The sequence below is a fragment of the Haemorhous mexicanus genome, chromosome 3, assembly GCF_027477595.1.
Source record: "Haemorhous mexicanus isolate bHaeMex1 chromosome 3, bHaeMex1.pri, whole genome shotgun sequence".
Lineage (NCBI taxonomy): Eukaryota > Metazoa > Chordata > Aves > Passeriformes > Fringillidae > Haemorhous > Haemorhous mexicanus.
The window spans coordinates 5,866,100-5,937,747 of NC_082343.1; the positions used below are offsets into that span (position 1 = coordinate 5,866,100).

The window sequence follows — 71,648 nt, forward strand, 5'->3', positions numbered from 1 at the left end:
ATTAAAATGGGAAAAGCAAAGTGCTGATTATCCACAGATATGCCCAATTTCACACGGTGAAGGTATCTGCTAGAATAATGTGTATATAATACAGGCAATGAGTGTTCACTGGAGACTAAAGCTGGAACATGGCAGCAATTCCAGAAATAATTGTTTCTTCAGAGGGAAAATAATAAAAAAAAAATCCCCCAAACTTGCCCTAAAGCTTCAAGCAGAGCCTTTTGCTATGCTTTTAAAAATAAATGCTAGCAATGCATTTTAATTTCCCACGTGCCTACATACACTGGCATTATAAGAAATCCCTTATTTATATGACAAATCCTGAATAATCCTGGGTGCTGGTCCTGAAAATGCTCCATCCCTCTTGATTGTTTTTTCAGCAGCTCAAAAACAAAATGTTTTGGTGTTTGGGGTTGGGTTTTTTGTTTTGTTTTGTTTTTTTAACCTAGCCACCCTATGAGCAGCAGGATAGGACCTGCAAGGAAGGATGTATGGCAAAATCTCCTGGTAAGATTGAGTTTATATGGGAAAAAACAAATAAATGTGATAGGGAAGGGTGTTTCTTCCCTCTGGCTGCCTGTTATTGGCCCTGGGATGAAATGTGGCTGCTGCTGCTGCTGCATGAGGAGTTTCTCCTGTAATCTGTTGGGTTTGGGGGTTATTTATTTGGTTTTTGTTATTTCTGTTTGTTTGGGGGGTTTGGTGGTTTTCTTTTGGGGTGGGTTTTTTTTTTTTTTTTTTTTTTTTTTTTTTTTTTTTTTTTTGCTTGGAGGTTGGGAATAACAGTGGATGAACAAAGACAAAGATTTTAACCACCAACCATTTTTCCTTGTAATCTAATTTTCTAATAATTTCCTAATAATCTAATCCATTTTTTCTTTTAGTCTAACAAAGCTGCTGTCCAAATGGAAGGGTGAGCTCTCTCCCTCAGAGATATTGGTGCATGTACAGAAAAACAGATTGCTTTTTTTCTTAGAGGGCAAATCTTCCAACAGGCTGGTTGTGACAAGTCATAAATATGCTTGAACTTTCATGGGATTCCTAAATTTTAAAAAAGGGTTAAAAAGGGTTAAAATTCTAATTTACTTTGTTTTTTAAAAAAGATGTTGTTAGCTGTCTTCCAACTTATCTTGTATGTGCAGTGTGAATATGCTTCAATTCAGGCATTAACAGAAATTTTAATGAAAAAAAAGTGGATTTGATTTTTTGAGGTGTTATAAATACATATTATAATATTGGCTTTTTGCAAATATTAGAATGGATGCTATATGTATAATGTTAAAGTAACCTTGCTATAGAGTTTTATTTATTTCTGTTGTTAACTAAACTTAGACCTAGTAGTGAAATAGCTGATATAAAGTGCCTGCTTGGTTGGGATAACATTCATATGATGAAGATCCCTGCTACTGACACACCAGTTACCAGCACCCACTGTCTGTAGAAAATACAGACCAAAGCCCAAACTGGAGGTGACAACAAGAACGGACCAAAATCACAGCCAAGAAATGTGCATGCTCTAAAAAGGCAGCCCCGAGGAGGAGCCATGCTAAACAGTTCTTGAGGAAAAGTTTCCATATGTATAATTGTTTATGAATATGCAGCAGACTGATGCAATAGAAAGGATATTTAAAGAGCATCTCTGAAATGCCAGGTGTGCTCTTGGCAGAATGCCAAGCACCCCACCGTGAAATCTTTATTTTCTTTGTCTCCTATTAATTGTCCTTTATTAAACTTTCTAATTTTCACAGGAGAGTGAACCTCGTTTTTTACAGAAGGTATAGCTAGGTTGTCTCCCAATTTAGCTCTCAGGTGAAATCGCAAGTCGGGGCTGTATGAATATGCCACACCTTCGGGCACCAATGTGATTGAAAATTGGGGGGGGGGGGGTGGAAAGTGTCGTGTCGTTTGTTTCCCAACTCAATTCATTCGCAGGTGAAATCCCAACTCTCCGCTGCCGCCGGGATGCTGTGGTGAGGACTGGGGGGCGATTCCAGCCGCCTTTTTGGGGAGGAGCTCCTGCCTCCCTCCCTCCCGGCGGGGCGGGAGAGAAGGGGCGGGGCCGGGGGCGGGGCCGCGCGCGCTCGCGTTCCCTGCGGGGCGGGGCCGCGCGCGCGCGCGCCGGTGCGAGGAGGGGCCGCGCGCGCGCGCGCCGCCCCGGGAGCGCCCTCAGGTCAGTGCGGGGTGCGGGGCCTGGGGACAGCCGCGCTCCCCCCCACCCCCAACACTCCTTCCCCGGGGTGTGGCGGCCGATCCCGCTCCCCTCACGGGCTGCGGCGGCCGTGCCGGCGGGGAAAGGGCTCCCCGCGCCCCGCGGAGGCGCCGCCGTGAGGGGCGGGGCGGGGCAGGGCGGGGCGGGGCGGCCGCACCTGAGCTCTGGCAACGCCGCGGAGCGCGGCCCGTCGGTGAGGGGAGCGGGGCCGCCCGGCTCTTCCGCACAAAGAGCGCCCCGGGCACGGCCTCTGCCTGGTTGGAGTCGCGGTGCGTGTCCGCAGGCGGGTGGCGGTGTCCCCTCGGTGCCCCTTTGTGCGGCAGCGGGGTGGGTTGGCGGCGGTGCCGGAGGTGAGCCCCCGAGCGGGCTCGGGAGGAGCCCCGGGACCCGGCTGTGCCCAGGCTGGAGCCGCCACCGGGAGGCAGAACAAAAGTTGGGCTTTGGGGCTTTTCTCCTGCTTAAAGTAAAGCTCTTTTGTCAAATAAGTACTTTGAGCATTAATTCGGTAACCTTCCCGGAGGCACGATTAATAGTTTCACGCGGTTTGGCATAAATTCCTCCTCCCTTCCCGGCGCTGTTGGCCGAACTTCTGCTGTACCTGTCCCTGAGGGGTCCCTGGTTCCACCCAAGGGCCCACACCTTTGCAATTCCCCGTTTTCCTGTTTGTCTGGAGAAAGGCACCCGTGAACTTCGAGGTTTATAAATTCAGTTCTTTGTGGTGTTTCCTGAGTGCTGCAGCATTTTAAAACGGGAGGGAGTAGTGGGTTGTTGTGAGTTCGAGGAAAAGTTTGGATTGAAGTTAAGATACCTAAGTGTTCCTGAAGTGTGGTTACTAACATGCCTAATTCAACAGGCTGTCTCATCTGAGAAGTGCTGGTGCAGATTTTTTGCCTTGTAGTTAGTCCTCACAGTACTTTGTTTTTAGCATGTGATGTGTGTGTTAAATTTTAATCTGTGTTCTGTGGTTTTTTTTTAATTGTTTTTTGTAGAGAGATGGTGCTGGGTTATAGGTGTACAGTATCTGGGATAATGTAGCTTTGCAAATCGAATCTCTTAGGGCCTTCATTTGAACTAAGTTTTGCAGGATTGCCAAAGTTGAATGTCGACTGTAGTACTTTCTTTTTTATTTTTTTCCATTTTAAATCCCCCACAGTAAATACACTGCAGCCAACTGCACAATAACTTCCCTTGTGTTTTCCTGCCAGTGATCCTCAGCTCTGCCCCAGAGGAAACACCTTCCAGAAGCAACATGGGATTCATTTAGCTTGCCCTTTAAGGCCGGGGGGGAAAAAAATGCAAGTTACAACAATAATTTTTATGTTTTGGCCACTTGCTTGTTAGAGCTTGTGAGCAATTTTTTTTTCTAAATTCGACAAACATTTACAATGAAAGCAGCAGTCCTAGGGTAGGCTCAGTTAAAACAAAGGTCTGATGATGATAGGCCATGTGTTATGTTGGCAGAAGAAATTTAGATTACTTGTTGTAGAAACTTCTGCAAGTAAGTTTTGCAGCAGAATATTGTTTATTCCCAGCATTATCTTTCTCTGATAATTCAAAATGATTCTGCCCTGATCCTGTCTCTGGTAACTCCTTGGACTTGGCTGGCTGTTGTTCTGTTTTACAAATGTTCAGGTACCTGAGCTAGTGTGGGGGCTCTGTTTTGTGAGGCACTTAAATGAGCGATAAAGCAGCACTTTCTGTCTCAAAGGGCTGATGGATGAGGCAAAAGAGGGATATAAGAGATGGGAATCTTGGAAGGAAAAGATTACAAGCTTTTTGTGGTGGAAGTTGTCATCAGTTGTGTTTTCTGCCATTAAGTTGAATTCCAATCCCCTGCCTTGGTTACAAAAGCACTTTCTGTGTGTCTGTCAGAAAATTGAGAGGGGAGACTTAAGTAAGACATCACTGCATTCAAATTTGCAAAATTCCCATTTTTGGGTCCTGGCTCATCTGTTTTCTGATCCTGCTGCCCTCTCTGAGTTTGATATCTCAGCAAGCTGCTGTGAAAACCAGGCCAGTCCAACATCTAGAAAGTGTTTGCATTTTAAAACACTGGGGAGCTGGTTGGCAGTCTGTGAGTATGTGTGGGGTGAAGAATGGCAACAAACAGATTGGGAAGGTATCTAGAGACATCACCTTGTCCAGCCCTGTTGCCTGTACCCTAAGATTACTTGATATGCTGAATAAATATTTCACTGGAGGATCATGTAGCACTTCAGTACCAGGCTGAATGACTTGTTGATAACATCCTTCTGTGACAGGATATTTATGTACCCAGTTACACTCCATAACCACCCTAGCTGCACTTTCTCCTCTTCACATCCAAAGCAATTTAAAGGAGTATTTTCTTTAAAATCTATGTTCTCTGGAATTAGAGCTGGCCTATCTCTGCTTGGGTGCAAGGGTTTCTGAGAGTATGAAAAGAAAGCAGTCCTTCAGGCAGGTGAGATGTTTGCTTGTCTGAGAGGTGTGAGGATTCCTTGGAGCTCTTTGCCTTTACAATTCTACAAGACCAAAGTGATACTACCCCGTGTACACCCAGAAAAAGTAAAGGTTTTCATGCTGTATAAAAGTTCATAATGCATAAAACCAATGTTTATTTATGTTTATCTTGTACAGTCCCTTAATTATGCTGTTCTGTTTGATGACTTGCCCCACCCTTAGTTTTTCTCTACTTCAGTTCTGATGTGTCACAGAGTTACTGTGAAGAAGAACATTTAAGATATCCTAACATTGATAGACAAATACATCTTAAGGCACAAAAATATGTTCTGAAACCAGAATTTGAGCAGTGCAGAGGCTGTGTGTGCTGGAAGAGTCTGGAATCAGTTAAGGGCAAGTAACAAGATACACAGCTTCTAATGTGTGGCAAAGGGAGAGTCATTCAGGACAGTGCAAGTCAATGGATGTCATGCCTGTTCCATTCCTTGAACTGTTTGGATTAGGCTCAGGTTAGCAGCAATCAGTCTCTCATATGTAAAAATTGGGGTTAATAGACAGTTGTAAAATCACTGCTAGAGTTGTTACTCATTGGTTTTAGTTCTCGCTTTTGAGAAGCGTGAGCCACTGTGGCTGAGAATGCTTTTCTCATCAGAGGCTTGGTTTGCCAATGTACTGACCTGTTCCTCTTTCACTGTCATAATTTTCCTCTTCTGTAATTTCAAATGCAGTGGGAAGAAGATGCTGTACCAGACTTTTCCTATTTAACACCCTGAATGCTGCCAGCTGTGATGCTCTGCTGCTGTGGACACACAGGTTGCTCATCTGCTGTGGGCTTTTAAGCTGCATGTTTCCTAACCTTGCCTAGATGTAAAACCACAATGTGGTTTTCCATTACAGACCCCTACATTACAACATCTGACTAAGCTTTCCAAAAGTCCCCTCTGTCCTCCTTACCCTTGCTGAAGGTGCTGCTGCCATGACAGTCCCAGGGGACTGAAGTGTGCAGGGCACAGAGCAGGTGTGGTTGTGCACTGTAGCAATATCCTCTCTCCCCTTCTGTCCCACTGGGAGCTTCAACACAGTGGTGTGATGTGGTGAATGTAGGTTACCTGCACGTGAAAAATGTAGTGTTTGAGTTATACACCAACATAATTAACTGTGGTGCAGTTCCTCTGTGGATACTCATGGAGTAGTTCTGGTGCCATTGAGGAAGGGCCTGTTTGCATTTGCATTCTCCAGACTTACTGTGTGCAGGGGAACAAAAACATTTGAGAACTGCTGATGTGAAGGAGCAGGAGCGGGCAGCTTACAGCCTGCCCTTCAGAGAACCCATATTAATTTAACTCTTGAAAATAATGGTTTGTGAGCCAAGTTAAAATCAGTAAAAGGTTTGTCTGCAGAGGTGAGATCTGTCTGCAAGATTGGAAGTTCTGTCTGTAGTCATCTGATCTGACCTCTCCCTTGAAGCAGGCAGCATGTGAGTGCTGATTGTAGTGGTGGTTTCCTGAAGTGTGCTAAGATCACTAGCTTCTTTCTCACAGGGCACTGAAGGATCATTAAATGCTAATGACTTCTGATTACTGTTGACCTTAGTCAATTTAGAATTAGTGACCCAGATATGAAAACCACTGTATCTCATTACCAATTTCCTGAGCTATCTGAGCTTTCCTTTGTCAGTCAGTTTTGGTAAGAAGCACAGTAGAATTAAAGTTGACCTTTGCCTTAGAAAAAGGTTTGAGTGCTTTCAGGTTTGCAATATCATGTTTATAAATAAATAAATGGCAGCTACTAAGAAAGAAGTTAATTTTTGACCCCACAGACTGTCAAGAGCAAAGCTCTACATGAAATGAAATGGACAAGCTCTAGTAGCCACGATGGGGAACAAATGCATAATTTGTGTCTTTTAAATTAGTAGCAAAACAGTTTATCTCCTGTAACCTTGAACTGAATTATGATTTTGTGGTTGCAGGTTTTCTTTTCACAGAGTTAATTTATAATTCTTTGTTTTACTTTGAACTATCAAGAAACAACTTAATGCACATAGAAGGCATGGCTAATTTTGCTCTGAGATATTTTCTTCCTGCAGCTCCCAAACTATGATATTGGGGAGTATCTCTTAGTAGGTTTGTCAAATAATATATTTTATGTTGTAATGAAGCATTTGACATTATTTTTTACCATATGCCCAGAAGAGAATGTCTGTGGGGTAATTCACTGTAATGGGATCAGGTACATTGTTCACTGCAGGTTGTCTAAATGTAGGCCTTCCTTGCCACAGCTGTGGTTTATATGGACTGTCATTCCTGCAGCAGGCATGGTCTTCAAATCAGAATGACAACACAAGAAAATCTTGAACTTTTTTTTCCTCACTCTGATACAGTTTTTTGGTCCATCAGGGAAGAAAACCTTTAACTTGAAAAGAAAAGACCCAGCATAGCAAAATGTTTGGGGCATAAATATTAAGTTATTCAACCTCTCACTGAAGTTAAATTGCAGGCTTTAAGCAGCTAAGCAAGAAAGGTGACAGGAAAAAATGAGAATGGGGGATGTTGCAGTTGAAGTAGGAACGGGCTCATGGAAAGTAACTTGAAATCCGTACAAAGAAAGTGCAAATTTATTTGCAAGTAAACATACGAGTAGATATTAATGTTGTATGTTTTGTGTGATTGCTTTGTCTCAAAATAGATATTGCTTAATGACATATTAAAAATATTTAATGGAAAGGCTGCATTGGTAGAGAGACTAAAACAAATACCATGGATCAGCTGTATGCTAGGAAATACTACAGGAGTACAAAGCAGTTGTGAATATTCATTCTTTAGATTTCTATTTTATGTAAATTGGTGTTTACCTTTTGACTAGGCTGCTGGGGACTTTCTGCTTTTGCTTTCTTTGAAGCATTAAGGGCATTTAAGAAGAAAAAGTAAAAGCTATCTTAGTGGATAATGTTATGCAAAGTATTTAAATCCTCATAAGCACCAAGCAGTTAAGAATATTTGGTAACAAGTATGTTGCTAATGTAGCATGAGTTCTATAGAAAAATACTACTTAATTATTTTTGACTTTGGTTTGAAGCTTCTAGTCTTGGTTCAAGATGCAATTCTACTCTGATACTGTTCTACTCTTTCACAGCTCTTCACTATTCTGGGATGTAATTGCTGTTTTTTAAGCATCTGTTTTGGCTTCCTTGAGAGTGTTAACAATTTTGCCCATTTTTCTTCCTGCTTTTGGTTGCCTTTTTTTTTTTCTATACAAGACCTGAGACATCATTGTCAGCTTTTCCATGCAGCTGACAGAAGTAGATGCCATCTTGGTTTCTTCCAGTGCTGCCAATAAGAAACTTAGGAGAGAGGAGATTGAGAGTTTTTGTCCACTGCAATGCATTTTTTTTTACTTGAGGAAATGAAGGGTAGAGCTATCAGTGCCCTTTCCAAATTTGTTTTTACAAACAGAAGGGTTGGAATGGTGATTGGGAAGGATTCTTCCAAGTGAATAAATAATTCATAGACAGGTAAACAGAACAAGACACCACAGCTGTGTGGGTTTGGTTTATTGAGGTTTTCTGTTGGTTTAGTTAGTTTTTGAACTTATATATTCCATCTTTAAATGAGTGCTTGAAGTTAACTTAAATTCAGTGAAAGCTAGCAGTGGACAGACAGGTAGATTTGTTAAACAGTAACATTGTGTGTTTATTTTAGTTCATCAGGATGTGTCATCTGAAATTTGTTTCCTTGTAGGGGGATATTCAGGATTTAAACAATATAGGCATAGTAACTGCCAAAGAAGACATTTGGCAATTTTACAGAAAAAGAAATGTGTGCCTTTCCTCAGTACTTACTAAGAATTCTTTTATTCATGATGTAATAAACAATTGGGAATTTTAATGAAAGCTTGTTTTTTATAGAAATTGTGTAGCTCATGTTGCTACATGAGGAACAAGCCTGTAAATGAGAGCTGTACAAAACCTCAGCTTATTAGAAGGAGAAAAAAAACAAAACAAAACTCTTTGGTATCCTTGCTATTGCACAGGAGAAACTGATGAAGTATGAGGAAGAATACTCCCAGCAGGTCTGGAAATGAAACTGATTTCCCTATTGGAAGTTACCTTTAGAAAGGCATAATTATAGTAGTAACATGCTATTAAAAGTTGTACCAAGAGCTGGGCTGTACTGTGACTCCTCTGCCTCACAAGGTATATTATGTTCTTAAGGGATAAATAAGCTGGGATGGCAGGTGTGTTGCACACACTTGGGTTTGAACAGCAAATGTTTGGTCAGGAACTGATTCCAAGGGCTCCTAACCTGCTCCTAATATTTTGAAAGGGGCATGTAACTTGCTGTGTAGTATCTCAGACTGGGAATATAGTCTTTTGCTTAATTCTTCTGGCATTTTGAATATCCATTAGGCCAGTGTAAAGATTTAAGCATGGAATTTCCTATACCCTTTAACTTGAAATATTTCTGGTCTGACTACTTTGCTTGTAAAATAAAAATTAATGTGCCTTTGAAAGACTGTATTTTCCTTTTTCTCAGTTATATATATCAAGTTTAGTTCTGTTAAATATATAATTAATGAAGAAAAATGAGACTTGCTGAAGAAGATTAGGAGCACATTGTAATAAGATTTCAGAAATGGATAGATCTGTGGGTCAGAGAAGGTGACCTTCCTTGATCCTCTTGTTGGAGACAGACTGATCTAAACTGGGAGTTTTGACTGGTCTTTCAACAGGCAGCAGTACATGGGCTGTTTTTACTGACTGCCAGTGCATTGAGTTCTAAATTTATTAACAGTATTTGTATAGTAAAACAACAAAACACCGTTGTATGAAAGGAAATGGGAGCTGCTGCCAAAACAGAAAGAACAGGGAGTGAGAATTGTCACAGCATATGCCACAGCACATGCTGCAGTCCAGATAGCCATGATACACAGAGTATCACCATGCAATATCAGAAGGCTTTAACCCATACAGAGTGACACCAGACCACTTCAGAAGGCTTCAGGGATCAGCCCTTTAGTCCAACCTTTTATACCCTCATGTTCTTGCACTGCACCTGTGTGCCCTGTGTTCCCTTTGGTGGCTGGTCAGTGCACCTGGGCACTCCGTGGCTCATTGCTGTCAGTGCTGCTCACCTCTTTTCACAGCTGTACCCATTGGGGCTCAACTCCATCCCCATTCCCAATTACCACAAACCCTGTACCTACAGAGACTAGCACAATCATTCTTTGGTTTCTTTTTTTTTTTTTCCTCTTTCACATCCATCTAATGAGTGGTTTATGAGACTTAGTTCCTGGGGTGATGAAGTGCAGTGGAAGGTGGCATGAACCTGTAAGAGCTTTGTAGTTTTTCATAGGAGTTCTATGAAAATCTAAATCTGTTTAGGTTCTGTTCTGGAATCTGTGCTATTTTCTAGTTAGAGCAGACCAGGTTTTGGCAGCTGGCTTAAGAGCAGGCAAAGATGACTTTTTATTTACTGGGCCAGATTTTTTATCCTGTTGTGCAGATACTTCTTGTCTGCTGGGGTCTGACTTCTGAGTTCAGAACATGCTTCAGCTGCAGCTTCTCTCTCCTTTTCCTTTTCCTTTCCCAGAAAGCACAAAGAGCTGTGCATGTGTGGTGTGCTCCAGAACTCAAAGGTTGGTGGATTCCTGTGGATTCACATTTACAATCTGTCTTTCCCACTTGGAGTTAACTGGTCAGTCTGTCCCTCATTCTCTTTATCTGCAGGAGTCTCCCAGTGACCTTATCTGGTGTGTGTGTAAAATCTTTGGATTTGTCGTGGTCATTGGTTTGAAGAAATGTGCAGAGACCTTGATTTTTATATACTTTGGGAGTCTATAAAATGGATTTGTGGAATGACAATCAAATCTCCCAACCCCTGCTGTCTTTTGCCTTCTGCCAACTGCAATGCTGAGAGCCAGATTTTCTGGAGTCTGTGGTTTTCTGTATCTTTAAGAGGTTTTATAAAGATTTCTTCCTTTTGAAATGTTTGTCCTGTGCAGTGGCAAAAGGGTTATTGCTTTATTTGGAAGGGCTGGAAATTTACATAAGGAGAGAAAAAAAACTTACACAAACTCAACAAACTCAAATTCTCTGCTGGGAATACCTGCTGTGTTCCTCTGAAAAACTCAGCTGTGAGCAGTTATAAGATTCCATCTGTGGTATGAGTTTCTTCTCCTTTACCCCTTCTTCTCCCTCTCTACAGTTCAATATGGTTTAGGTTTTAGTTTCCCTTCCTAATCAGCCTATTGCAGATAAAAAAGAAAATGTGTGGAGGAGAGAGAAAAGGTTGCTAGAAATAATTTCTTTGTAAGTTACATAACCTCCCCTCAATGTATTTAGAAATATGTCTCTGCCTTTCAGGCATAACCAACCATCTTCCTTTAAAGCAGCAGTCAAGGAGATTTTGCACTAAGATATTGGATTGTGAAATGTAGCAGCATGGGCTCGTCTCCCTCTGTTTCCCCTTTCCATGGGCATTGCCTTCAGACAGAAGGCCAGATATGTCTGGGAATGGCATCATCATCATCCCCAGCCACTGCAGCAAAGCCTCCAGATGGTTTGGGCATGCAGTGAGGGCTTGGTGTGGAGCATCTCCCAAGGAGACCTGGTAATCTTAGAAATACCAGCACATTCTCAGGTTAAAGACACTCTGAGTGTGTGTTACACAGCCACAGCTGTGATTCAGGCAGTTGGGATGGAGACTGAATAAATAGCCTGAGTAATATTTCTGTTTGAGTCAGTGGCAGATTTGTCAGGGGCTTCAACAAGATTTCTTCACCAACCTTTTATCACTTTAATTTCCCTGCTGTACCCTTGTCCAGCAAAACTAATTAAGGCAAAATGTGGCTAAATTAGCTTTGAAAGCAGAGGATTTTTTCTTTAAAACTGAAAGTAATTATGAAATCATATTTTAACTATCTGCTCCCCAATATTTTAAGGTGTGATATGTTGACACCTCATTCCAAGTATTTTTTTATTTCCCTGCTTTTGTTTTTAAGTGGCTATGCTTATTTGGTGCTCTTTCTATACACTTGACCTGCTATTAAAGATATCTGATCAAAATTTAAGTTCTGAGTGAACGAATGACTAAAAAATAGACTTATTTCCTATTTAAGTGGTTTGGTTGGCATAGCTTGTATCCTGTTTATTTCAGAAAGTATTTGTGAATAAATTGGACTGTTTGCAGCTCAAGGAGTGATTTTTGCCTGAGACTCTCTGAATCATTCAGACCCTTTCATTTAATGCTTTGAAATATTGATTAAATATATTCACTCTGGTTTGCTTTAATCTGATTACACATCTAGAAGTTTTCTTCTGATGTGGTGCAGCCATAGCTGGTGTAAGCTGGCTTAATTAGCACTGCTTAGTGATTTGGGACCCCTGTCAAAGGCTGTTATGTTATCTGGAAACAGAAGGAGTTAAAGCTGAAGCTGTGACCTCATCCCTGTTCATGTTACACTGGAGTAGAAGCCGCGCTGAAAGGGATCCTTTGGCTGCATCGCTGTCCGTGCTGCTGCTCGATTCTTTAATTCGGTTCTGATATGTGGCACACTCACCGAGCAGCTCTTACAGGAGGGATTTGTGGGAATGCTACAGGCAGAGGAAGCTGTGCTAATATCGAATGCCCGTGGAAATAGCTCCCACGGCAATAGACTCAGATCTTTCTTCCTGATTTCAACTTCTTAGTGCTTCGCCTGTGAAAATTGAAGCGGCACCGAGGAGAGCTCACACACCCAGCAGAGAAGCGCTCACCCAGCCGCGTGTGCCAGTGATTCCATCCCATCCTCGCCGCCGGCTGCGGGGGAGCTGCGGGAGCGCTGCTGTGGCTTTAACGTGGGAGCGGCACAGGCTACAATAGGTGTCACTGTGTGCGAGCCCAATCGCGCTCGGTGCCTGCAGCCATTGGCTCCGCGCTGCCGGCTCCGGCCGCACGGCTGACGGTCCCGCTCCGCTCCCAGCCCTGCCCGCACAACTTGGGCTCGCCGGCAGCCTGGCACTGCCACCGTGCGCTCCTCCTGCCCTCTGCCCCGGCTGTAGCGCTGCCAGGCGGTTCCTGATCGGGAAGGCTGGAAGGAATGATGGGGATGTATTTAACGGTTCAAGTACTGGATCAAACTTAAACTCAGTTTCTTACTCTGGGTGCTGGAAAGGTCACCTTGTCTTGCTGGAAAAGAAGCAGACTCTCAGCTCTGCTGCTTTTGGTGTTACAGCTTCCACATAGATTCCTAAATGTTCCTAGCTAGTTAGGCTGTCGGTCTTTACTCACGGGTATACTGATGGTAGATGAGAAAGGAAAGAACATGAAATGTCTCACCTTCTTCTTGATGCTTCCAGAGACGGTCAAGAACAGGTCTAAGAAGAGCTCTAAGAAAGGAAATAGCAGCAGCAGTAGCAACAGCAAATTGCCTCCAGTTTGCTATGAAATCATTACCTTGAAGACCAAAAAGAAGAAGAAGATGGCTGCTGATATTTTTCCCCGAAAGAAACCAGCTAATACTAATACAACTGCTGTCCAGCAGTACCATCAGCAAAATCTCAATAACAACAACACTATTCCTGCACCTAATTGGCAAGGACTTTATCCAACCATCAGAGAGAGGTAAGTTCAGGGCAGTTTTTTTTGGTGTTTGAATGGAGTAGCGAAATGCCCAGAATGCGTTTATTTGCTGAAGAAAACATGGTTATATTTTGTTTGGGCTTTTTTTTTCTCCCTGTATGTGTGTGGGAAATAAGAATTTTGGTAATGGAGAATATATTTTAGTATCTCTTTTCCAGTCAGTGCATCTGTTTGAGTTAATAAAAATGTTGCTGAAAGCTGCACCATACCCGTAAAGATTTCCTTTTAGACCTCAGTGGGGATTTTCAGTGATAAATGCTCTGGACTTTGATTTCCACTTCTTGGAAAGTTCTCAGAAGTTTGGGGGTTTGTTTTATTGCACCCACACACACCAGAAATACTTTTGCCTCCTTAGTATTTTCTCTGGTATGTTTGTGCAATGATGTGTAAAGCAGCTGGAAGGAAAGTGTGACCTGCTTCTCTTTGCTAGCAAGCAACTTGAAGTTAAAAAAATCAAATTTCTTGGGTCTGGGACATGCAGAGAGAGTTCCTGGGTGCCACAAATTAACATGCTACCTCTGTTTGTAGAAATGCAGTGATGTTCAACAATGACTTGATGGCAGATGTTCATTTTGTGGTCGGGCCACCAGGTGGGACCCAGCGGCTGCCAGGACACAAAGTAAGCAACAGCTGCATGATCTGCTGGGGTGGGGAGGGCCAGAGAGAGCTCCCACAGTTACAGCAGGACAATGTGGGAGGCTCAGCTCTTCTGGGACAGGCAGCAGCCTGTTTGGAAAGGCTCTGTGCAGTGGGATAATCTCTCCCTGGGTTTTCTTTGTGTTTTTTGTTAAACAGCACATTTGCTGGGCTAAGGCAGTAAAGTAGGAATACTGCTTTGTGCTGTTGATTAATACTGCTCTTGAGATTTCCTAGAAATAGTTAACTTCTGTGGTGGAGGTGAGCGTTTTCCAGTAGCTAATGCATCTATGCCCAGGAGAGTAAAATACAAGGAAAATGTGTAACTTGTTCTTAACTTGGGCTTCATTTCTTACTGAAGTGTGTCTGTAGAGCCTGTCAGTACAGCCCAGTTTGCTCAGAGTGGCTCTCCCACAATGTTTGTGTTGGCAGTGTTTTCAGTTCAAAGCATGAAATAAGATTTCCCTTTCTCAACAGTATGTCCTGGCTGTTGGGAGCTCTGTATTCCATGCAATGTTTTACGGAGAGCTTGCTGAGGACAAAGATGAAATCCGTATACCAGATGTTGAGCCTGCTGCTTTTCTTGCAATGCTGAAGTAAGCATCATTCATCTGCTGGATATGTTTTCCTGTCTGATGTATACATACCCTGCCAATGTCATTGCTGAAGTTACATATAAACAGAAAGAAAGCAGTTGCTTGAAATATTCCTCTTTTTGTGTTTTAAACTTTCACCTAATTTTGCTCTCACTATGTACTTTCAGGCACACACATACTAGACTAATGCAGGCAGTTTTAAATAATGACTTTGACAGGGGATCTTTGGGCACATTGTGTACTGTAATGCCTATTGATCTGATTTGTCACTATATGTTACACAAAGGAATGGAGTTACTAAAAAGGTTTGTCAGCTGTAACAAAAAACCCCAAACCAACTGTTCTACTTTGCAAGCATAGAGAAAAGTTAAAAATGTATGCACGAAGCCCCCTCAGACCCAGTAAATTGCTGGGTTTGTAGACTGACATTGTTCCAGATCTTTTATAAACCTGCAGTACGCAGGTCTTGTCTTAGAAAAATGACCCTAAGTTATTCAGTATATCCTCTGAAAAATAAATTTCTCCTTATGTTGTCATATTGATGTCTTTGGAAAGTGATAAAAAGGCTGTTTACATGAATAGGGGTTTTATCTAACAAGGAAAATGAGTCAGTTTATATGATCATTCTTTTTTTTCTTGCAAACTGCATAAGAAATGCTCTCTTCTCCTAAATGGGCATAATGAAGCAGCTTCCCAGCTGAATTGTCCTTGAATGTATCTATAAACTCTGATTGTTGAGGAGAAATGCCCTATCACAGAAATGCCATGGCTTTGAGTTTTTGGTTTTTTTCCTTCAGCTTAAATAAATGGTGTTGCTTTCCTATACAAAAAATACATCAGTATCTGATAGTGATTCCTTTAATATGCTGCAGGTTTTCTTGCACGTAATGATATAATCACTAACTAGCAATTTATTGTGTTTCATAGATTGTTTGATTAACTTGTGATTGCAGAAGAGTTTCATTTTTAACATTTCACTGGCATCATAGATGAGCATTCAAAGTTGCATATAGAGTTTTTATGGGTTATTATCAGGGATGTTTTGTGCAAATGTAGGTAACTGCCAGGAGAGCTCCACAGATGTTCTGTAGACCTAGAATATAAAGTTAAGATGTGACATTATGTAGGGACGTGTGTTATGGATCTTTGCTTTGGGCCTTTTTGATTTTGTGGCAGAGCTCAGACTTACACTTTACTTTCATGCTGAATTTTACAAATCACAAATACAAGATACTCGGGTTCTTTCAGCCCCCCCTTTCTTTTTGAACAGCAAATCTATTTCACCGTGGCTAAATATGATGTGCCATATAAAAACTGAATGCTTTCTGAATTTATCATTAAGAAATGTGTGCAGAAATAAAGCCTAGAAAAGAGAGTAGCAATACTGACATCTAGGTCTTGGCATATTATTTAGCCCATGGCAATTTAGGAAACTGTCTAGGAGAGCATGGCCAGAACCATGGGATTCTTCACCTTCTCAGCCTTTATTGAAAAAACCCTAAAGACCAGAAAAAAAGTTTGTGGTCTGTGTGGCTGTTGAGGTAACCTTGCCAGTGCTGTCTTCCCTGATGCAGTGTGTCTGAGGCTGCAGAGTGCCCCAGTGTCTGCGACACTGGGATGGTGCAGGGAAGGCATAGGGATGCTGCTCAGCAGTGCAGTGTCCCCTGATCACAGGATCCACTGCCTGTGGGTCTTAGGGGGAGCCACTGTCCCCTTCACTCCTCTCACTCTGGGAAACCATCCCTGTGAGTGTTTCCTGCAACTGCTGTGAGCCCTGGATGGCAAAGCTATGTTGCTACAGAGGGAAAGACTTTAGCTATGCCAAGGCAGCCTCTCCTTCACAGGCTTCTTTCTGCATCATAAACTTTGTCAGAAAATATATTTAGCTTGGGTTTTTTGGTTTTGACATCTTGCTCAAGAAGTTTGGTTTTTTTTTTTTTTCCTTCTGGGCCAATGAATTCTGATGGCATAAATATGCTTTCTGTTTTATTACACAGTGGCCATTCTGACAACAAACAAGATATTGCCAGGTGTAATACAGGAAATACCACGATGGGTAGACATTAGTTATTCTCCCAGTAAAAGTGCTTTGCCTGTTCTCTACTGTTTTAAAAACAGGATTAAATGCATAGTCTAGCTGCCAAACTGAATTGGTGCACTAATGTATTATATCTTATCTCAGTCTTGACTGTTCAAGTTAGAACTGTGATCTCATCTCATCCAGGCTGAATGTGTTACTAAACCACCAAACGCCGTGGTCTGGCAGAGTCCTGTGTTTGAGAACAGGGTGAAACTGGAATATCAGGAATTGCAAACCAGAGCCGAGGTGCATTGGCAGAGTCAGAGGTGTGGAGTATTGCTGACAGTCGATCTGTGCTGTGTCTGCTGTACATCAGTGATATTAGTTCTTTATTTTCAGCAATATTAAAATAGCAACTTTTGAACTATTTAGATTTAAAACAGATGTCATCATTCTCTGTTGCATTATCAGGCAAAGAGAAGTAATAGAAGGGAGGAAAGAGTAGGAGAGCAATCACATGAATCATAAAAACAAATTGAAAATGGAATTTTTTGGGCAATAAAGGAGATAAGCCTGTAACCATTGATATACAGATGGGTTCTTTGGTTTCACAAATAAGTTGAAACCAAGTAGTAAACACTAAAAATAAGCTTGGCTCTATGTAAGTTTTCTTTTTCCTCTGTAACCTCTTAGATGTTATGTTGCTGGAACAGTATCTCCCCTGTGCATGGTTTCCAAGTGCGGTGTGGAGGATACTATCTTACAGCTGCAAAAATACAAATAGTTATTTACAACTAAGATCAGTGTAGATACTAATTCCTCTTTATAGGCACATCTGTTCTGCAGAAAACTCATTGTGTAGGGAAACCTGCTAACTAGAAAATTTTAATTGATACAGGGTTGCATACAACTTTAGCTTTTCTGGAGGAAGACACTTTTATCAGCCATAACCATCAAGACTTGCTTATCCCTGTGAAGAGTGAAATTGCATTTGGCATGGTTTTAGCACATTGCATTCACCAGCTGCAAATGGAGCCCTGAAGCATGAGATATTGAAAAGAACAAACTGTACAATGCTTCATTTCTCTGAGCAATGAATCCCAGCAGTTTAGTCACATAAATAGAATTTCACCTTCATCTCTTCCACCACACTGCCATAGCAATAAAGCTTTTTTCATCCTTATGCAGTGAGACTGAGTGAAAATGCTGTGCTAGTTGAGTTAGGATGTTGTGAGCGTTAAAAACCAGAAAATCTTCCATTTCCGATACGTTTCATAACCCTTTGAAAAAACCAACCAAAACCATGAGCCCAAACAAAAAAGCCACCTCTGAAAAGAACCCAATCCAATAGTTACAGAAATGGATAGCACCTGATATACTTGAATAGCATTTCTCTTCTTAGATTACCTAGTTACTCTCTACAAACTTGTTCATTCATCTCGGTAAACCACGGTTCACCATCAAGGGACACGCATCCAAGGACTCTTGATAACACATGTTCCAGGCTCCTGTGGTAGCTGAGGGAGGCAGCCCTGCAGGAGCTCCTGCCTGGGAGCCAAGACCTGTGGGGAAGGAGCACAGAGCTGCAGGGGTCACAGTTTTTAAACAATTGTCTCATAGCGTGCACTCCAAATGGAAAGTTGTATTCACCTTAGATTTAAACCTGTTCTCTTCCATGGTCTTAACATAAGTGCTGAATTTTTTTGTTCTTTCTTTCTGGGCGTAATCAATACTCCCTAAAGCACTGCTTGATTTTAATGTGGAGCCATTTAAATATTCTTTGTTTATGATTTTGTATGAGTTTGTTGACAAACTGGTGTCACATTAAGCAGCAGCATTACACCTGTGTGCTTTATTTCAGGTACATCTATTGTGATGAGATCGATTTGGCCGCAGACACTGTCCTGGCCACTCTTTATGCTGCCAAGAAGTACATTGTCCCTCACCTGGCCCGTGCCTGCGTTAACTTTCTTGAGACAAGTCTGAGTGCAAAGAATGCCTGCGTGCTGCTCTCCCAGAGCTGCTTATTCGAGGAACCTGACCTGACCCAGCGCTGCTGGGAAGTGATTGATGCCCAGGCTGAGCTCGCTTTGAAGTCTGAGGGCTTCTGTGACATTGATTTTCAGACACTTGAAAGCATTCTCCGAAGGGAGACTCTGAATGCCAAAGAAATTGTTGTTTTTGAGGCAGCTCTGAACTGGGCTGAAGTGGAGTGCCAGCGCCAAGAGCTGACGGCCACCATAGAGAACAAGCGCAAGGTGCTGGGCAAGGCTCTCTACCTGATCCGCATCCCCACCATGGCCCTCGACGACTTCGCCAACGGCGCCGCCCAGTCCGGGATCCTGACTCTCAACGAAACCAACGACATCTTCCTCTGGTACACGGCTGCCAAGAAGCCAGAGCTGCAGTTTGTCAGCAAGCCCCGCAAAGGCCTCGTCCCTCAGCGCTGCCACCGCTTCCAGTCCTGCGCTTACCGCAGCAACCAGTGGCGCTACCGGGGCCGCTGTGACAGCATCCAGTTTGCTGTTGATAAGAGAGTGTTTATTGCTGGCTTTGGGCTCTATGGCTCCAGCTGTGGGTCGGCAGAGTACAGTGCTAAGATTGAACTGAAGCGACAAGGAGTTATCCTGGGCCAGAACTTGAGTAAATACTTCTCGGATGGTTCTAGTAACACTTTTCCCGTGTGGTTTGAGTATCCAGTGCAGATTGAGCCCGACACCTTTTACACAGCGAGTGTGATACTGGATGGTAACGAACTCAGCTATTTTGGACAAGAAGGAATGACAGAAGTTCAGTGTGGGAAGGTGACTGTTCAGTTTCAGTGCTCCTCGGACAGTACAAATGGCACAGGGGTACAGGGAGGACAAATTCCCGAACTCATATTTTACGCTTGAATGGGAGTGTGTGGATACAAAGCATTTTGCTATCAAGAACCTGTCTGGTTCAGGCCTACTGATTCTTAGCTTTTTATCTGCAGATATGTGATCAGTACAGGGAATATGTAACTAAATCCTGTGGGCAAGTTCCTGGCTTGCTGTACTTGTAGCATCATTGGTGATTAAGTGTAATATGTAAACTGGAAGCTCTTAGAAACAAGCAAGTTTTAAAGGCTTTGTAAGGGGGGTGCCTGTTTGCTGGTGATGCTGACCCTTTCTTTGATGCACCAGTGAATCACCTCTCTCTTGAATCTCACTAAACACTGTCTTCATTGATCCATTTTTTCTTTCTCCATTTTCTGCTTTCTGCTTGTATTGGGGAGGTAGGAATAGAAAACAAAGTCTTGTTTTATAGCTCTCTCTGCTGTCTGCTCTGCAGACTTTGGAGATTCCGGTAAACCAAGCTGCTTTTGACCATGGGGGCTGGAAGAAGTCCTTCAGTTATAAGCAGAAAAAGCACAAGTTTAAACCTTCATCCTGCTAGATTCTCCTGTAGCCAGCTGTTTGGGATGGCTCCAGGAAGAGATGGGAAGAAGGAAGCCTCTTTCAGGAAACTCCACGGCATACCGGCCATATCCCCAGTGCATGGACATGTTCACAGTGAGGAAGGGATGTGGGCTTGGCAAGTTACCCTTGGAGTTAATTTTCTAGGAATCCCACCTTGCAGGCAAGGAAGTACTTGCATGTATTCAAATTGTGTATGCAGCTCTTGAAACTCTACTCCTATGACCCAGGTTTTGCTACATTAGAGTTGATCTGCTCTTTAAATGGCATTTCTTTGAACCCTTGCTAAATAAATGGGAATTTATATCAATCATCTGATGCAGGATAATTTTTTCTTTGTTCTGGGTGGGTTTTTTCTTCTTCCTAAACATGGTAGAGGCAGATTTTAGAGGAACAAAAGAATGTATCAATCTTGACTTGGATTTTTTTCTGTAATATGAGATTTTGTTTTTCTTCTTTTTATTACCAGTTGAAATTTAGACAAAAACAGAAGGTTCCCAACTGTGGTCATGTTACACTTAGTGTATACCATCTGATAGCAGTGAAGGGGAGGAAGTCTCCCCTAATGGGTTATTGTTGGAGCTCTTGCAATTGCTTCTGCCTACACATCAATCAGAGGATTATGTGGTCCAGAACCTTTTTATTTGCCTGGGTTTTTTTCTCCCAGGAAGTTACTTGTCCATATAATTTTTGCAAAAGTATGCGGGATACTCCTTGTATCAGGGGAAGAAACCAGTATAAATAAGAATTCCAGGTATAGAAACATGAGAACATCCTTCATCACTGCACTGGGACAGGTGTTCCTCAAAGGCTGCACTGCCCATTGTAAAGCATCCTGCTTCACCTCTGAAATGGGTTCTGTTTGTTGTGTACCTTTTACAAAATGAGAGGACCAAATGATTCTTTAGACCTGCTGAAGAATAATGTTACAGTATATCCACACATTAATGTAGCATAACCCTAAATTCACCTGTCAGTTCTGTCATAAAAATGTTTTTCTCATCTTATTTTACCAGTTAAATGCTGTTACTCTAAGTGTTGCTTGATGGTCGGAGTCCTGGCCCATGGCCATTGGAAAGTGCCAAAATACATCTTTGCAGTGTCCAAAATACCATCTGAAGTAAGGAGAAGTGGAGTGTAGTCAAAGCCCAGATCTTCTCTCTAGGTAATAAAAGGAGAGCCAGGTAAAAAAAGTACTCCACAGGATTTATGCCTTTCATCCTTCTTAACGTTTAATGTTTTGTATACATGCATACATGTGTGTGTAAGCAGCTCTCTTTCTGAAATGTAAATACCCTCAAAATACATAGAAAAATGTTTTGTTTTTTGTAACAGATGTACATAATCCAGACTGTTTGTGAAATCTAAACAGAATGCTCCATGGAAAACTCCCAGGGAGAGATTTATAAAAACCTCCAGTTATTTATATTTAGATCTACAACTGAAAATAGACAAGAGTATAAATGGTATGGAGTGGAGAAAGAGTTGCTGAAGAGATCATAGAAAGGAATCTGAGATTGTGATGAGGTAACGGTCATCTACTTTTAGACAACATCTGAGCAGCAGTTCCATTTATTTAGATACATTTCAAAGCAGAGAAAGATGCTAATCAGCTGATTAAATTTTTGTACAGCAAGTGGCTGATGCAGATGTAATTACTCCGAGTGATAAGCAGATTGACAGGTTGTGGTAGCGAGATGCATTCTGATTTGTTTGGTAAAAAAAATATGTGCCACAGCTGGTGGGACAAGTCAGTACTGCATTGCTTTAACTAGTCCTGGGTTCTCACCTAGAATTTATTATTTGTTTTGACTTACCTGCTAATACAGGTGACATATCTGCTATGTTCACTGGCTGGAAGAGAAGTTCAGAGATCAGAACACTCTGTAGCTGTAATGTGTAGAAAATGAGCTCTTATTTAATTATTGTTCTTATTTGATTCTTTTATGAAGTCTTTTTGACGAAGTAGGGTGAAAGCAACCTCTAGCTTAATTCCTCTGAGTCCATTCTGGATTTTGGGAGCTGGTGCAGGGAAAGGTTTTGAGTGTGGGTGATCAGACAAAGGCACCCAAAACACCTTTTGATGCTCACAGCATAACTTGCTTCTGAGCACTTTGTGATGCTAACAAGTACTGGGATGTAAGAAGGTGGCCAGTGCCACTCACATTGGGACATCAGGGCACTTCAGTCAGTAGGTGTCTGACTCTGGATTTGGTTGGTTTAGCAGAAGCACCCAAGCTTGAGTACATTGACTGACATCTTGCAAGCATCAGCCATATCAGCCTGGAATATAAACCTGCTGTGGATAGAGATCACCTCGCAGATTCTGTCTAAACTGTTCCTGGCTCTTGCTACTTGTATCTTTGATTTGCTGGTGAGAGGAATCTGTGATAAGAGAGTATAATGTAATATACTTTCTGCATATCTAAAATAGTATTTAAGTAAACACTTTAAATTCTACACTCTTATTGCACTGAACTGTTTTGGGTTTTGTTTTTTGTTGTGATAAACTCGGCTCACTTCAGGTCCCAGCACCCATTTGTGCTGAAGCATTGTTTGACCTTAGCAGGCTTACAGCATTATTTATAAAGGACAGATATATATAAATATATAAAGTACCTCATGTTGAATGTTATTGTACTGTATCTTTAATGTCACAGTGCAGATCTTGTTGGACTCATGAATGTGTATAATCACGTTAAACATAAAAATAAAAATGATTCTTAAATGGTTGTTTCCTGCAGCATCTTTGAAGCATGAGCTGTGAAAGTCCTTACTTAGTTATCTCTTTTAACAGTTCCTATTGTTGTTCAGTTGTGCAGGGATATTTGTTGAGCTTATGCATTCAGAGATCTTTTGATCCCCAAAGAAGCAAAAGTCTAAGGAAAATCAAAGAACAATGAAAATGTTAATCAGTTGCATTGTAAAAAGGTTGATGATTAAGCTAATGAGCTAGAGTGAATGAATTCATTTATGTACTTTATGAAAGACCTTGTCTACTAGCATTAATATTTTCACGTTCTATTAATATTGTTAAGCATGTGGAGATGAAGGGGGAGGGTCTTTTGTTTATTCTAAAAGACAGTTGGCACAGGAAAGGCCATGCTTTTCAGTCTCTGATGTATCAGAAGGACACGGTTAGTGCCAAGAGGCTGTTCTCTGCTGAAAAGTTAATTGTATAATATTATTCAGAATTCTGAGTGTTAACAATTTTTTTTCCAGGAGATTTGAGACTTCATTTTAAGATTTAAGACTTCACTGACTTTAAAGGTCACTTCTTTTAAAGGCTCACTTCCATGATGTCCGTCTCCAAGACCTTCCATATATTACTGGCTAATGATAAAAAATACAGTCTGATAGAGAGATATGGAAATTTGAGGAAGTCTACCCCAGGAAAAAATCAATACCTTCAGAGTTCATCCAAAATTCTGATTGAAGCATGTTTACAGACATTAACTTTGCCACTTTGGGTAAGTTGTCTTTCTAGAATTGTTACTTCAGTAGTTGGCACCACACACAGTACTTGGCTCTATTCTGGATTCAAGTTCTCTTGGGTGCCCAGCACTTCTCATTTGGAACTGGCTTTAAGCAGGAACTATCCTGTGCCTTGTGCTGTACTAATGACACCAGCTCTTAAATGTGTGGCAGATATCAGTGTGATGTGGTGCAGCAAGGACCACACTGGCAGCAGCAGCCTGGCTTGGTGTAGCAGGGGAAGATTGGTGCTGCTGGCAGCCTCAGATGCTTTGGTAAACAGGTCAGAACCAAGGGGACAAGATGAATGAAGCATGGCCTTTCTCCTTTGCTTCTACCTGAAATATGATGGCAGTGATAGGACACTTTGGAAACTGATTTTAGGGAGAGCAGTGTCAGTATTGCACCCTTTTTGGTGAGGCAGAGAAGCATGTGTGTATTTGTGCCAGCAAAACCAGAAGTTTGAAGTGTAAGGAAAGAATGCTAAGATGTTTATGTATTATGTGTTTAAAAAAAGACTGGACATGGCACTTGGTGCTAGAGTCTAGTTGAGGTGTTAGGGCATAGGTTGGACTCGATGATCTTAGAGGTCTCTTCCAACCTCATGATTCTGTGATTCTGTTTGTGACTTGGGAGGAGTTGGACCCCAGGAGGTGCACTCACTTCTTTGTTTTGCAGGTAATACCCTGCTTGCTGGAGAAGGCTCCCTGCTCTCACATAGCTGGAAACTGCTGAGGAGCACGTGGCTGCTGCTTCTCACAAGGGCAAGATCCTGTCTAAAACAGGCTCTGAATACTCAGCTCTCAAGTGGAGGAACCTAGTATTTCCTGGCCTAGCAAGAAGGGCTATCCTACAGCCCAGGACAAGCTTAAGGAAGCTCAGAGAGTCTTTGGCACCTCCCAAGCCCAGTACTTGGGGGAAGGTAAGATCCTGGCCCAGGGTGAGACACAATGGGCAGTTGAGCCCATCAGCAGCGTTTGGCTACAGTAAAAAGCAGCAGATTTGAAAGCCAGCCTGTCCTTCCATGCTTGCAGGGAATCAGTGGCAGCAGGACTACCTGCTGATTTCCTGAAGGCAATGAAAGGAGCTGCTTTCTCATATGGCAGTGTGACCATGTTCAAAATAAAATTAAGAGAAGGCTTTTTGGCATGTTGCTCTGTTTCTAGAAGACTGAATTTATTTTCTCCCCAAGACTTCCTCATAAAATGAGGCCCTGGCCCAATTGAAATCAGTAGGAGTTGCCCTAGTGACCTCAATAAACCCAGAATTTTCATTTGTAGTGTTCATTTTGTATGATTATTCCCAAAGCACAGCATAAAACTGCCAAAGAAAGGGAAATTAATTTTGAAATCCCACTGTAATCTGATTATCTGAAATAAAGGTAGAAATGTTTCTATTAAATTTTACAGAACTCCTGCTCATCAGGTTTTGTGTGCCCTGCCCCCAAGCTTTTCTGCTAGAATGCTTTATCTTCAGCCATGAATCTATAGACAGAACAGTAAATTTGTACAAAGCTTTATGTATATTTTTACAGTCTGTGTATAGAATTCTAGCACATAAGATGCACAGCACAGATAAAGAAGTACTTTTAAGATTAGAAAGTGTGTGTAAAACAAAAAACAAATCCAGGTTTTTTGCTTGAAGGCATTCGTATTTTGAAAGAGCTTCTTGAAGTCTGTGCACTTGTTGATAGCATCAGAAATGCATTTATATTAAGCCTTTAATTGTAGCATTTTAAAATCAGCTTTCTAATTGTTTTCTATAGACAAAGATAACATAGTTAGCCTTCAGGGATCCTCCACCCAATGGGGTTTACACTTGAACGGAGAGTAGCAAGTGCAATTTCCTAGGTCTCATTTTAAAGCTTCACAGGGATGTAACGTGCTGCTTGGGGAGCACCAGCATTTCACAAACAGCCGTGGCTCCTTTTAGCCTGACAACAACCAGGGATTTCCACGGAGAGGAATCTCAGTGGGACTGCTGTGGTTGTTGTTGGGGGTTGGTTTTTTTTCTCCGTTCTTTCCTTGTTACTTGTGGAATTTTTTCCCATTGAGTTGCTAAAAAGCACTGATGGCGGGGAGGGGGAAACTCCTTTGGTTTTTGGGGGCACCCCTCTCGGGATGGAGGGGGCAGAGATACCTTGAGGACTGTTACCCTGGCTCTGTTTGTTGTTAATGTCATAGTTCTTGTTGTTTTGTTTGCCTTGTTACACATACTAGTAAAGAACTGTTATTCCTATTCCCATATCTTTGCCCTAGAGCCCCTTAATTTCAAAATTATAATAATTCGGGGGGAGGGAGGGGGTTTACATTCTCCATTCCAAGGGAGGCTTTCTGCCTTCCCTAGCAGACACCTATCTTGTGAACAGAGACAGTTGTGTGGAGAGGAAGGGTTCCCACTCCCTGAGGGCCAAACACCTTGTGTTGCCTTGTGGTGGCAGCAGCTACGTGCTGAGCATGGTGTCAAACACTCAGCAGCAGTGAGGAATTGCAAGCATGAAGTGCCCTGGGGACCCCCGTGTGAAGGCAGAGGTGGAGGCTCCCAGATACAGGCAAGTGGTGAGCAAGGTGATTTTGTGAGCCAAAAAGCTGTGATGCTGTATCACACCACCCTTGGTGATGGAGGGTTATGGCTGGGCTGCTGAATGGCACACGATTGTGATTTTTCACAGCTGAGAATTCCATTTTGTTTTCTTGTTGTTCTGGGAGAGTCTCCAGCTCTTTTCTCTCCTGAGCTGCTGTTCCTGCTCTGTGCCAGAGGCTTCCATGTGCTCAAAGCCCAGAGATACCCTTTTTGCTGAGACTGGGGGCACTGGAAACACCTGGTGGAAAAAGGCTGGCTGAGGGAGGGTGGGACACTCCAGTGTTTTGGTGACACTGCTTGCAAGCTGCCCTGGATGTGCTGAATGCTGGCCTGGTGTGGCAGGAGAAGCAGGATAATTCTCTTCTGGGTACAGATGTATTTCAGTTTTCTCCAGCCAATTTCTGGTTGTGCTTAGAAGGGAAAATTAGATGAATTCACTTTTTTGGTATGGTATGAGAGTTGTGATTCTGCAAAGGCTGATTTCTGCCTCTGCCTTTCCAGAGTCAACAGTCCCATTGTGCTCAGGGGAGGTGTTGGGAGACAAGGCTTGCATCTACCTTAAAAACATTCATGGAAACATCTCTTTCTTTAACGCCCTCATTGTAGGAAGTTGCGGAAGTTGTGGGAAGTTGTGGAAGTTTTGATAGTGGAAGTTGTTCCTGTAACTTCTTACAACTTGTGGAAGATGTAGGAAGTTTTTGGTACGGTATAAGAGTTCTGATTCTGCAAAGTCTGATTTATGCCTCTGCCTTTCCAGAGTCAACAGTCCCATTGTGCTCAGGGGAGGTGTTGGGAGACAAGGCTTGCATCTACCTTAAAAACATTCATGGAAACATCTCTTTCTTTAACGCCCTCATTGTAGGAAGTTGCGGAAGTTGTGGGAAGTTGTGGAAGTTTTGATAGTGGAAGTTGTTCCTGTAACTTCTTACAACTTGTGGAAGATGTAGGAAGTTTTTGGTACGGTATAAGAGTTCTGATTCTGCAAAGTCTGATTTATGCCTCTGCCTTTCCAGAGTCAACAGTTCCAGTGTGCTCAGGGGGGAGGTGTTGGGAGACAAAGCTCACATCTACCTTAAAACATACATGGAACCATCTCTTTCTTTAACCCCCTCTTTGTAGGAAGTTGTGATGCTATAAAATAAATTCACAGAGAGCTACAGCCTGGCATGTCTGGCTTGGTTTTGTAGTGGGACATTTTCTGAATAAAAGAATGATGGAAATGTATTTAGCTTAGAAATACTAAATCCAACAGAACTTCCAGAGCATGGGAGTAGCACAACATAAAGGCACTTCCAGATGTGAGGTTATGGTCCCTTGGTTGCAGCCTTAGGGTCAGGTATGACACAGTCTTGCTTTTGTTCTTACTCACCAGGGCATGCTAGGAGAGGTATTCATGTCAGACACCACCAGTGCTGAGGGAGAAACATGCTGAGGGAGAGAAATGAAGGGCAGAGATCTGGAATACAGAGGGAAAATACCTAATCAGAAATAACAGCTCTCATCAGGCACAGACAATAGACAGTAAACTGGCTTCAGGAGAGCTATTCAGGCATCATGGGAGCCAAATTAACAGACAGAAGGTCAGAATAGAGTCATGACAACTACTTAGTTGATTTTCAAAAGCTCACTATGCTCAAGACTTCCCTAGACCCTACAAAGGAAGAATTTGTTTTGCTGCTTCAGAATACAATCCATGCATATTTTGGCTTTGTCGTCCATGTTTCATTTGGTAGTTTCTTTACAATATATGGTACATAAGATGCTTTTCCTCCTCAGTGCCTGGGGATGAGCAAGTTGGTTGACCCTGCTTAGGAAAATAATTTCCAAGTATAGTCTGTAATTTTCCTATTGAGCACTCTCCTTCATCCCTCCACACAGGATCTTTGTTGGCTCATAATAAGACAGCAAAGGGCAGGAGTCCCAAGACACAGCTGGGAGAGGAAGCTTTCTCTGCACCCTGCTGTGCTTCCAGGATGGCAGTAGCAGGGTGCTGTGCTCCCTTATCAAACACTTGTCCTGATGTGGCGAGTCAGGCTTGGGCTCACCCTCTGCCTTTGTGGAGAATTAGCTGGAGCACACAGGGTGGCTTCTGCTGGGATTTCTGTGTCACCCTTCTGCCAGCTGCAGGGGGGGTGGATGATCCCAGATCTGGCATAATGCCTGCCAAGGGTTTGGACAAATGTGAACTGACAGAGGGAGTTCATATCAGGTCAGCATTTCACGGCATTTCTCAGTGGGTATTAGTAGCTTTAGAAATCAGTGAAGTGCAGCATGAGATGGTTAGAAGTTGGGGTTCTTACCAGCTCATGGCAGTCATTTTTCATCCCATTTTACAGGCAGAACTCCCCAGCAGAGCAGTCACGGTGCTCATGGGTATCACTGGCTCTGCAGCCCTGGGAAAAGGCAGAGGCTCCTAACTGCAAACTGGAGCTCAAAAGGCAGGTTGTGGAATGGTCAGGAATATCAGCTGGAAGCTGCTGTGTTGTTCTGATTTTCCAGCAGCATGGTCTGTGCTGGTAGGTTTGTTGTCAAAGGTGTATTTTTGTGTGATGAAATACATCTCCTGACATTAGCAGGACTGGGAGCAAACACCTACCATTTCCTGTCTAGGAAATCTGGCATTCCTCACTCCACGTCTGCCTTTGAAAGAAAAATGAGACTTTTTCAGCACTGCCAAAAAAGTGATATTAATTAAATTAAAGCTTGGAATGAAGTGTGAGTGGGACTTGATCTAGGAGCAGCCTTACAGAATGAGATTTAAAAATATGCAGCACAGGAAGGAAACTCATGCATTGAGTCACAGGAGGACTGATGAATTAGTAAGGATGGTCTATCCATAATTTCAAGGAGCTGGGACAGACAGGAGAGGAAGCAGCACACAGAAAAAGCAATACCAGCAACTCAGGCTGAGATCAGGAGTCTTCAAAGGAAAAAAATTTATCCAAGTTAAGGGAAAAGAAATCTCTTACCCTTGGTTTCTGCCATTTCTCCTGCATCTTGAATGATTGTGTAGATGAGATGAATTTGCTGAGCTCCTGTTAGGACACCATAGTTTGAGAAATTACACCAGAAGGCCAGAATTAGGTCTTTGAAAGGTCATTATCAGAACTAGTTTCTCATCAATACACTACTTGATTGGAGAAGAAGACTCAAAATTGAAGGGCTTTGATTGCTGGGAGGGGAGCTTTTAAGTGCTTCCTGCTGTTCTGTCATTTTATGCTAACCCCAAATGGCCCTGTTAAATTGATGTCCTGTTTCCCATTTACTGCCCACAAATCACTCTTCTCCTGTTAATGTAGGAAACATTTGCACATGATAGGAATTGGAGTGGCTAAACAGTAAATCTTAAAGCCAGTAAAGAACTCAAAAGCATTTACCCAGTGACCAAAGTATTGATTTCCCCCACCACTTCATAATATTCAGTTGTGAGCTTTTTTAAAAAATACAGAAACTCATGTCTGCCTTAAGAGAATCTTTGCACAAATTCCATTTCCAAGCTGTGAGTTGTGAATCAGAGTGGTTTCTGTGTGATAGATAATTTCTTGCAGCTAATCAGAGGCTAAAACAAAGGCTGGGAGTGATGCAGCTGCTCAGGCAGTGGGGTGTCACTGCTGACGCCGTGTGACACTGCACGTCGCTGCTGTGGGCTGGGTCAGCAGTGAAAACAGCACAGCAGCTCTGTTTTCTCAGGAGAGCAGCGCTGTGAGGGCCTGGGAGCTCTTTGGGCTCAAGAGGAGCTAAGCCCCAGAAAAGTTTTCCCTGACTTTGATGGATATCTAAGCTTACACAGCTTCCCAGACTTGCACGTGCATCCAGAACTGAGCCATGCCTCAGGTCCTTCCACTGACTGGTGTTGGGAGGTCCCCAGGACGAGGTGAGAGATGAGAATTTGACTCCATGTTCTCAGAAGGCTGATTTTTTTATTGTATTATATTATATTAAAAGAAATGATATACTAAAACTATACTATACTATAAAGGATACATCAGAAAGCTGAACAAGAATGAGAATGAAAGCTCGTGACTGACTCCTCAGAGTCTGACACAGCTGATGGTGATTGGTCATTAATTAAAAACAATTCACATGGAACCAATCAAAGATGCACCTGTTGGTAAGCAACCTCCAGACCACATTCCAAAGCAATCAGATAGGTGTTGTTTACATTTCTTTTCTGAGGCTTCTCAACTTCTCAGGAGAAAAAATCCTGGCGAAGGGATTTTTCAGAAAATATCATGGTGGCACCTGACAGCATTTTACTGAAGCCCACTTTTACTGTCAGGTTAAACTAAAATGCTGACAGTGCACTGGGGTGATACGTGGTCCCTTGTACACCTGCTCTGCTGCACAGCTCCTCTGGCAGCAGAGGGAAGTGTAGGTAGCTGGATAATGAATCCTAAAACAAGACTTGGTATCGCAGGAATACCCCAATAATGGTCTCAAAGCACTTTGACATAACTGGAGAGGACAGAATGAGTCAGCACCTTGGAATCTGTGCTGTTTTTTGTGAGCAAACAAGAAAAAAAAAAATCCTTCTTCTGCTTCCCTTCACTCTTCCATATCCCTATTTCCCCTGCTGCAAAAAGGGGAGGATGAAATCCCAGCCCTCAGCAGTGCTTTGGTACCTGCTGATCAAACCTGCTCCATAGGCAGCAGGAATCAGGACAGGCTAAGCAAAGCCCCCTCTCCTCAGAAGCCAAGGGTTGCTGGCGTGCTCTGTCACCAAAAGGTTCCCAATATCCTTAAATGTCACTAAATGGGGAAAAGTAACATTGCTGAAAATCACAATCAAAGGGGCCACACATGTAAATCCTTTGTAGACTCTTTATAATCTTCAGCTCCTTTAGTTCCAACAGATCTTCCCATAAAATGACCTGCCAGCCAAAAGGTAAATATAAATGCAAAATGTTCCCAAAGCAAACATGTTATTGGCTTTTAAAACAAGTCCATTTTAATAAGATGAAAATTTATTAAAGAAGCAGAATCTATTCTGCTTTACATTTAAAGATGAATTAATGCAAATATCACAGGTTTATCCCTTGGGAGGAGTCACCAGGGAAGCAATTTGTTTCTTGTTAGCTAAGGCAGGGAACTTTAAAGTTACTGAGTTGTCTGTCTCTGCAAGTAGTCCATTTAATCTTGAGGAAAAGTGTCAAATCCAAGTTGGAGTCAGTTGTGTGCCTTGTTTAAAGCTCTGGCAGGAAGAGTTTTCCAGCATGCCACCAGCCAGCAGTATGAAGGGCAGTGGAAGTGGCACAAAGAATTTCTGGAAGCAATTTTTTATTGGCTATTAGCAATGGACATGGAGCCCTGTACAGTGAGTGTCAGCAAGGCCTCTAATTGCCTTTTCTTTTTTATTCTTTACAATTGACTTCTAGTCTAAGGGCTCTCATAATTTGCTTTTTGGTGGTATCAGGTGAGGATGATTTCTGTGAGGGCTAGCTGCTGGGAAAGCCACCAGAAACAGGTTTGTTTCCCCATAAAATCCTCAGTTTTAGGGATGTGCACACACTCCTGCTCCTTTCACTGTGCTCATGAAATTGTCTCCAGAGCCACGCTGTGAGTGGATTAGGTAAATCAGCTAGAATTAATTTATTTTAAATTCAGCCTGGAATATTGTGCTCTGCTTGTTGATACAACTGTGTGGGCAATGGGTTGTGGCTGGTTAGGTGGTGGAAGCACACACCTCTGACAGGCTGCCTCCCTGCACAGAAAAATGTAAAAGCTGTTGTCTGAAACTCCAGGGCTAATGAGTTCCTAGCAGACTTCACCTTCATCCCACTATTGTTTTTCAGAAGTCAATTTTTTGCTCTTTAATTACAAATCAGACCCTCAGCTACCCTTCAGCCTAGCTCCAGTGAGCTGGTACCCATGAGCTCCTGTGTCAGCTTTAAGCCTGAAGGGTCCAGCCTTGGGTTGTCAGCTGCAAAGAAAATCTCTATGATGTTAACAGCCTATAAAGCAATTTAGGGAGGTCAGTATGCATCTGAACACAGCTCAAAACAATAGCCAGAGGGGGAGTATAAACTGTTTACTACCACTGGATAGGCACTGAATCCTACTGATGCAAAATTCATAGCCAACATGAATTAATTTGCTCCTGATCATCCTTACCGAAACTCTGGCTTCTCCCTGCTTCTCCTAATGACTTCTATTTGACAGCTGTGGGTTTGCAAAGCAAACTGCAGTAGCAGAGTAGACATTAATGTTCTGAAACAGCACTAAAATCTGTGAATGGAATTGCCTTTGAAACTTACAGTGGTTGCCAGCTTATACTGAATCAAGCTTGTCATGTTTTTATGGACTATACTTAATCTTTGAGCATCTTTCATGTCCCTATCACCTGTGTGTGAGGGAAGTGTTAGCCTTGTTTTACAGATGAAGAAATGAGGCACAGGACACCTGAGAGCAGCCTGGAAGTTGTTCTGCTCTATAGCACAGTCTGACTCTCAAGAAGGCATCATCTCACCTTTACATGTTAGTTGGATCAGCTGCAAGATCTCCAACTGGCTTTCCTGATATGCCATAGAATCACAGAATGCTTTGGGTTGGAAGAGACTGCAAAGATCATGCAGTTCCAATCCCCCCAAGGTGGGCAGGGACACCTTTCCCTATCCCAGGTTGCTCAGAGCCTCATCCAGCCTGACCTGGAACACTTCCAGAGATGGGGCATCCACAACTTCTCTGGGCAGCCTGTGCCAGTGTCTCACCACTGTAACAGGGAAGAATTTCCTCCTAATATCTAATCTAAACCTCCTTTCTGTCAGTTTGGAGCTATTCCTCCCTGTCCTGGCACTCCATGCTCTAGTGAACAGTCCCCCTCCATCTTTCTTGTAGGCTCCCTTCAGCTACTGGAGGATCACCCCTGAGCCTTCTCTTCTCCAGGCTGAACAACCCCAGCTCTCTCAGCCTTGCCTCGAGGAGAGCTGCTCCATCCCTCTGACCATCTCGGTGTCTTCCTCTGGCCTCACTCCACCAGCTCCATGTCCTTCCTGTGCTCGACCCCAGATCTGGGCACAGCCCTGCAGGTGGGGTCACACCAGTCACTGCCTCCCCTGCTGCCCTCAGAATTCAGCTCGAGTTCCCACTGGGGCCCAGGCAGTGAGTGGGATGTGCAATGTTTCTCTCTGCAGGAGAGGGGAGCAGGGCTGTCCATGCTCCTCCTTCAAAGGGTGAGCAGAGGTGTCTGTAAGTTGTAGCTGTAGCTAAGTAAATGCTCTGTGAAGTCCTTTTATGGAATGGCTTGGAATTTATATCTTTGCTTATGAAACAGGAGCAGGAGGCTGCTTTAATAACCAGCATGCAGTGTAAATGCTACACTGAGCTGAATTCTCTCCTCAGATAGTCTGTGCGTGCTGGTGATGTCAAGGAGAGCTGGGCTGGCATCCAAGAACAGAAGCTGGTTGCTTGGTCTGCTTAGAATACATCCAAAGCATTAGTAATGAGATGTGAGAAGAATAAATAAGCATTTTTACCACGTGGGACAGAGATGCCTTACAGAGGGTGAGCTGCAAAATGACTAGTTAGGGGCTGCAGCCCAATTGCCCCTCCCAAAAACTGCAGGCTCTCTCGTCATCTCTTCCCACATCAATCCAGGAAATTCTGGGAAAAAGCCCTAGGAAATGCCTTGAAAGTACAAGACTGCAGTAAGAAGGTCTGGTCTGATGTACTCTGCTGGAAAGGTCTCTTTTGTCTGAGGAGCCAAAGGCAGGAATGGTGAAACTTTTCCAGGGAATTTCAGAGATTCCATGCTCATGTGCAGGACAGGCCTTTCCAGGCTAATTGTGATCAGTCAATGCAGAGGGGGATCATCTGCAAACAGGATTCTGTATATCACACAGAATCTTGTACTCCAGAAATCAGATGTGGAGTTACAGGTCTGGGTCAGGGCTGACAATGGTCAGCAAAGCCTCAGACCATGGAATTCCATACAAATTGTCACAAGAAAGGGAAGGCTAATTCAGGTTTAGAGCTACGTGCAGTATGAATTTTGTGGCTGCAGTTTTATCCTTTAATAGTTAGAGAGCTGTTATATAAATAGTATAAAGCAGGCACTGTGCAGACAGGGTGGGAAAAGAGTTTATTTCTGTAGTCTAAAAGAGACTCCTTAAAAAGTGGGATTATGGGAAGAGAAGGGAAGGAAAGAGCAGAGTCTGGGGCCAGAGATGGGTGGAAGGCCTTGTAGCATCTTCCTTAAGTGAGGATTTCACAGCAGAATTAAAAATACATCAGGTCTGAGATCTTAATAAAGGGTTTCTAAAGAAGATATGTGGGAAATGGAGCACAACAAAGCAGGCAGATCCTGCTGGCCCAGGTGGCTGCAAGCCAGGAGCAGGGGGAGTGTGGGTCTGCACTTGTGCTGGAGAATTACAAATAAAGGAACAATTGGGAAAGGCAAGGTGTGATTCATGAAGCAGCCAACATTTGTTTCATGTTTCTCAGGATTTAAAGCTAATCACAAGCTAAGTTTACCATTCTGATTCCTCCTCCCACCCCACATCTCCAGCATCTTCTAATTTATAGCCTTCTGGATTCCTGCACTTTTCCTGTGCAGGAATGGATCAGTGTGCCATCTCAGTGGCTGCAGAAGCCTGACAGTGTTTTCACATTGCCTCTTCCTCCAATAAATCAAAGCATTCAGAACTGAGGTCTCCATTTCCAGCAGAAGTCCTATGATAGGGAAGGATGGCTGTTTCTGGATTTTTGCAGCAGTGAATCCTCTGGATGGCATTCCTGCTGACTGGAGTGCCTTGCAGGAGTTATATAATTACCAGCCAAAATTTCCCTGCTTTGCCAAGCTGCTGAACCAGAAGGGATTGCTTACTAAGGGGCTGGAGGGAAGGAACTGGAAGGGAGGCAGAGGCAAGAGGCTGCACAGACTGCTGGGCTGTGATCAGCATTCTGATCATTTTAGGAATTTGTCAAAGGAGAGGAGGAAAGTTGTGTAGTGAGAGATGGGTGAATAATTAACCACATATAATTTAGTCAATGAATTTTGCTGATGGAGGATTATCTACAAATGGATTCCTGTGTGTGTCAAATGTTATTCAACAGCTCTTTTCAGTGAATAATTTTTGAGTTGTTGCTGTATCCTGAGGAGTTCATTGAGGTATTGGATAATTAAATACTGAGAAATAAGTGAGAGTACTGGCACACCAAAAACCAATCACTTAAATGGTGCTTGTACAGTCTTGTTGAATTCTTAAGGTGTAAAGCAAAGTTTGTTTAATTTGAACTTTCATCACTGCCTAGCCTTTGAGGAGGTCAATTTAAATCTTGTAAGCCATGAAATCTGAGGCATTTGGAGTGAATTACCCAGTTTTGAGGATCTCAATAGCTGTCTGTACATGATTATACTTAGGAACACTCATCTGCAAATCTCATACAAACAGCTGAGCCTATTTCTTTGACTTATTACTACTCCTCTTTTTCCTTCTCATCCCTTCATTAAACTGCTGTGCTCTTTCCACATTGCATTAGAGATTACTGAAATAGGGCAGTTTCCTGTAAAATGTTTGCAGTAGAGCCTAAGCATCATTCTAGAATTCAAATACCTCAGTAATGATCTGTAGTATTAATTTCCAAGGCTCTGAGGAAGATGCTGATATTTAACCTCCACTCCTTGTATGACCTTGGGCAGATCAATTACTTGGAGAAGTTCTGTTATCCCCATCTTACAGCTAAAGCCTGTTTGGATGATAAAAATCTCTTGCAGTCATGAAGCAAAGGTCTGAGAGCTGCATCCCCAAAACTGCAGCAGCAGCTGGGGGAATGCTCCAAGGGTCTACAGAATCCAGTAGCACAACAAGATATAGAATACAGTAAACTGTAGATGCTGTAGATGAAGTGAAACTGCAAGCCAAAAAAACCCCAAAAAAACAACTAAGAGTACACATTATTTAGTTGACAGACTTCAATGGATAGGATATGGATTTTTAAGCATTTTTAAGCATTTTTTCTCTTGTGGTGACAGAACAGTTGCATTTTGATGTGTTTAATTTAAATGGGCATCCATGAGAAAACTCAGGACAGCCCAAAAGAACTCAAGCCAGGGCAAAAAAATCATCCTGAATTCCAACTAGGAAAATAGCACATCATTTGTGAAGGCAGTAGTTTCAAATGAAATAGAACTCTAATTCTGTATTGCCACATGGTTTTATGCTGCAGAGTCACACTCCAAGCAGCACAACTGTCCTTTCAGAGAGATGTGTGCATGTGTCTGCAGCTCACAAGCAGATTGCTAATGGGGGGTTTTTTGTTTGTTTCACTGCTTTCTCCTAGGAGGTGATGCTCCTGACAGTTTGATTACTTGGAATCTGAGGTGAAAATGCCCAAGCAAAGAGATCTGTTGAGAGAGAGAAAAAAACAGCAGCACATTAAAATAAGAAAATCAGGGTTTTTGTGAAGGACACGGTTGAGTATTCGCGTGTTGCTGAAACCCAAAGGCACTTCTAATAACCCTTTAAACCTCATCTTTTTTTTCTAATAATCTTCATAATCCTCACCTAGGATTGCCAGGGAGTAATTTGTGGCTGCAGTCGGTAGGACAGGGAGAAAAGCAAAGCTGCTTGACAGAACATCAAAGGTTTGTGCCACTGAAGTTTTATGCAGCGATTGCTAAATCCTTCATGCTTGAAACAATGATGAAAAATGATTGCCAGCTATGAAACCAAAATTATATCAATCTGCTTCAGGGTCATGGGGCTTTTTTTTTCATTTGAAAACATGACCCAGTCTAGCACAGTTCACTTACCAACCTCAAGTGTTCTGTCATTGAAAAAGAATAGAACTGAGTCAGGAGGGGGGAATTTATTTCATGCTTCACAAATGTGTGGGGGGGAGTGGGAAGGAGAAATGCTGAAAATAAAATCAAGCAGGTCAGTGCCCAAATACCTCATTCTGATTGTCTTTATATAACACATGTAACAGACAGTGTAGTTGCCCTCTGGATTTCCAGGGGGAATATTCAATGTAGAGTAGCTGAAATGGAAACTAAATATGACTGGAGGCTCTAGTTTCACAGCAGTATCACTGCAGGTAAGTTTTCTGGCTGTAAATCAAGTGATCATTAAAGCTGAATGCTGAGAAGCAGAAGTTTGGGAGTGATTTGGCTTGTCATTATCAAAACCTGGTCTTAATGAGGATCTTGTTAGCTACTTCTACACCTGCTTTTCCCTGTGCAGAGGCCTCCACGATGCACCAAAACGAGGGGACCAAGTTGAGAGCAGGAGGAAATGAGAGCTTTAAAGCATCAGCATCAACTCAGGAGTGCACATGTGGGAGAGGCTGCTGTACACAGAGCCTGGAGTGCCTGCACTCCACCTGTGCCAATTCTTGCCCATGGCACCGTGGGCTGTGCCTCTGGGGCTGCTGGAGGAGCCCTGTGGCTCTGCAGGGTGGGAAGGCTGCCTTGACAGGACTGAAGCACATTGTGCTGCTGTTGCTGTGCAGAAAAGCTGAATCATTCAGCACCCTGCTGCTCTGTGAGGCTACTCACAGAAGAAAAAATAAATTGCTTTCAGCAGTCGTGGCAAGGGGACTTTGTCTGGATTGCAGGGAATTATTTTAGGAGTCTTTTTGGAGGGAGACAGGAGAGACACAGCCTGGCTGCTCCTGTTCTCAGCCATGAGGGAGAGATCCTGTCAGAGTGGTCCCTCTGCAAGGGCTCTGTCCCTTCCCAGGCTGTGTGACTGGTCAGGCAGAAGCTGATGGGAGTCAGATTCTCCCCCCCAGAGTTCTGCTTTCCTCTCACAGGTGAGTATTTGCTGATCCTCTCAGCCACTTGCTATGGTGGATATTTTTGCCCCTGATGAGGGGGAGAGAATGATGCATCTGACTCCATCTTATCAGAAGGCTAATTAATTACTTTATTATACTATATTATTCTATACTATATTACATTACATCTAAACTGAATCTGCCAAGCACTCAACTGCACAGAGCTCATGACTGTCAGCCAACAGTCCCCACACACATGCACACTTCACACACAAAACACCATCACTTTGGGTAAACAGTCTCCATGTTGCATTCTCCTTTTGCACAAACACAGGCACAGCTAAAAAGATAAGAATTGTTTTTCTTTTCTCTGAGGTTCAGAGAACGTGAATCTCAGAAATATTCTTGGGAAGAATTGTGCCTTGCTTTTCTCTGCGAAGAGAAACGTGGCTACAACTTGTTTTGCAAAGTTATGTTATAATATCCTGATTATAATTTGAAGCTGATTAGCAAACGTGCACAGTCAGCCTTGAACACATGGGAACTTTTCTGAGCTTGTTAGTTCTGAAGAGATGCTGCTCAGTGATTAGTCACAAAGACTGAGACATAAATTGATACTTCTCTCTGCCTCTGCTCTTGCTGCAAATTCTCTGTACCATCTCTGACAGAGGAGTTGAGGGTCAGACTAAGAAAGATGTGAAACATAGTCTAGCAAAAAAAAAAAAAATTATAAAAATAAATGGTAAAGATAAAAAAGATAAAGTCAAATGTGATGCACTTGCAAGTGTGCTGCATGGCATGAAGTGCTGCACGTTGATGGGCTGTGTCAGCTCACTTGTCTGCAATGCTGCTCGTTTCTTCCATTGCTTTGCTGTGGAGCCAGTCACAAAGATGACACTAGGCCATTTCATCCTGAAAATCCAAGTGTTGGATTTAGTCAAGGCTTTTTTCTCTCTTTGGCTTGAGAGGGAAGTGCTGTGCCAGAAGCTTGCAGTTATTTGAGAATCAAAAGAATAATTTCAAGCAGTTACATAGGTGGGTATTTGTCCTCTCAGTATTAACTTGCCTATTCCACCCAAAAATATTCTCTACATTATCAGATAAAGACTTTGCTCAGGAGGTTCCCTCAGTGGGATCTGGACCTAGGAAGCCCTGTGTCTCTCCTGCTCCTTCAGGAACTCTGCATTTTGGGTGTTAGGCAGGAATAATCCACTTGCTCTTGCAGCTAAGCCTCCTTCAGAGTCATTCCCCAGGCAGTGGGGGAGTGTGGATTGTGGCATTCACACTCTCTGGAAAATCCCTTCTCCCAGGATTTTTCTCCTGGGAAGCTGAGAAGCCTCAGAGAAAAGGGAAAACAAATTCTTATCTCATTTGATTCTCCTGTGTTGTGCTCACATGTGGAATGTGTTTGGAGATTGTTTACCCACAGGTGATTGTTCCATTGGATTCTGCTGTGAGTTGTTTTGACTCAGTGGCCAGTTGGGGCCAAGCTGTGTCAGGGCTCTGGGAAGAGTCACAAGTTTTCATTATTATCTTTTTAGCCCTCTGTAAGTATCCTTTCTGTATTCTTTAGTGTAGTTCAGTATAGCATTCTTTAATATAATATGGTATCATAAAATAATAAATTAGTTTTCTGAGAACATGGAGTCAGATTCATCATTCCTTCCTTCATTGGGACATTCCCAGTAAATACAATAATGGATTGCACGGGGAGAGGGAAAGGAGAGAGTGGCCCAACAGGAGCAGAAGCCAGCAGCTGGTAGTGTTGTACTTGTGCATCTGCATTATAAGGTTTTATACAATTAAATCGTTCCCCAAAGTAGTTCTAATGAAGTTATAAAAAGTCTCTTCAGCTTTCCAGCTGGTGGGTAGGAGAATGTGAGATGAAATTGGTGGTCAAATGTACACTCTAATCAGTCATGAAACATTTTATTAAATTAACTTCGCTTTATTTGAGAGATGCTTTAAAGTTTTGATCAAAACACTGTCTAATTTTGCAACTTCTTTTGGCCTAATTTCTCAAATCTAATTACTTGTAAAGCTTCACATTTGACTTTTCAAGCCAGAATGTGGCTGGTCCTCATGGCTTGAACCTCTAATTAGACAAATGAACTAATAAAATCATCTCTTATATAGATACTCCTTTTACCTCAATAGCTTTCTGTGGAAAACAACAACAAATTTAACTAAGGGGGGGGTCTAGTTATAAGCTTGTTTTTTAAGTCTCAGAGGATTTTTTCTTTAGTAATCCTTTATTGATAATGTGACTCAAATTGTTTTTTTTTTTTCATCTTCCATAAGAAAGGCTTAGTTTTAGAGATGTCCTACTTCTGTGTTACCAAGGTTGGTGCTTTGGACAGGACAGTCTGCCTGAATTTACTCTTAAAACAGGTTATGTTTGATTAATGTCCCCTATAAACAGAATCTCGTGCATGTTGCACGTGTGCCCAAAATGAGGTGCCATGTTTCAGTGAATAACAGGAGAGTGTCATTAAAAACTCCCATTGATTTATTCTTCACCAATATTTTTTCCTCCTTGATAATGTGTTTTATTTATGGAAAGAAGGACCTTTAAAAAATGCTCAGGTTTACATAGAAAATCAAAGCTATTTTTGGGGTGTTTTTTTCATACGTTTTCAGCACTATCATGCAAAGAAATACTCAATTTTCTGTTCTAAAAAAAAACCACAAAAGGAGAATAACATCATAGAATATATGCATGATACAATATCTGCTAACCATTCATAGTCAGATATTCTCCATGTTTAAAATTGTATTTTCTCTGTTACTTTCACAGGAAGAAACTTCCAGCTCATCTTCTTCTCTGGAGAGGACACCATGCCTGAGGTGATTGTGAAGAACACCTCAAACAAACAAAAAACCAAGGTAATTTGTCTTCATCAGATCCTGTCCAGATTGCATTGGTAAGTCCTTGCATGAAACAAGTTTTCTTTCCTTTCTATTATATTATTTTTATCATTAGTTATTGTAATTAAATGTTGTTTCTTCTAAAAAATCAAGTTCTCTTTCAAAACTAGCTGAGTCCTCGGTCACCATTACATTGCAGCTTTGAGCTCCTTTTACAGTTTCTCCCTTCAGGTTTTTCTAAACACCTAAGTTACCTTTCTTTTAAAAAAGAAAAATGAATCTTTTAAAAATCTCTTTTCACTTAGGAAAAATGAATTGAAAAATCTGTGTTGGCCTCCTTCTGTCCTCTCTTTTCAAATAGAATCCCATTCAGGAAAAGCATTAGTTTGGAAATTGTCATAGAAGAAAATAAAGGTTTGAGAAGCTGTGGGAGTTTTTGTTAGAAACTGGTTGCTATACTTAGAAAACCATACAAAAATAAATTATCTAAGACAGTTTTCTTGTTGGACTCCTCATTACCTAAGCTGCAAAACTGAGGCAGGTAGAAGTTTTGTCCCAGCACTGTTGCATCAAATTGAAGATTAATATTCTGCAGAGGAATTGCAATGACAAGGAAAACTATCTCAAAGCAAGGAAATTATGAAAGAATTAACAAGGAAATTTCCTTTCTCAAAGCAAGGAAATTAGGCAGCAAAGGACACAGAAAGACCTGAAGCTCCATATCCCACAGACCTATGGATTTTATCATTTAGCATCTCCTCTTTTAGCAGGGCTCATTCCAGCTGGGTCAGAAGATGGATCAAGAAACTTCACAGCAGGGCAATTTACAGAGAAACGTGCCAGCCCAGAGTTCCTTATTGTGCAGATCTTGCTTCCTGCTGTCCCCCCTATGCTATGGATACAAACATGTACAAACCCCTCCAGGTGCTTTGGTTTGCAGTACATTACTTTTATATTACATTAGCTGGATTTTTGGAAGCCAACTAAACTGCTGTTTGATACTTTGTGGCATAAAATCCTCAGGCTGAAAAGGGATTCTCCTCTAAGTCATCCACCCTTCATTTTATTGAGTTCCTTCTAGTCAGCATAGTAGATGAAGGCTGAAGTGATCTGCTTGGAATTTTCATATTTGCTTCTTTTCCCAAGCTATATTACGAAGCCTGTCCTCACTTATTAGTTTGTCACTTTAAATTTTTTGTCTTCTAATACTTCAGTAACTGATTGAGATTTTACTGAGAGTCAGGGAGGGAAGAAAACAGAACTAATCTAATCATAGCAGGGGGAAGCAAGTTCATTTTCTCAACCCAGAGAAGTGTCTTCAAGCTCACCCCTGGTGGAAGGTCCGTGGGTTTTAGCCCTGCAGGTGGGTGATTCTGGGCCAGAATGCTTTCATCTCTCTGACAAAGGTAGTTAAGTGTTTGGCAATTTAGACTAAACTGCCAGGTTTTCCCAGAAATAGTGTTCCAGGTTTTCATGAGCCTGGAGACATTTTTGTCATTTCAGCCTCGTTTAGCTTATTCCACCTTGCCAGCCACGTCCAGATAAAGCACAGTGGAGGCTGCTGCCCCTGTTACAAACCCACATCTTCTTTATCAAAAAACCTTCAGCAACATGACCATTAGAAAAGCCTTAACATTTGACCTGCCATTGTTGATAGGCACATTCCAATGTGTGATTGCTAGCCTGCAAAAATTATCTACAAATGGCAGGTTGCAGGATGTGATTTCATATCCTGCAGGATGGTGTTGAAGTCCTCCTGCTTCACTTCAATGTGAAGACCATTCCTCCAAACCTGAAATGACACTTGCTCAAAGTTGCATGGGGAGCTGTACCACAAGCTGAATTTAGTATAAAAACACAGGATAATAATGTTTTGTGTCAATTTGTTTTCTGTGGTTTAACAAAAATGTTAATTTCTCACTGAGCTGGAGACTAGACTAGTCCCTAAGAGAACAGTGTATTTGGGACTATGTTTCTCTGTTCAAATTGGTGGATCAGTCCTCAAATGACTCTTTGGTTTTACTAAGAAATATTCTCCCAGTTCCTCCATTGCTTTCTTTACAGCAGCAAAGTGCTTACCAATAACCTTTTACAACTTTGCTTTTCACCAAGCTTTCCTGAGACTGTAAATGTTCAATATTACAAATCCATGCTTCCTAGTATTGATGAATCTGGCTCTTGGAAAGCCTGAGTTGTAATGATTAATTATCTGATTAAACCAAGAAAAAGAGCTGCATGAAGGGTTTGAAAGACATGCCCTTCAGCAGATTGAATTTCATGATCTCCCTAATCAGTGTTTTGCAAATTCACAGTAGATACTATGTACATCTCTTAAATCAGGGCAGATTGCATATTGATTAATAGTGTTATCACAAATTAGCAGCACAATATCAGTTTCTCTGATGCAGGGAACTATGAACAGGAATTGTTTGCATTTCTATGTGAGCCTCCTGGAGACAAACAGAATGAAATGAATAGCCTTTTAATTTAATTGGCTTCCAAGGCAAGCCTGAGAATAGAAAGCACAAAGCATTGCACAGTTACTGTAGAAACAGTGGAGGTCAAAAGCTCAGCTTGCAGGCCTTACATCAGTCACCACTGCTCCTGTGCAGTAATTTTTTAATTCTTGCTGCATTTCCATCAGATCCCAGGAAGCCAGATAATTCAACATTAGTATTCCAAGTGGAAATGCTGGGTCATTTGTCACTGGTCAGATCATGCTATGGAATTTGTTTAAAAAAAGCTGCCAAAATGAAAAACTACAATCAATTGATGTTCTTATATATCAGCCACAAGAATTAGATCAGGACAAAAAGAAAGAAAAAGGAGAGGAAAAAATCTTTCTTTCTCATAGAAGAATAAAAAAGTGAGAAGAAGGAAAGAAAAAGTACAAAATGGATAATAGTCTGGCAAGAAAACCCTTTTTCAAAATAATCTTTCTATAACAGACAGTTAAGATTTATATGTTATTTAGTGGAGCCAGCCCTGCTGAATGCAGTGAAAGCAGAAAGGGAGATAATATTGTGCTAATATTCAAAACTCCTGCACTCTTTTGACTGTAGAAATGAAGAGCTATAGCTCTTGTAAAACTTGAGCTGGCCTAGGAGCTCATCAATGAACACAGAAACCCATCCACACAGTACTAAATGTAGAAAAGGGATTTCTTTACTATTTTTGGACTGGCTAGTGCAAGATCTGTGCTGCTACTTCAGCTTGAATTCATTCATCCTTCTGCAGCAAAGTTCAGAACTCCTCCTCTGTGTCTGATCCCATATGCCTGTGCCAGCACAAAAGCCTGGCACAAAGCACTTCCATATGTAGCAGACTCAGCTGCACCAAGGGGATCACATGAACCTCCCATTTCATTTTTGGATTGTTGATTCTTAAAAGCACAAAGGTTCCTTTGAGGAGGTTGTGCGTGAACAGTTGTTGGCATTTTTATTATTTCCTATTACAATGCTAAATTACTCCATGTAGCTGTATTTTTATCTGCTGAAGGAGAAGGAACTAAAAATATCCAAGTGGCCAGTGTTCTAGGGTTCTTATACCGTTTTTATAGGTTTAGCAAATTAGCATATTTGACAAGAATCACCAATTAGAGACATAAGAGGTGAGGTAATTTCCCCCTTGTTGGACAATGTCCTTTTCCTGACCCAGAGATGGGGCAACTGAGAGGTGTTTTAAAAACTTTTATTCTATTTTCAGTCTCACGAGAAGGGTGAGACAACACATGTAGGGGGATACAATATAAGAAATTAAAGGTAGTATAGAAAGTAATGTTACCCCTAAGGAGTTGCAGCTGAGCCAATTATTAGAGATTAGGAACAGGCCTGACTCTAACAGGCCACAGCTGTAGCCAATAATAAGAAGAGTGTTATAAAAAGTGGATTGGTTGGTTAAGGGGAACTGGAGTCAGTTGGTTGCTGTGAGAAGAAGGAAGAGTCAGTGCTAGGAGGAGCTGCCTAGGAGAAACATCAAGGAGGTACGAAACTAGAAATATGGAACCTTTGCAATATAATGACAATAGAACCTTTGTAATGTAATGACAAACACAGATGTTATAATTCACACCATCACAATCAGAAGCCAATTCTTTCCTAATTGCAATACACTGTAAGCATTTATTGGCCTATCAGCTTTAGCCAGGCCATGCTGTAGATGCCTTAAAGCCAATGATCTAAAACTACCCCTTGTGGGTCCTACTACACTGCATCTTTCATAGTTCTATTTCCCCAGAGTACCTAGTCTTATTTGCAAGGCCATCCTTTGAAACTTTTTTCTCGGTCCATTTCTCTCTCAACAGCATTTGTCCTATTTCATGGCATTTCTAAGTCAGCATTTCTTGTCTCAAGGTTTGCACATGGATGCACACTGTGTGGTCCTTCTATCAGGCCCTGAGAACTTTCTCCAAACCCACTTCCCACAATTCCCCCTCTCTAAGTCCTTCCCCCTCTGATGGAAACTTGTTGATGAAAATGAAGAGCTGGTTTTGGCCTTGGTTCCCAGAAAGACCCAAGATAGGATAGGGGCTTTAGAATGAGTGTGGAAACTCAGGGCACTGGGAATATTTCTCTGTCTGCTCTGGAGTGCCCTGACCCCCAGGGGAGCACTGATTTGACCCTCACTCATGGAGAAAGTTTCCTAGACTTCAAGATAGACCAGAATCCACTAAAGTATGAAATAGATTATAGAGAGCAGTGTAGGTGTGTCACTTGGTGAGAAATTTAGGGTTTGGGATTTTGAGTATGTTGTGGATGGAAGCAAGATGGAGGGCACAGGGTGTCATCCTGGCTTTCTTCTTTATGCTTCTTCTTCCTTCTTCTTCATGGGATTGGATGGCATTTTGTAATTGGGCAGAAAAGTGCCCATTGCAGCTCTCTGGGATCAGTTATTGGGTTAAAAGGGAAATAATCCAGGTGTCAGCTCTTAATTGGATAGTTTAGCTTTAAAAGACCTTGTAACAAGAGATTGTTGGTCATTTTGTGCCTTGCTGCTGAGCTCATGCTTGTGAGACTGTTTTACTGATAAGAAATAATAAACACCTGAGTCTGAACATCAAACACCATCTCAAGTGCCTTCAATGCAGACCCAGAGAAACCAATAAATGAGTTTTGTCTTTCTGCCTATCAGGGCAGGGAAAAGTACTGGGAAAACTAGCTATGAATTCAATAATCCAGAGCTCCAAATGTATGTGTAAAGAATACAGAGAGCATATGAAAGGAAAAAAGACCAAAATGGTCTGGCATCACTGTCATGGGGAGGTGGTCCTGAGCACAGCTGGGATTGCAGGTTTTTTGAGGGTTTGATAGCTAATGCACCCAGGCAAATTTGATGCATGCTGCACATACAGCCCACACAGGATAATAGAAAGTTTGGGTTGGAAGGGACCTTAAGAATCTTCTAACTCCAATCCCCTGCCATTGGCAGAGAGATCTTCCACTAGACCAGGCTCAGAGCTCCATTGAACCTGATCCAGCTGTGGGGCAGCCACAATTTCTCTGGACAACCTGTGCCAGTGCTTCACCACCCTCAAAGTAAACAATTTTTTCTAGTATCCAATCTAAATATCCATACTGTCTGCCAGTTTTAAGCCCTCCCCCCTTCTTGTTCTGTCACTACATGCTTTTGTACATTGTCCACTGTGGAAACAAACTGTGCTTAATTGTGGCCAGGCTGCCTTGAACAGGAGTCCATAAGATGGACTCATGCAGTTTGACTCCTCTGCCCTGAATTTAAACCCTTCATTAGGTAAAACTGATTTATCTCGAGTACCCTCACACAGACAACACTAAAGTTAAATGGATTAACCTTCAGTTTAACTCTACTGAAAAAGCTAATTGGGGAGAAGATGAAAGGAAAACATGTACAAGAGGTTTTTAGGTGAAAGCTTCAATGACTTAATGAAAAAGAAATGTCATCTAAGGTGAATTTGACACAGGCACAGTGCCTGCCATGCAATGTTACCTGCATGGTAACTTTGCTTAGCACCCTTCACCTTTCCAATGGTTTTTGCATCTGCTGTGTTCCACCAAGTCAAAAAAAAAAAAAAGGCTATATATCACTTTAAACATATTATCACTCCTGGTAAAATTGTGTGTTCTCCCTCTTTGAGAGCTGATATTCCTCAGGTAATGCTGGAACTAGAAGCAAAGATTTCTCAATATTCAGCTCTAACTACTGAGAAATTTTCATCCTGTTAGGGAGCCAAGCTTCAGACAGGAGTGTTTTCCTTACCGTAGCCCTGGGTTTCTAGGATCTCTGCTTTCCAGAGGAAATCCTGCTGTAGTGACCTTTGAATATTTACCAAGTGGCATAAGGTAACCAAGGGCTGCAGCCTAGCAGTAGAGAAAAGCTCTCTGTAGAAGCAGATTTGATAATTATGGAGAAAGGAGGCCACATTTCCCTGCAATGTAAAATGATCCACACCTGGCCTGTCCTCACTCCATAGCATGCTAAACAGGACATGCATTTTCTAAAAGATTTTAAAACACTGGTGTCCAAAAAATGGAACTCAAAGAGGAACTCATATAATGCATCAGCAGGGAAAAAAGAAAAATCAGTAGGTATAAATGGAGAAAAAGTCTGTGTCAGCCTTCATGGAAATAACACATTCTTTTCCTAATCTCCTGGTGCATGGAACAGGCAGTTACTGGCTGGGAAATAAAGGGAAGCTGGAAAACAGGAGATCCTGCTGGCTGTAATCTGCACAATACCTGAGCACTAGGAGTTTGTTTCAAACATAAAATGTGCATGTTGGGGGGGAAGTGGTCAGAGAGGAGAGGTGGCACCAAGCTGGGCTGGCACTACAAAAGGATTAAGAACAAAGTGGGGCATTTCTACCAGGAGCTGCTGCAGATTATTGGGTAATTGGCCCAGGTGCAAATCTCCCTTCACCATCACCTGTGTGATTAAAGAATCAAACACATTAAAGAGCCCCACCCCTTCCTTCACTTAGGGTGGCTTTTTGTCTTGTGGTTTCAGACTCCTAAATCTAGACAAAATACCTCTGTGGGAAGGAAAATTAAAGAAAGAGGATGAGCAGAGAAATACCTGTCCTTTAAAAATCATCTTTAAGCTGAAAGACTGCACAACTACTTGATTATGGTAAGTCTCAAGGCAATGGGTAGCATGGCAAGATTTACAGTGGGATCTCTTTCAGGCAGTGTGATGTGTACATCCAAAATTTTTGTTTTGCATGTCCATGTTTATTTTTCTTCATCTCCATAGCATTCCTGCTGACAAGTGCTGTGTTTTTTGGCTTTTCAGAGCATTTTAGAATGCCTACAGAGCCCCGTGGGCCCAGGTAGAAGTGTTTCTTCCAGGGATATTCTTATCCCTGCAGTTGAATAAGGGCTGCCTGCCCCTCTGGGAATTGAGGAGATAGGAGAGGTAGAACTGAAGGGTGAGGGATGTGGAGGATACCTGGAAACAGGGCAAAGCATTGGTGTCTCTGTCACGAGTAGGAGGCTGGATCAATGAATGGACTCAATAGCCACTATGAATCTCTTATGAGTGAGTCCTCCCAACTGCTAGGTGGGTTTATAGGCTGCTGTTTCACTTTTCCAGGGATCTAGGCTGACCTGCCAGGTATGTCCCTTTCCCAGGGTAGTTTTCTTGCACGGAGCTGCAAAACAACAATTATCACCAGCTCACCTGGTAAGAGTTTTTGGCATCATGCTCTGTCTCACAGCAGGAACGTGAAAGGAGGGACAATCAGAAGAGGAGAGTCTCGGCTCCTTGCAACACTGAGGCTGCCTCTCACAATTTCAATGTAATTATTTGCAAAAAAGGACAAATTCCACATTCCTGGTTTTGGTACTCCTCCTGGAACAGCTGCTGCTCTCCTTTGAATGAATGCCTGTGCTCAAATTTGCAGAGTATCCCATGGAATGTGTGCATTTTCCAGACTCTATCCTGGAGGGGAGGTGAAAAATGTAACAGGTCTAGTCCAGAGTATAATCAAAGATTTATAAGTAGCTATGCATTTTTTATGCATATAAAGTAATAAGAGCTGTAGAGTAAAAGCAGAAATGTGACATTAAATGGTTGCTCTTGCCAGTTTTCCACAAGATATGATCAAAGCACCATTTCAGCAGCAGGGCTGCAAGACTGCACCCTCTAATAGGAAGACAATTATTTGATCAGGCTCCAGTTAAGGCCAGGATCATCCTCTGCTTGAGGGTCTGCTCAGCTTCTTTTGCAAAACATTAAAAGAAGCTCAGCTGGTCAGACCAAATGGCTGACAGAGGGATGTTTTGTAATGCATCCTTTTGTTTCACTCCTATAGCCCACCACTTCAAAGCCAGGGTTTAAAATAAATAAAAAAATAAAGGTGGTTGTGAACAAATTGGAAAGGAAGTGTTAACACAGGATGGATCTGTAACCCTCTGCTTGACAGAGAAGGAATCTTCTGTTCTTTCTCTTCCTATATATCTTCCAGTGTATAATTCTCTTTTTAGTTTTCTTTTCCCTGAGCATCCCACTTTCTCTTTTTGTAGTTAGCTGCCAGAGAGATGTATTTTCTCCTGCTGACTGTATCAGAATTTCCTAAGGTTATGGGAATTGGTGCTTCTGGGGAATTATTGAATTCAAGTTATTTGGTGATACTTCTTCCTGCTTCTGCAAGCCCTGCAGGACAGCCAAGACATATATAATTTCATTTTCTGGAACATTTAGGTCACTGATTTGTCTGCTGGCCTAGCAGTGTTTTATTTTCACATTGTGTATGAACAAGTGTAAAGTGTTGTGAGCATAATAAAGTCAGTGTGAAAAGAGACTAAGGTTCATCACAGGATTTCTTGCAAGTTAATTGTTGGAAGCACTGGCATGCAATCTGGCTTGCTTATCAAATCTATTTAAATGGCTGGAGCAAGAGAAAGTATTGTATATAACGCAGTCAGACTTAAGAGAAGTTTGTTCTAGAAATGTAACAAAAAAAAAAAGTAAATGCAAGCAGCTGGTGTTTTGCTGCTTTGTGACCTGCCTTAAATGCTTTGTGGAGAATCCTGCTGATGGCAAAGCTCTGGCATGTGCTGCTTTGCTGAATGCTGCTTGATGCATCTCTTGAGGTGCCTTCTGTCCCCTAAAGGAGGTTTTGGTTCATCAGTTACAGTTTGGGGAACAAATATTGATCATTTGGTGCCCCAAAGACACCAAGTATTTTCTGAATTTTCACTGAATTCTACTTTTCTATTCTTTGCCTCGGTGTATTTGGCAATATGTCTGCTGGAGTAGCTGCAGTATCAAAATTGTTAATTTTCTGCCACTCAGCACATGTGCTGCTTTGCCCTCCAGCTTTTCCTCTTTGAAGCCCTGGCATCCTGCTTCACTCCAGTGTTTCCTCTGAGACAGCTGAGCCTGCCTGCGTGGTCCTGGTGTGTTTTTCTTTGGCCTGAGAAGCTGATCTTGACAATTATTGTCACCAGTTCCAGCCCATTCAAGTGTCTGGCTTTGAGAATATTTGAAATACTGCTGCCACTGTTTCAGAGATGTAGATGTACTAGCTTGAAACATATATGCTATTAAAGGGCTGTGAGAAATTTTGGGTGAGGCTCATGTTGACTTTGCAGACAAGATTTCACTCTTTTGTTATAAGACTAGCTTTCAAACTTTTGATCAAACCCCGGACTAATAGATTTATCTCCCCCACCCCCCCAAAATCTAATTTGCAAATGAAATTTTCGACCTGAGACTTAGGCTGCAATTGATACTGATCAGAATAGTCTGAGGGAAATCAGGCTGAATGAGGCTGTGTAATTATTTGATATCAGGAATGAAATGCCAGCATTGGTTAAAATATCCACCAAATGCCAAAGGTTTATGTCTTAAGAGCATTATTCTCTCCTTGTTCTTTGGTATTTCCCTGAGGGTGGAAAGGACTGTAGTTAGAGGAGGAGAAACAATGGTCTGATCAATCACAGACCTCTTGAATTGCAAATAAGAATCAGAAACCAGCTCACAATCCTCTGTGCTGGTCTGTTGAGCTTTCTGCAGCCCCCTCATGTCATTCTCCTATGACTCTCCATAATGCACACACTGAAATCTTTCTCACTGCTTTAGTTTTTGGGAGCTTTTCATATTTTCAGTAAGGTGCTTTTAGGCTTGTTGAGCTTCTTGAAAAGGAGCCACTCTACATTCCTGTCAGCACAGAGCCCATCATGTGGGAGCCAGGGTGACAGAGCGCTGCAGCAGCACCCTAACAGAGCACCTCTGTTGTACCTGAGTACAAGCAGTTATCATCTTTCACATTATGTGAAGAAATGAGTAGTGATGTGAGAAACAGTGCTGAGCTATTGGTGTAGTAAAGTGCCTTGTGATTTTACAACTGCCTTGTAAAAATGTGAATATTTCCTCTAATCTATTGCAAACACCAGTGCAGCTCCACCAGGATCTCAATGCTTTAGAGCCATCGAGGCCTCCGTGACACTGGTGTCACTGTCATTTTCTGGAAAAATCCCTTTGCCCAGGATGTCTTCTCCTGCAAAGCTGAGAAGCCTCAGAGAAAAAGGAAAACAATATTATCTCATTTGCTTCTCCTGTGTTTTGCTGCTTTGGAATGTGGTTTGGAGATTGTTTATCCAAAAGGTGATTGTTTGATTGGTTTAATGTGACTTGTTTGTACTTAATGACCAATCACCATCTGGCTGTGTCAGGGCTCTGGAGAGAGTCACGAGTTTTTAGTATCTTGTTAAGCCTTTTCTAAGTATTCTTTCTCTATTCTTTAGTATAGTTTAGTATAATTCTTTTATCTAATACAATATCATAAAATAATAAATTAGCCTTCTAAGAACATGGAGTCAGATTCATCTTTCCTCCCCACGACAGAGAACCCTGAAAATACCACAGACTGCCTGTGCTGCTGCAGAGAGATGCTGCTGGGAACATCTGCAGCTCCCTGTGGTCTCCTCTTCTATTACAGGGAATTCTTGCGTGTTCCAGGCACAGAACAACTTATAATGCCTTGATCCCCCAGGGTTTGCTGTCTGAGAAGATGTTTCACAAGTTTCTGCTGTGCATTTAGAACAGGAGCTTGCAGGGAGTTGCATGAATGTCCCCCCCTTTCCCTTGCTCTCGTGATCAGACTGAGACTGAGTGCCTGCTTTGAAAATATGCTCCAGAGAGACCAAAGCCATTGAAGTCCCACCTGGATTCCCAGTGGAGATGTAAAGGGCTGGAAGAGATGCAAAGGGACATGATAACCCAAACTTTTTCTTCTGTCTGTAAACTGGAAAACTTGATGGAACATTGTGTGAGCTCCTGAGCAAGGCAAGCTTTCTTCAGTGGTGCTCTTTAATTAGAGATGTGCTGATGATGGTTTCCATGCAGTTGGCATCTGGCTGTTGGAAAGGGCTAAAATGTCTTTATAACCCTGGTCTCAGACAGGGGCAGGTCTAATAGAAAGTCATTAGAAAAAGCATTTTGCTTAAAATGTTTGACAAAATTGGATTTTATTCTTGACTCAGCAATAGATAAAGAATATAATGAGAAAGCAGCAAGTTGTGTGTAAAGCAAGTGGAGCTGCCTTGCCTTAAGACCTTCATTCAGGTGTCTGTTATAATAATTCAGTGTACACTGTGCTTTCCTATCAGATTTTCCTAGAGATCTCTGCTGTGTGCAAACACAAAGGAACTTGCAAGCTGCCGAGCCTTCTAAAATGTTAATGTAAACATGTTGCATATGTAGGACTAGTGAGCATTTTCTAGGCCAAACACATTTCAGACTGTGATTAACTGATTCATTAGCTAATAATCGATTGCTATTGGTTTTGGGCAAGCCTGTGCCACGTGGGTTTGGTTTGCAGGAGTGCTTTTGCATGGTACTTCTACCTGCTGCGTGGAGGTATCTCCATCTGAACCAGGAGCTGCTGAGCAACAAGCACTTCTAAGCATCAGTTTCCCTTGCTCATTAATTGGCAATCACTATAGAAAAACATCCATGATCTAGTGGCACCTGTCCCTCCAAAATGCCATCCCAGACTTCAAAGTCTGTGTGGATGAATTCTGCCTCTGATGTCTGGTGAGGGTGCAGGAGTGTGGTGGTGTTTGCAAGGTTCCCAGGATGAGGGAAGAGATGAGAATCTTGACTCCATGTTTCAGATTTATTATTTTATGATATATATTAATTTTTTATAATTTATATTATATTAAAAGAAAATTATATACTAAAACTATGCTAAAAGAATAGAAGAAAGGATTCCATCAGAAGGCCAGCAAGGAAAGGAATGATAATAAAAACCTGTGACTGACCAGAGTCCCGACACAGCTGGATCTATGATTGGTCATCAGGTAGAAACAATTCACAGGGACCAATCAAAGATGCACCTGTTGCATTCCACATCAGCAGATAATTATAGTTTTTCTTTTCCTCTGATGTTTCTCAGCTTCTCGGGAGAAAAAATCCTGGCAAAAGGATTTTTCATAAAATATGTCTGTGACACAGGAGTACAAGTGATCTGAACACGAGGTCATATGAACACTAGGACCCCTTCTCTCCTGCTCAGCCTGGGTGAGTAATCTGAGACTTAATTTATTTGCATTAATATTTTGCCCTGTAGCACAGCAGATTGTGCCCAGAGAAGAGTTGCACAGGAGTCAGGTTCCCAAGGAGTGTGGGCTTCAGGTGGAAATAGCAACGATGCTGGTGCTAAGAGGCTGTTTCAGGCTGGGCTGACTTGCTTTTTCTCCAAGTTCATTCATTGCTGAGTCCAGAAACAGGGATATCTGGGATGGGTTTGGGTAGTCACAGGTTTGTCTCTTTTATCCATTTAGCTCAGATGTTGAACTGTGTGGAAGTTCTTTGTTAGCAGGGGAAAAGCATCTGGTCATCCAGTGATCTTTTCACACTTAGCTCCTTGCCAAGGACAGTAATTGGACATCACAAGAAATCTGCACTCACTCCCTCAGTTTACTTCAGTGTTGGGCTGAAGAAAACATTGTAATATGCTGTTAGAGACATTTTGTAACCTGGCAGTTAATAGTATTGCTCAATTAGACTACCTTGTGTCTTAACACATCATTTAGGTTATATAGATATCCAGATTTTTACTTGGTGTTTTATTTTAATGTTCCTTAACATTCCTGCGTAAATACAGCTCTTAACTGATCACAATAAGATCCTACTGAAACAGGACTGAAATTTCCTCATTAATATCCAATTTTGGTACAATACAGTATGGTATTAATGTCACTTGTGGTCTTGTACAGTTGTCAGGGCCCTGACATAGCTGGACATAACAGCGTGACTTTTATAACCTTGTTATAAAAAGCAATTAGGGTCAACATCCAGCTCTGCAGTTAGGCATCACATGGAGATGAAAGGAGCTTCCAACAGTGAATTTAATTAGCAGGAATCACAGAGTACTCTGTGACCTGCAGTGCAGATAACAGTTCCTGTCCAGCAATGTTACCCTTGCTCTGAAAGGGCACCTAAACTGCTCTGGTGCTAGACCCATGCATAACTTACAGGCTTCCAAGGGACTGGAGCTGGAACTTCCAACCAGAAAGGTTGAATCAGGAAATGAAATGCTGGTAAACCCAATCTTGTACCAAGCAGCAGCATGGGCAGCTTTAAAATGCTGGGGAATAATCCAGGAGGAGCTGTGTGCTAATGCCAGCAGTAACTGGATGTGTCTCTAGAATGTGTGTGACAGATATTGGTAATCAAACTCTGCTCAGAGTAATAAAATGAGTGGCTGCTTCATGTGTGTAAGTGCACAGGGCTAAGGAGAGTTGTGATGTATGACTTTGTGTGAAAAGGAGTCTTCAGGACTTGTGTTGGCCATGATGCAGGAATTCCTGATTTGATGTTGAGGGGATGTGCCCCATGATATCTCCAGTCAGAACTTGAGGGTGTTTGCCCTGCTCTGCAAGGGGCTGGGCAGCCACCCTCCCTCCACAGGAGGCCATGGAGATAATCAGAGGGCTGGAGCAGCTCTCCTGCAAAAGCTGAGAAGTTGGGGCTCAGCCTGGAGAAAAGGCTGTGCTGAGACCCCACTGTTGTCTTCCAGTACCTAAAAGGAGTTTCTGAAAAGGAGGGAGAGGGACTTCTTACAAGGGCAGACAGTGTCAGGACAAGAAATAATGGCTCTAAGCAGACAGGGGGCAGGTTTAGATTATCTGTTAGGAAGAAATTATTCACTCAGAGGCAGATGAACCACTGGCACAGGTTGCCCAGAGAGGCTGTGGCTGCCCCATCCCTGGAAGTGTTCGAGGCCAGGTTGGACAGGGCTTGGAGCAGCCTGCTCTGGTGGAAGGTGTCCCTGCCCATGGCAGAGAGCTGGAATGGGATGATCTTTAATGCTTCCAACCCAAAGCATTCCATGATTCCTGTGGAAAAGCATTACCTACACCATGAGAAGGGCCGCTCTCATTTTTCTGCTTTTTCCCCTGCTCTGTGCTATGTGTACTGAACACTTGCTGTGTTTCACAGTGCTGATGCAGTCAGATTTTCTGCCTTGAAATCTGATTATATCCATTCTCCAACCTGTCTGTTGCTAGTGCCAGACTTAAAGAGCCATTTCTGCTATGATATCCTGCTGAGACACTTGCAGGGGGTTACTTGCAGGAGGCTAACTTGAATTTGACCTAGAGTAAGAGCAGAGATTTTTAAAATTGTTCTTGAGTGGAATCTAAAACCTTCAAGCTAGAGATGCAGAAGACAAAACTGATATGTGCCCAGAAACAAAAACAGGATTTAAAATGGTTTATTAATAAATTATTATTTAATAAACAGGTAAGAAGTGGGTTCCCAAATTTTCATCTAAGCTGAATTTCATCAAATACTGAGAATAACTACCTCTCCAAAACATAATTATTCTCAATCACATCAGGATTTTCATATTTTTATGGCTTGGTCCAGCAGCCTAAGAGCAAAGAAGATGTGTTTGAGGCTGTTTCAGAGCACTTCAGATCCATGTGTCCACTGCCACTCTTTTTGTGCCACCTCAGGAATACAAAGCAATTAAAACATTCTCAGAGTAGTGTTTAGCTCTGCACTGAAGCCAGCAAGTGCAAGGTGTGAGACAGATTTACAGGCTGCTCCCAGGCCTGAACTTGAATGATAGAAGTTCATCTATCAGTGATAGCTTGGGAATGATAGATAAGTAGAAGGAGAAGGATACCAGCAGGGCTATGCAAGATTTACTTGTCTGTCAGAACCCAGGACATTCCTCTGGCTGCCCTGGAGGACTCCAGACCCTGGCAGGGGGCTCAGAGACCTTGGCATGGAGTCAAAAACACCTGTGCCTTTGATTTTAGCCCTTGAAAACAATTACCAACTTTGGGTGAGGATTTACAATCCACAAGAGTTTGAGTAGAATGAGAGTTAATTTGTCACAGGGTGAAAAAGTGGAATTTTGGGGATTTAGAATGGGGGTTCAAGAAGCAAGATGGAGGAAGCTGGGAGTGTCCTGTCCTTCTTCTTGTCCTCCATCTTCTGCTGTGCTGGTGACACTTTTGGATTGGTTTAGAGTAGAGACAGACTGTCTAACGTAGGTGATGGGTATTGGAAAATTATTGTAAATAAAATACACGTAGTTCCTAGTATAAAAAGCCAACACCACCCCAAGGGTGGTCAGTGTGCCATGAACCGACCTGCCAGACAGATCTCAGCAGGTCAGAGAAAGAATAGATAGGAATAGAAAAGGAAATAGACAGTTATAGATAAGGAAAAATAAACAACCTTGAAAAGCAGAACTGACGGATCTCGACTTCTTCTGCTGTCGTGGGGCTGGAAAAAAAGAGAGTTTCTAATACCTTGGGGATCATCGCAACCACAGAAACCTGAGACTTGTCCTGGTGTAGTGGTGTTGAGTCAGTAACTTCATTTTTTTGGGCTTCATGTCCAGCTGTGAAGGGGCAGTCAGAGGCCTTCATCTGCTGAGCGTGCCTGGAGTGACCATTGCCATTTTAGAGTTTGGGGAGGACATGAGGGGGCCTGGCAGAGGAGGAATGGGCAGGGAGGCTTTTGTTGTTTGTTTTTAGTAGCCCTTGGCTGGACTCCCCCATCTCCCAGTGGCAGGAGGTGTTTGCAAATACAAATGTGTGTGAGTGCTGGGATGAGGTGTGTCCTGCAGCATATGGCTGTGCAGATGCACGGTGGCAGGTGTGAGCTGGGTAACTCTATTTGTGTGCTCTCAGCCTGGCTTGGAAAGAAGAGAGAGGCTGCTGAGAACTCTGGCTAGGCACTCACTTTTCTTGTAATATATTAGTTTAATTTAAATTCACTTTACAGTCAGTGCACATGAGAATTATTTTGAAGGTTTAATTTGCTAGCTGCTGAAAGCAATAAGGTGGCTATCAACAGAGAAGGAATAGCTTGGCTGTTTGTTAATGCTCTTGGGCTGTACTGTAAGTACTCCAGGCAGCTGTAATGTGGAGAGGCAAATAAACCATTGTTGCTTTTAGAATTGCTCATTTTATAGTATCAATAGTTTTCTGTTTCTAGATATTTACCTGTGGTACTTTCTGGGGCAGATAGCTGGGGGAATCCATGCAGATTCCCAGAAGCATTCAGAGGGAAAAGCTGTTTAACCACCTAGAAAGCATAATGTTTGGTCTCTAATTAGTGGCAAAAACTTCATTAAATTTATTCTGTTTGGATTGGTGCTAATTTTTCTGCCCAGTTTGGTCAGCAGAAGCTGTACTGAATTGCCTGTATTTGTACTGGGAATTTCATTTCTTATAATGGTGGGATTTGATTTTATCTGCAACCATCTGGAGTAAGTTTATTTGTGTTACGTGGCTTGCATGTATTTATACTTCAGACTGAGATCCCTTAAATTGAATTCTCTGAATTTTTACATATCATATAAATGACATTTGCTTGCAACACAGTGGAGTGATTACAGTGAATACTGAAATGGCAACATTCTGCAGGGAAAAAAAATACAGTGTAAAAAGAACATTCATTTAGAACAGAGTGTAAATTTATACTCTTTAATGAAATGCATTCACTGTGCAGTAAAATACTTCTTGTGCCTATTGAAGCACAATTGCAAAGCACTGAAACTTATAATATTTGAGACATTCTGTTTCACAGTAAAAATTGCCATGTTTGTTAAAATTATATTTGCTAGAGTGGAATAAACATGCTCTGTGCATATGTTTATTTCTCTGTATTGATAATATGAAATAAATGCAATCATGACATCAATCTGCTGTAGACCAGAACTCCTGTACCTGGCTCATTTGTGTTCCACCACTGCTTCCTTGTAGTTGAGAAGGTACCATCCTCAGGAGAAGTGTGAGAGAATTTGGCTTGACAGGGAATGTGCCCCCTGTTGATGGAGTGACAAAATTATTCTTTGTCTCCTAAATAAGGAAAAAAGCCCAGAAGTTTCTCTCCTCAATTAGGTAAAAAATACCTCATAGGACCTTGGACACTTCACCTCAAACTTAAGGATAGCCAATTGTACAGGAGCCAAAAAGTCCCACCTGAGCAAGTTACTAGAAAAGAAAGAGAGCAAAGAAACTAATGGCCTTTGTGAGGTGTTTTACCAAGAGCAAGAACTTCTTGCACCTGGCTCAGTTTTTCTCTGTAAAGAGCTTTGTTATTTTGCCTTTTATTAAAACTTTTCTGTTTCCAACACTGCCACAGAAGCCATCCTGCTGATTTGCTGCCATCTGAGGTGGCTGAGCTATCTTGGGTGTGATGCAGATCTCCAAGAGTTTGAGACCTGGCTTGAGGAGACCCCTATATCACTGTGATTGACCATGGAAATTCTGGAGCGGGTTTTGTGTGACAGACAGGGCCAGGAGACACGGATGCATCTCTCAGAGGGAAAAGAGAGATTGACCAAAAGGTGGCTGTCAGAGCCAAGTGGAGCCCATGTGAGCAGCCAAGCTCTCTCCAAGCTGTGACAGAGATCTCTGCACAGACATTTTGCCAGGATCTGGACAGAACATATTTGTGGTACTTGGCAGTCAAACCCTGTTGCCCACAGGCTGGGCTTGTTTCAGGGAGGGACTCTTCCAGCTCTTGAGGAAATGGCTGCAGCAAGGAATGGTTGTGGTGATCTTGCAGTCAGGAACTCTGTTATTCACAGAGGTGCTGGAGATGATGGAAGTATAAAAAGAAAATGTAATTGTCTCAAGCCTATCCGCTGCCAGAAGAGAAGCCTGATGACACAAATGGTTTTGGTTTCTGTAGGCACAAACTGAGAAAATGTGTGTATTTTTGGATAGATACAAAAATGTTTTTAATAATGTGTGCCTGGTAATTGCTCTGATGTATTAGGCCATACCTGTGCTAGGGAAATCCAGTGTTTCTGGATAGGCCTTTTTGGGGTCGTTCTGGACAGCCATCAGCCATGCTATGGAGAGCAGCTTTTCCTTTGTTTGCATTCTCCTTTGACAGCCCTCAGCTGTCCTCTAAGGGAAAAGGCTCCTGGAGAGAGCCCCAGCCACAAGGCTCTGCTGGCACCACAGATCCCCCACCCATTGCCTCCTGGGCTGGCTCTGAGGCCTCCTGGCATGACCATCCCCATTTTGGGGCTTCCTTGGGGAGGCACACATTACTGCAACCCTCAGGCCACTCCAAAGGACTGCCAAGCCTGCTCAATGCCCCTCTGGGAGCACTGGAGGGGGATTTATCATCATCATCATCATCATGTTGGGCTGAGGATCTGCCCTCTGCAATCTCTGGTGCCAAGTTAACACATTTCTTGCTGTCCCAGTGTAACAATCCTCACCTTTCCTCAGACCCCAAAGAACAAGCAGGCTTTTGCTCCAAGAGAAAAGATTAAAATGCCCCAAATTATGGTGCTGGACATCAAATAGCACAAGATGCCTTTTATCAGTGCAGATTCTAGCCTGCTTTCTCTTTGTAGCTGGTGTTAAATTGCTGGCTGAAGATAACCACTTATCATGGTTTACATGCCCATTTCTATTCCAGAAATGTGAGGAGACTCATCTCTCTTGGGCTAATAATGCTCTGTCCATTTCTGTCTTCAGCTCAGCTGACAAAGCTGTTACATAAAATAAATGCTGTAAAGGTGAAGTTGGCCATTCCCTCCCTTCCCTGCAAAGGTCATCAGCTCCCATTCTGAGATAACAAAATCTGAATTCCACTTGCCCTTTTTATTTCAAAAGAGGAAAACCTGCTGTTTATTCCAACCAAAATATTGGTTCAAATTGAATGGGCAAGAGGTTCAAGAAGCTAACTTGGGTTAACTTGAGGATTTGCTGCTGTGGATTTTCTCCAAGCTGGCTGTCTATGGCACAGCTTGCCAGGGCTCTCCCATGTAGTTTTCAGGCCCAGATGCACAAAGGTATTTGCTCTCCACTTTTAGTAAATTTTCCATTTCACCTCAGTCCCCAGCTTTTTTCCTGAGGGGCTCTGGCATGTCTTTTCATTGCATATTCTCAATAATGCTGGTCCTCAGGCTCAGTGACATCCTTGGCTGTGTCCTTGTGTATGTGCTGTGGCAAGGGAGAAGTTGGGGACTCTGGGGATGCAACTGGGATAGAGCTGGTAGAGCTGGGAAGGGAAGAGTCTGGGAGAAGGTTGACAGAAAGTGGGGGAGCAAAGGAGTTGTGCCTGAGGAGGAGCAGGGCAAGGGAAGGGAAAGGATGGGCTGGGAAGAGGATATAGGGTGCCAAAGGAGGGTGAGAGACCCTGGGAGGCATGGGGTATCCAGGGAATTGAGAGCTGAAAGGAGGAGAGGAAAAATTTAGAAAATGAAACCCTGGAACTAAAAACTCTTAATTTGAAGAAAGGCAAATTTGTGAGGAAAGGAGGAAGATGATGGGGAGAGGCTTTGCATAGAGGCAGCATTTCCACTCTGACTGCAGCTGGCAGAAACAAGGTTGCAGGAGGACAAGGGCATGAGGAGACCTGCTCACAGAACACCACAAGAAGAGCAAGCACCATTGCAGAGCCCCTCTCTGCTCCCCCTCTGACTCTGCCATCCCCTCCCTCCCCCCACCTGCATCCCAGCTAAATTTATTCTGCTCCTAGTACTGTTTCTGTGCTGAACAAACCAGCTCTGTACAAATTAGGAGGACAAGATGTTCAGAAGTGGTGAATTCACACTTTTTTTTTGTTTTCCTAGCACATAAAAGCAAATTTAGATTGGTGGTGGGGAGGGCAACCAAACTCAGGGGGTGGGGAAAGCCACACAAAAAAGCATTTCATTGCTCAAAGAGCTGAGTGCAACTTATCAAAGCAGCTTCTAAATCAATCTTTGCATTAGCAAGGTGGATTGCAGCAGCACTGATGCTGATTATAAATGTTGAGTTTCTTCCCATAAAGGCCTGAGCAAACACACACTTTGTCTTGAGCCAGGTGCCTTTTGTATTAAGTTTCCTATTTCTGTAGATACAGACGAAAATTTCCTAGCAGTATTAGATCACTGTTACTGTATTTGTGGGGTGCCCCAATGAAGGCAGGAATGATGAATCTGACTCCATGCTCTCAGAAAGCTAATTTATTATTTTATGATACCATATTATATTAAAGAATACAGAAAGGATACTTACAGAGGGCTAAAAAGATAATAATGAAAAGTCCTGACTCTCTCCAGAGTCCCAACACAGCTTGGCAGTGATTGGCCATTGAGTCAAAACAACTCACAGCAGAATCCAATCGAACACTCACCTGTGGGGAAACAATCTCCAAACACATTCCACATGAGCAAAACAGAGGAGAAGCAAATGAGATAAGAATTGTTTTCCTTTTTCTCTGAGGCTTCTCAGCTTCCCAGGAGAAAAATCCTGGGCAAAGGGATTTTCCAGAGAATGTGAATGCCATACCTATGACCTCGGTTTCTCTGGGTCAGATGGAATTTAGCATCCTCTGTGCCCCTGTTGGTTTGGCCCCCTGTTGAAGAGGGTGTGGGGTGCAATGGGTGCTGAGGAGGAGCAGCTCAGAGGGTCAGACTGTGGGAGGGGGCAGTGACTCAGAGCTTGGGGGCTGCTCCTGAAACCAGGGACCCACTTGAAGCAGCAAGGAGCTGGTGCTCCTTCAGGAGCCGCTCTGTGCACATGAAGAACAGAAGAAAATCTGTTCTCTAAGCTCTCCCCAGAGAGAGGCCAAGGAGGACACATCTGGCTGTCTTCTATGAGGCACTCACAGCGCCCAAATCTGCAAAGTTATGCACGAGCCCAAATTTACAGACTGGAAAATCCTCTCAAGGTTGAAGTACTTGATTTCCTAATTCCTTGAGCCAGAGGGACACCTGCACTTAGCTGCTTCTGTAAATTCTGACTTTAAGACCAGATTACTGCAGCTGCAGAGGGGTCTGCTACCCCACTTCCTTGCTCTGTGTCTCAGCAAGGATTACATTTTTTAATGCAAAGATTAGCAATTCAAACAGAGGGAAAAGAAGCCTGAATATGCTACTGCCAATTGCTTGGTTTAATTAAAAAAAAATCTTTCACCATATTTTTTCAAAGAAAAGTGGCTTTTCCAGAGGAAATGACTGTGTTATTTTGAGGGGCAGAAAAGGAAGGGAAAGCCAAACCTATTTACCATGTCAAATCCAGCAAGGTTCATTGAAGAAGGGCAAAAAAATGTGAAAGTTTCACAACAAGATTTAAAATCCAGTTTTTTTAAACTGGAAGCACTGCCTTTTCCCCCATTCCAAACATGTGTGAGAGCTGACCTTGCCCTGCTGGGTGCTGCACTCTTGACTTTCTTGGTGCCCTCCAGCGACAACTTCACTTTTATCAAAAAAGGATCTGAGAAGGAAGGGGACTTGCTAGAAATCTGTAATTAGGATAGAAATTCTCTTCTTCTTCACGTTTTTTCCTTGCAAGTGCTAGGGTTTCTCCAAGAGAAATGGTGAGCATTGCTGAATAAATCTCTCCTGTCAATGCAGTAAGCGCAGAGATGCAATAGGTTGTCACAAATCCAGTCCAATACTCTCTTGCAAAATAATTACACTTCAAGAGAATTTTAATCTCATGTTAACAAGACCCCCTACAATCTTTGTGCTCTCAGTCATATTAGAAACTGATTTATAATTAATGAGAACTGCAATGCCACCACTTTTCCATGTGAGAGATCTTCAGCTGCTTTCTCAAAAGGGGTTAAAAAAGAGAGAAAAATATGAGAGAATGTTTTAACATTTAATAGCTGCTTTGCCATGTTAATAGTAAGTGGCTTTTACTCAGAAGTATCTGGAAGAACAGAATACATGAGCAAGAAAATAATCTTCATACAATGAGCATTTAAATTACAGTTGATAAAACCTTATTTGAGTAAAACCAAGAATGTATTCTGTGCAGCATAATAGCCAATAACTGTATTTTGCCTCTAGAGAGGTACTGAAGTCAATACTCTGACCAGGATTTGACAGTTTGCAGAGTTCATATTCAAGACAGGGTGTTTGTAGGATGGATGTTAAGAAGCCTGTTAGATATGAGTTTGTTTAACACAGAAAATTTTTTGTTGCTATTCTTGTTGACTTCTGCTCCTTTGATTTTTTCCCTACAAAATTTACTCAATAAATAGGTCCCTAATGTATCTACATTCTTCAAAAGCATTAAAAAATCTGGGTCTGATTAATTAAAATCTCATTATCCATCATAATTGCAGTAGGTATGCAAAAATAGAAGATTTATTATTCAAGGAATTAATACATTTCTAGAACTCTTTGGGGTTCATATGAGAGTTGGAAATGAGCACTGTGTAATAATTTGTTTCAGGAGAGCTAATTAAGTCAGTTCATTTATTCAGTTATCTAAGCCTGGTCTAATCCTGTATACTGCTAAAACCTTTTGATGCTCCCAACTTCATTACTGGTTTGAATTAACATGAGGACACAAACAGAAAATGTTCCTTCCATTTAGGGATGCATGGAAAGTGCCAGGCCTGAGATCCACAGGGTAAATCTGTAGCCTGCCCTTGTCTTCCAACCAAAGCCATGGACTCCTCACAGCAAATATCTTTGGTCCTGCTGGAGTCTGGATAACACCAGCTGAAAGTGCCTCTCTTGCAGCTGGCTTTGGACCCTGAAGGGTCTGGGGGGGAAGAAGGGGGGGTCACAAGCAAGCTGTGATCACAACTGCTGTTACAGCTGGCATTTATTCTGCACAAAGGCTCTGTGCTCTGGGAAAAGAAGAGAAAGGTCCTTGTGGCCATCTTGACCCCTTTCTGCTTCTCTGCCTCATGCCAAACACTGGAGAGTACACATAGACAGAAGAGAGTCCACTTGTCAGTAAACAAAGGGTGTTTATTTAAGATGAGGATGAATTCTGAGTTCTGACAGCCCTCTGTTTGAGGATGCTTACTGTGAGGGTAGGGAAAAGGCCCCAAGACCTGTTGTCTCCTGGAGAAAACCTTATTGCTTGCTTTTAAAGCAAAATATTTTTTAGAAAAGCACTGAGACGAATTATTATTAGTCTCATGTACATGAGTTTATTCCGTCCATTATAACCCTGCTGTATTTTCATGGAAAACAGGAAACCAGTCTTGGTATGCACTGCTTGGAGTTGATACTGTTGAGATATCAGAGTTGAATTTTCATGAGGACACCTCTGGAGACTTCAGTCCTCATGCAAACTGGCCATACTGGGCATCCATTTAATTTCTTTTCATAAAATCACACTATAAAACTAATTATTGGGTCTGAAGAGTGTGCTGTATACTTAAGGAGATCAAAGGGAGAACCAAGGGAGTTCTGGAGAATTTCCATGAATACATTGCACGAGGTAAAAGAGTTCTACAGGAAACTTCTGGTTTGCCAGGAAGGACTGAAGAAGCATTGCAGTCCTTGCACTGCTGTAGTAGGGGAATTATTTATCAGCCAGATGAGCACTGGGTCTTCTGACTTATAATTTACTGTTTTGCATGGGAGTTTGCAGGCCTGCTTCCTGGAGAACTGAAGGCATAGTTCCATCAGAGAGATGAAGTGATGATGGCCTCTTAAAACTCTCAACATTTTTTCTTTCTTGGCTGAGCACAAATACTTCATAAATTTTACATCCAGCTCATTTTTTGCAGCCCCAGATGCCACAGCTTTCAATCAAGTAGGGTTTGGATTTTCTCTTCCGTTTTGTAAAGAATCTCCATTATTAGATGTTGACACCAATTGATTATCCCTCTTTATTGCATCTTCTGAGAACACGGAGCCAATTAAACCCCTCTGCCCTCCTAAGGGAGAGCCATCCCTGTAGACTCCTAGTGGTCCCTCCACAGCATGTTGTTCCTTTGGTACTGAGGCAGCAATTAACAAGTTTTTGATGGAACAAAAGCTCCCAGAGACAGGCATGGCATGATAATAGGAAGGTGTCTCCTTTTTGTCTTCTCAACATGGCAAGACTTTGTATAACCCTTCCTCTGTTGGGTTGAGCAGCCCTGTCAAGGTGCTTGGTGTGGGACTTGCCACAGTGCATCCCAAAAATAATGATATTTACACACATTCAATTATTAAAGGGTCCTAAAACCTAAATCTGAACTGCAGTCCTGTTTGAAGCAAGAGGTGGTTTAATGTCAGTAAAAGGGAAAGATGATCTTTTCTCACTGAGATGATCTCAGTGCTGCCACTGAGTTCTGCACTGTCAGGTTTTGTTGATGGAGTAATTGTTTTTTAAAACGATTTTTTCAGGTTTTAATGTCATGTTTATGCAAATTTAAACACAGCAGCCAAGAAGGAGACTTGTCATCTTTCCAAAATAATCTATAAGACTATCCTTTAGACAAGTCTTAATTGGGAAATAATTCTTTCTGTACATGAGATTAATAATAACTAAGTAATTTGCTATTGTTTTTCATTAGGAGAATTGGTTTTCAGCTGAGCTATTTAAAAATCCAAAACTATGCCTCCTGAAATTCTGGGGATTTTTAAGGTAGATGAGATGTTATTTGATATGGTATGGAATGCAAAACACATCTTTTCCCCCAGTGGACTTCAGCCTGTCTGGATTTTATTTTGTGCTCTGGTGCATGCTAGGTAATTTCAGATTGGAAGGAAGCAATACTGTTGCATCTGCATTACTGGGGAGCCTTAGTGTCCCAGCCTACTCCTAAATGTCCCTTCTCCATGAGGAAAGGATGGGCTGGGAGAAAGGGGGGGCAGAGGTCACTCTCCAAATTGAAGGAAGAGCCCTGGCCTGGATCACTAAACTGCTCTGCTAAATCCATGGCAGATAATACTGTTGTTCTTTGTCTGTCTCCTTTGAAAATAAAAACTTTGGAAGATTCAATCTGCTTCCCAGTCTGGCTGAGCAGTGCTACCATGGGCTCTGGAGGCAGGAGTAAGAAGGAGAGGAACTTGTCTATTTGGAGGAAATGGACATGTTGATGGCCATTTATTTCTCCAGTGGAAAGTAATGTTTCTGCCTAGGAAAGTGTTGGCTTTTCACTTTGAAGGATCAGCTGTCACAGGAGGTGCACGTTGGGTGTTTGTGGTGCAGCCCAAAATCTGCATCCTGTGGAAAAGCCTGTCACTGTGAGAGACCTGTACTAAAACTGGAAACCACATGGAGCGTGACTGATTTAGCCTCTGCTGTGAACTTGGATCATCTTGGGAAGTTGTGAAGAGAATCTATCCTGAGCTTTGAGAAAAGATTTCAAATCAAAGTTTTGCATCCATGTGCGCTGAATTCGTGGGCCTCTGCTTACACCTGGATCTGGAAAGGTGCTGCTTTGGTTGTCTGTGATTTATTTCTTAGGGAAATCCTTTAGGGAGTTGTTGCATTTCCTCAGTACTGGTGTACCCAAGCTTTCTTTCCCCTCGTGTATGTATAGATACATGTACACATACATATATACACACATAAAGCTAGAAATTAGTAGCTGACTATAAAGAATTTGACAAAAACTCTGGCCAAACTATAGATTCACTATGGAAGCTTGTGACTTGAAACTCATTTTTTATAGTTCATTAAAAGTGTAATGGATGAGCTGGAATCTGTCAATGCAATTAGTCCAGGCTGGGGGGAAAGCAGGAGCTCATTTCTTTTGGACAGTAGCATTCTCTGTGATGCACCCTTGTCTCTGTAAGCAAGTGCTTTATCAGTATGTAGCCAAAAAACCAGTATGTAGGTCTTGCACTTCAGTGCTGTCACTTCAGAGTGATGCTTGAAATGCTTTAGCAATCATGTAGCTGCAGCAAACAAAGTATAATCACACCCTTGTAAAATAACTGATGATATGTCTTCATTGGGAGCCTGAGCTCTATTATCTCCAAAACAGCACAGTACTACAGCATGAGAGAGGGTCTGGATTTGTGAATTTTAAATGGAAATTTTCTGCTTGTCTTTAGCCTTAGTGATGGAAAAGTCACTTCAAAGCTGGAGCTGTGTCAGGGTGTGTGCAGGAAGATGAGTAGTGGAGAAGGTGCACTTCTGGCTGCCCTTGCTCATAAGGTATGAAGAGTGGGTCAATTATCCTGGAGGACAACAAATTGAAATTGAGAGGAACTGTCTGCACCATTAACCAATGTGACTCTCCAGAACTGCATATGCAAGTGCAGAGAAACTCTGCAGAGGTATAGCCTCTTCCCCAGGCAAGCAGATTTATCTGGCAGCTTTGGTCCCTGGCTCTACAGGACTGCACACAGTGACTCAGGCACTCGGTGACAGTGCACAGGAGAAAGCTCCTGCACAAACTGATTAGTTTGGGTTCTCTACACCCATGTTTCTCACCCCAAGGGGCTCTGTCCCTACAGGAGCTGTCTCATTGTTCCTGCATTGGTTTGCAGTGTGCTGTAGCAGTATAGCTTCAGACCACCATGGTGATAGTGCAGTGAGGGGCTGTGATGGCTGTGGGGGATGTGTAGGACCCAAGAGAACTGATCTGCTAGAAAACACACATGCAAATGTACTCTGCAGCATCACAACATGGGTTTTCCCAGTCCCAGAAGAATTGAAGTGGGTCTCTCATTCTCACAACCCAACAGCCTCACTCCTGCCCACTGAGCACATGCAGGTGGGAGCCCAAGGTCAATGTCAATCAGAGGCTTCCCTTGCAGTGACAGTATCTGAGGTCATTTCAATACCTTGATACACCCATGCTTTCCCTAACAGGCTGTTAAACCCTTTCAAACTGTCCAGATCCCACTGTGTACAATGGGAGATACAAAATCATGGTAATGCCATTGCTGAGAGGAACAAACTGCTGTCAGATTCCCCTCCATATTCTCAAAGAGTGAGTGTACAATTGCAAATCCATTGAGCTGCACTCCATTATCTCTTATTAATGGGAAATTGTCCATAAATTGCTAAGGCGTGACTGGGCTTTTTTCCCCCAACACAGCTGCAGTCTCTTTATCCTGTGATATTCCAGCCTCTCAAAAATAAAAAGAGAAAGTGGCATCTGGGGGTGGGGAGAGATGGGAGGAGGGGGGGCTTGAAATCCCTCGTGCAGCATCTTCCAGCAGCTCCTGGCAAGAGGAGCTTCTTCCCTCCTGGCTGCCCAGCAAAGGGAGATGAGCAATTAACAAGGGCATACAAGAGTAGCAGCAGGAAGAAGCAAAGAAGCAGGGAAAAGCCTGTGTCATGGTGAATGGGAGGTTTTATAGAGAGAAACACTTCTGTTTACAGCATTGTTGTGGAGCACAAACACATTGGTGGGAGGCCTTTTCTGGAACATCAGCTTCCCCTCCACCTCCTTTGAGGAGGAGTGGTGGGTGTGGAGGAGATCAGGGACTGGCCCAGCACTCACTAAGGGCTGTGGAAACTTCCCTTTTACCTTTTATATCAGATCTTGTAACATCTAGGAATGAGAAACCATTGGGATGGTTGGATTTTCCATAAGACTCTTTGGGTGCTCTTTGGGACAGAACAAGAGTCTGCCACAAACATCCCAGATGGAGACTGAAAACTGGAAACTTCTGAACCTGCCCAGGGCTGTTGTTATTGATGGCTCAAGTGGTGCTTGAAGGGGGAAAATCTTGGAAGGCACAGTAAAAGGGAGGCTGGGCTCTTAAAGCAGGATGATGGCACCAAGTTGTGCTGAAGCTGTGTCTTGCAGTGGCCACCTTTGCAACCCTAGACCCTCCTTTCATTTCAGAGCCTTGTGAGTTATCTGCCCAGACTTTGGGCATCTCTACAAGCAACACAAATACTCCTGAACAGCAGGAGCCATGGAGCAGAGCAGAGGTCCTGGTGCATTTGGTCAGTGACCTGTACTTGTGATCCCATTCCTCCTGTCATGTCAGGATGAGGAAATGAGCTACTTTGTGTGGCAAGTAACAAAAGGCCATACAGTTTTCCCTGTGTTAATTATACTACAGACTGCTTAATTCTGTGAACGAGCTGCTTGGCAGGCTTTCAGAACAATTACACGAGTTCCTTCCTTGCTCCCCCTGCAATAGGTCATGAAGCTGATGAGCCTCAGCACCATCCACCTCATGGTGGGTGTCTTGTGAGAGCTTCTGTCCTCCCAGCCTGCAAAGCTGGGGCACCCCACGGTGTCCCTGAGCTTCTGTGCTGGGCTGGAAGGACTGAAACCTGCAGAGGGGAGGGAAGCTGTGCAGTGGAAGCCACAGTCAAGCTAAGGAAGGAGTCAGAGGTGCTTAATGGGATCCATGGGCTAGAAATTTTTAAGGCAAGATGCTTGAGGCATGGTCACCAACGCCTTTGGAGAAAGCCTCTGTCACTATTGGGGCAGATGTCTGAGTCTTTGAGGGACTTGAGTTCTGCCTGTCCCTAAGTCATCAGCACATGGCAGTTTGGGCAGTCAGCTGCTTCTGGCTCAGCCTCTTCAGGTGTCAAAAGGAAATAATGATCCCAGCCTCCAGCTTGGGGAGAGTGCTCTGGCATCAGCTGTGGAAAGACCAGCAGGTGTGATCAGCATGAAGAGGGGAGAAAGGACAGCAGCCTCTGGGTGTGACATGAGGGACCTCAGGTCTTGATGGAGAATGGCCTCTCCTAAATAAAAAGTCTGTGCTGTTGAAGGGTCTGGCCAAGACAGCTAATTAGCATTTGTGTAATTGCACAGTGAAATGTGAGCAGCACCATTGCCCCCACGTTCCCATGACGACTCAGCACTACAATGAATGTTCCAGAACACCTACCTGTGAGCTCAAGGTCGCTCACCTGCTAATTGCTGTGCTCTGAACTTCTTGCCTGAGGTCTGCAGTGTAAAGCAATCAGAAAAGAAATGCCTTTAATCCTCTTTTTAAGTGGCAAATGTGACTGTGTATACTGAGCACCAGCTCTGCTTTCTGCCAGCAATGCAATTTTCAAGCAAGCAAAATAGATCCATCCAAAGCACAGTTGAAAATATTAGTCTTTTATATGAGGATGCTCAATAACAATGAAAGGATTCTAGAATTTGTTGAAGAAAATGATGGCCTTGAAGAGAGCAGTGGCTTTTATTCCTTTGATACACAAGGATTTATAATGCAATGTAATAGAGGCATTTTCCCCCAAAGGATATATGAATTCCATTACATCCCATTACTAGCCATAAATTTAATATTAAAAGTTTTTTATTTAGGATGACATGTAGAGATGGATATGCGTGAACCAGATTCTTGACTGGTTTATATTTAATTTATTAATTTTAGTGTTATTTATATTTATATTCTTTTCTATCAATATTCCATCAGTTGAAAGTTTGGCCCTTAAGTGCTATTTATTGATTTGGGTTTTTTTATTATTCCCCCCTCACTGTCTGTTTTGTTTGGGGAGAGGGGGAGCTCACGTTACAGATGGACTTTCCCTGTACTTCAGCCCTGGCTGGAAACTGATTGTGGGGCCATATGAAATAATTTAGTGCCTGTGACTCCAGAAATCAGGGCTTGGGCTGAGCCCAACCTTTCGAAGACAACTGTCACTTCCCACTTATGGTTTGTGACATATTATAGAACACTGCTTCTCTTTGCAGCAATTTTGTCATTATACAAGATAGAAAGAAAAATGGGAAATCTATTACAAGCCAGACTTTGTTATGACACAAGAGAAGAATCCCCTGGGAAGTTAGATTAAATTCTCTTTGAAAATAAAATAAAAATGCCACCATGCTTGACAACATTAGATTTATTATATATTTATCTCAGAAGCCTAGGAATGCTCCTGTCAAAGCTTCTTTAGATGCTGAGATATGTGAGACAAAGCAAATCATTCCTTCAGTCATTGAAAGGGAAGTTTATTGCAGAATTGGAATTAAAAGATTTGAATAAGAACAGAAATTGGCAGTTCCATCACGAGTTGGAGGCTGATTGCTCACTGCCTGTGTGAGCCACCCAAACCAGCTCAGCTGTGAAGTTCACATATGCAGGAAGAGGTGTGTGCTAGGAGCTTGTGTTTGACAGTGGTTTGAACCAAGTTGTTTTATTCCACCACAGAGTGAACTCAAAGAGCAGCTCAGCTGGCAGACAGGGCTCGTCTGACACATGGTGGTTTCCCTGCCTAAAAAGAGAAAAATGCCATTTTGTGTGATCAAACCACAGGCATGCTGTGCATGTTCAGGGATTTTTCTACAGTCCTCCAAGGAGCTGGGCATGCTCACATCTGATGAATTCATGGCATACTATGACACTCCAGGCCTGAGAAACTGGCATTAATGGAAAGATTGTTCTCTCCACAGCTGTGCATCATCCTAGACAGTGCATCTCAGAAGTACTGGCTGACCCATCTTCCATGGCCTCCTTCCAGAGGTTAGGGGTGGGCATATGAAGTGGTTTTGGCCACTACATACAGAAGCTCTGATGCAAAACTACCACAGCATAGTAGGGAGCTGGGGCTCTTGTCATCAGGACTGAATTCTCTGCAGGAAAACTTGCAGAAGAAATGGGGAATGAATTCCAAATAGCATCAGGTTAGAAACAGGAAAGAAGTCAGAATAGCATCAGAAAGAAACAGGAAAGAGGAGTAGGCACCATCTGGAATGGGTGCATGTGAGTCGATGCCTGGGTTTTCCCTGGTCCCAGGTGTAGTAGGGATGGATGTGAATAAAGGAGCTCTCTGTGTAAAACAGGCAGGAAAACTGAGGTGATAACAAACAAGCAAATAAATGCTGGGTGCCAGCAGTGTGAGAGCAGCTCATGTCTTCAGATCTGTGGGAAGTCTTTGTGAGATTGACTTGCTCCAGGGTAGCAGCTAGTCATGAGTCTCAGAAAGCAGGGAAGCAAGGTTTGCCTTGCCTTCAAGGCATTTC

The 71,648-nt window shown here is 42.5% G+C and overlaps 1 protein-coding gene across 6 annotated transcripts; it reads left to right on the forward strand.

Moving 5' to 3' along the window:
• The first annotated feature begins 2,109 nt into the window (after window positions 1–2,109).
• On the forward strand, window positions 2,110–22,689 carry BTBD3 (BTB domain containing 3). Of its 6 annotated transcripts, none has more exons than XM_059840649.1 (5): window positions 2,110–2,170; window positions 12,987–13,251; window positions 13,798–13,888; window positions 14,383–14,501; window positions 18,383–22,689. In XM_059840649.1, exons 2-5 carry the CDS (start codon window positions 13,109–13,111, stop codon window positions 19,413–19,415), a joined length of 1,386 nt encoding a protein of 461 aa, XP_059696632.1. In that variant the 5' UTR covers window positions 2,110–2,170; window positions 12,987–13,108; the 3' UTR covers window positions 19,416–22,689. The 6 variants fall into 6 exon arrangements, with proteins under 6 accessions (XP_059696632.1, XP_059696633.1, XP_059696636.1 ...); XM_059840650.1 differs by lacking the exon at window positions 2,110–2,170 and adding an exon at window positions 2,361–2,478; XM_059840653.1 differs by lacking the exon at window positions 2,110–2,170 and adding an exon at window positions 2,406–2,559.
• The last annotated feature ends 48,959 nt before the right edge of the window (window positions 22,690–71,648 follow it).

Excerpts from the sequence above, each read along its gene's own strand:
- BTBD3 (XM_059840648.1), top strand. The coding sequence starts at position 12,929 with ATGGTAGATGAGAAAGGAAAGAACATGAAATGTCTCACCTTCTTCTTG. Across the intron at positions 13,889-14,382 it reads AGCGGCTGCCAGGACACAAA|TATGTCCTGGCTGTTGGGAG; the intron begins GTAAGCAACAGC and ends CTTTCTCAACAG. Across the intron at positions 14,502-18,382 it reads GCTTTTCTTGCAATGCTGAA|GTACATCTATTGTGATGAGA; the intron begins GTAAGCATCATT and ends GCTTTATTTCAG.